The sequence below is a fragment of the Scomber scombrus genome, chromosome 9 (genome assembly GCF_963691925.1).
Source record: "Scomber scombrus chromosome 9, fScoSco1.1, whole genome shotgun sequence".
Taxonomy (NCBI): Eukaryota; Metazoa; Chordata; class Actinopteri; order Scombriformes; family Scombridae; genus Scomber; species Scomber scombrus.
This window is the reverse complement of record NC_084978.1, coordinates 15,473,796-15,545,884: the sequence shown is the minus strand read 5'-3', so window position 1 is coordinate 15,545,884 and position 72,089 is coordinate 15,473,796. Positions and strand designations below refer to the sequence as shown.

The following is a 72,089-nucleotide window of genomic DNA, read 5'->3' as shown; positions in this document are numbered from 1 at the left end:
ATTGTATCAAATAATATTTGAAGTTGTTAATAAAAAGAAAACTTTTAAAGAATTATTAAAGTCTCCATTTTGTTTACATCTGCTTCCCCATTAGATCACAATAATCTTAATAACCTGCAGTGTATGATGCACCATTTTTTTGTTTGCAAGTTTGAGATTAGAGAGAAGAACTTCTGTGAAGTTTCTTTTTATGTGTGTGCTGCAAATTGATTTCAAAATCAGTTAGGATTTTAAAACTCCTGTAGTCTGAAGCTGGCTTAATGGGTTAGCTAGCTGGCAGCCACTGAGTCAGACACGGTAAGAGCCCAGCAGCATATGATTGGTTGAAGGATTATAAGGTGAGGACTGGTGACACTGTCATAAATAACATAAAAGTAAATTAAAAGACATAAAAGTGTCTCCATTAATCTATATTATAAAATAAAACATTTTGAAAAAGGACAACTGTTGTAATGAAGAAGAAAAAAAAATACAAATCAGTTAAGGAAAAAAGAAAAAAAAAACATAGTTTTTGCTTTAATAAGTTGTAAAACTTTTTCAAGATTTATTTGTTCAGGTATTTATTGTATTGTATTTATTCATATTTAGCTGGCTTAGGGGATAGAGCAGGGTGTCTACTAATTGGAAGTTTGGTGGTTCGATCCACAGCTCCTCCATTCCACGTGTTGAATTGTCCTTGGGCAAGATACTGTATCCCAAATTGCTCCCGAAGGCTGTGCCATCGGTGTGTGAGTGTATGTGAATGATTAGAAAACTCCTCCTGATGAGCAGGTTGGCACCTTGCATGGCAGCCTCTGCCATCAGTGTATGAATGTGTGTGTGAATTAGTGAATGTTGACATGTAGTGTAAAGCACTTTGAATGGTCAAAAGACTAGAAAGGCATTATATAAATGCAATCCCTTCCTACTGCCATGCCAAACTGAAGCCAAAATACCTCCATTCTGGGAGCTGTCACCATGCTTGTTTGATTTGGAGCCAGAGTCTGCACTCTAGAATCAGTTATATTGGCCACTGGGACACACCCCCTCAGCTATCCCAATGCCTGACTGAGGTTTGAAAGCAGCTGTCACATGGCATCACATGGTAGCACACCCCCATTTTTATATAATCAAATAATTAATCAAAAACAAACATATCAGTAATGAGCACTTGGACATACATCAGTGTGATAAGAACTAACAAACATGACAGAAACCATCTTGGGGAAAAATCATTTGGATTATGTACTGAAGCCAGCCACCAGGGGGCAAAACCAGCTGCCTCCAAAGGTAATGTCTACTCTCCACAGTTTGGTAAGAAAGCTGTCAGACAATCACACCTCTATATAGAAGCAAAGCTGCCACATGACTTAGAAATATATAAATAAATGTCTATGTGTGAGTTGTAGTGTGTGTGCATACACGTGTGTGTGCTGCTCAATATGTGTGTTCATGTGTGGGTGATATTTTACCTTGAGCCAATGTGGCAGTTCCTGTCTCACAATGGATTCAAAAGGGAGTTCATCTTTGTGTCATTCCAATCCATCTCGCCAAGCAGCTTCCAGAAAACTGATATGCCTATGAATATATGCTCCCATCCTTATGTAGATGTGTCTTAATGGACTCTGACAGCTGTGCGGCCATTATTGATGTCTCTGCGAAGCATAATGAAAGTGAAATCACTCCTCAACAATAGGTGTCGGTTAAATGGTGAAAATATCAGCCCACTCTGACAGGTTAACATGTATCAAAAAATTACCTCTCCACACACAGGCGCAAGTCATTGGTAAACCAGAAACATCAAACTCATTTTATCTTGAGACGACTTATGAAGATATCTATCTTGTACACAGGGGCACCTTTATAAGTCCTGGGGCTATGGACATTTTGGAGCCCATTCCCCATTCCAAGTACACGCCTTCGTTCACAATAAGCCAATGCAACATTAATTCAACATGCTGCATCAATAGACAGCGACAGTTAGTGAATAAAGTGCCTTTCTAATCAGTAAACAGAATATGAAACTCACCTTAATAAGACAATACATCAATAATAAGTCAAGACAAAGCTAAGTCACATCAGCCAAGTAGGCCGGTGTTTCAGATCTACTAAGCACGTTAATTGGCGACTTTTGGCTGAGTTTAACCTGCGATCATTAGTGAGGGATACTGCAACGAGATGCAGCATTTCATCTCATACAAGCAAACAGAATAAAGAGATTAATTAATGTAAAGAGATGTAGAATTAATGTAAAGAGATGCATTTCACACAAAAATAAGTGATGTTGCCTTAATGCAGATACTCCATGGTGGATAGTAGCATAAATGTTTTTACACTGGCCAAATCTTTGAATAGCCCCCACAACATTTGATCCTGAAGTATCAAAGCCATATATGTATAGTAAAATATTATAATATATCCATAATCAAAGCAGGTTAGTGGTTGGACCACATTTTGTACTAACAGTAATGTTAAATACTTTATGAAACATACTCAAACTAACTTTAAGGAAGGTGAATGCCTTCATTTACAAACTTCATTTACAAAGAAATTCATGAGGACATCTACTCTCCCTTCTCTTGCCGTCATTATGAGCAACCACAGCACACTCAGCTGAAAGTCGCCAGTTAACACAATCAGTTCAACTGCCAATGTGTTCATCTCATTGTGCACAAACTCCCGAAATTAAATCACTTCTGCCACAAAGTCCTTCTCCATGTGCACCATGTCACTACGTTCAAACACAATGTAATGACATCAGTCATGTTTTTACAAAGAGTGTTGAAGCAACATGAGAGGATTTACACCTCATCACGTCCACCCCAAATCACAGGTAGCTTACTCTCCTACATCGTGTTTACTGTGTGTTTTTTGTCTTCTTTTTTTTCAAACTCATGTCTCGTGAGGCCTTTTGAAGCTCAAGGCCTGGGGCTTAAGACCTATAAGCCCATGCTGCTTGTACATGTAATGAGTTATTGCTGTATGATCCTCTGATGTAGCAGGATTTTTTTTATGGCACATTTCTAGACAGAGATTCAAAATAAATAAAATAACAATGGCAATTTTGTAACTTAAGTTGCTAATTTGTAAATTTCATCCATTTTTTCATTGGAATCCAGGTGACAGGCATTGAAATTCTGGGCACCTCCCAGCTATGGTCATTGTTAATTAAGGTGGCTGTGTTCTGACTTATTGACCCCCGTAGCTCAAGGGATTTTGATGGGTTATGGAAGAGCTCATGGAATCTGGCCCATGGCCCAAGTTCTTTCCGTTTTGGTCATCCGCAGTGTTTGATGCATGGCAATTTAAATCCTCTCGTCTAATTAAATGTGATCTGCACTTGTGCTAAATGACTTTTTTTTTTCTTTTGCTCGCTGAGAGATATCAGCTGCCTCTCACACAAGGTGACATTCCACTTTTCCATTATGCAGGATTATAACAGGTAGGTAGGACTTGGAGGATATAGTGTATGTAAAGGGTCGCTACCACACTGGAAGTCCTTTTTTTTTTAAATTTCTGGTGAATAAGTAATGGTGATGAGCAGACTGCCAGCCAGGGGGAATCGAAAGGATTTGGGGCTTAATTCACAGCTTAGCTACCCCATCTCTGGTGTCAGCACAATGCAAAGTTCAGTGCTAAATCATTAATAAAATAATGCCATCAGTCAGCCAACAGTCAACGTAAAATGTTGAATTCTAAAACCTTTTGTGGTCAATACTTGAACACTCAGACACAGCAGTATGGAGAGCGAGAGAGACAGAGAGAGAGAGAGACAGAGAGGGAGAGAGGGAGAGAGAGAAAGTGTTATTTCTATACATATACAGTACCAGTCAAAAGTTTGGACACACTTTCTCGTTCATGGGAATAGGAAGTTGTGTCCAAACTTTTGACTGGTACTGTATGTGTATCTTGATTAAAACATAAAACAGAATTTAGCAATAAACTATTCTGATATAATGTACTGTACTTTAATACAAATACCTCCCAATTTGAATAACTCAATCAAGTATTACTGCTCAAAACAATGAATCAAATAGCATTTGCATATAAATGATTTATCTGCATATTTTTATGCATTAATATCTATAAATGTATGTCAATATACGTTGCCATTAGATTTTTAGTCACAATCTCAGAGAGGTAGACAGCATATGAGACTCATGATCTCTGACAAGTGAGAGATAAAGACACAATACAAAAAAGATTAGTAATCTATCTAAATGGGCTATATATATATATACATTTATATATGTTTTCAATAATTACATCACATGAAGAACTCCACACATGAATGTAAATCTACGAATTAATCATGATGATTCATGATTCACAGAAGTTTAATGCAAATTTTCGAAATATATCATTATCCTTCTCCACTTATTCTTTACAAGTAGATTTGTCTTCAGAAGCAGTGTTTCTAGTGGATCACATGCTGACTAAAAATAAATTACTTAAATAACTTTGGTTAATGGTAATGGTTGCCCATTTCATGATAAAGTGCAAATTTGCTTTCACCCACTTACAATGCTCCCCATAAATAGACAGCTATGACTGCACACTGACTGCTGTTGATAGCGGAAGATGAGATTGCTGGAAACACTTTCACTGCTGCAGCTGCAGTAACCCTTAGAATTTGGTACATCTTTCTCTGTTTTTTGTGTCCAAACATGGCTAACTGCCCTTCTGAGCTTTCTTTCCATCGGTACAGTGACCTTTCGCAGTAAACCTATTCCCGTTGCTCTTATGGTTAAGCTGCTGGGCAGGAAGGAGCAGGCTACTGGGTTTGGCCCAGCTACCAGGGCTTTTTCTGAAGAAAATCCACACCAAGCTGTACTGAACCATGACTGGCAGGGAATTTTTGCACTCTGGGGAAGTAGCGCTTCCTCTCTTCTTATTAGTAAAGGTCATTTTGTTGTTTGTGACACTGAAAAAATATCCAAACTGCTAAATGAAAGACAATTTTGGAAACGAAATAGAACATTCTTGCCTTTCAAGATTGTTTACCACTGGTGCCATACTGGCAAAGCTACCCGGGTAAAAACAAGTGCACTTTTTTTAAACATTTACTGTCAAAAAAATAAATAAAATAAAGCAGTGAGCTTCATATATGTTTACAACACAATTAAATCAGACTCATACTGTTTTAATAAATTAGTACATCAAAATGATTGCTGATTTCATATTGCAAGTAGCAGTCCACACAACAACTTGTTGAGGAGTTGGAGGTGTGCAACATGTTAACAAAATAACCTGTCTAATTACACAGACTTTTTTGAAGCTCCACAGTGTGAAATTCTAAGTAACATTACTGAGAAAAAACTTGTCCACAATCAAAGCAGAACACATCTCATTATACAGCAATTTTAGAGGCATCAATTTTAATAATAATTCTCACAAACACACACTTGCTCATCAATATGTGGTATTCATCAGGCTGAAACAAGTGATTTATGTAACATTCATAGAAGCAAGCTTCAAAGAAAAGTAAAAGGAATTTAGGATAAGAATCCAAAAATGTTCTTCCATAAGGCCCAGTGTGGTGCTTCACTGATTTTTGTGCTGTCTTATGGTAACTTATGCAGCATCCACTGTAAAGATGACTGTTATATTCTACTGTAAAACTGTATGCATCAGCAATTGTCTGTTGGCATGAGCGGTGTGTATAAAGGACAGCTTTTAGCTATTTTGTCTTGAAGCATTTCACACTTGTCGTTGAGAAGAATCAAACAGTTATCAGTTTCTCTATTCCTTAGTGGGAATTGCCTTTGGTTTTTGAGGTCCTTTTCGAACGAGCCCCTCAAGTACGTTTGGCAAATTTAAACTTACTGGCAATTAAGATGTTGTTACTACTTGCTTTGACCTCAACAAAGAGAGTGAGTTATATGTGAACTTTTTGGCAAACCTGAGCTGCATATTTAAAAGTAGATCTGAGTGGTGCCTCAAGCAGAATCCATCCCTCATGCCTAAGAACATTTAGCTCTGGTGCATCAGCTCAATGCACTCAGTCCTCCCACTGGTAAGGATGACAGGGACAGTGACAGAGAGGTTGCATAATTCGTCCTGGGAAGATGGCATATCAAAATGGGATCCTCCCACAGCTGTTCGTGTGCAGTCCTAAAGAAGTGGTCAGGTGGGCACACAGGTGGTCGAGTGGTTAGGGTGTATGCCATATACGCAGCGGACCCCGGTCCAAATCCCAGCCGGAGGACCCTTGCTGCATGTCACACCCCCTCTCTCTCCCATGATTTCCTGTCCCTCTACTGTCAATAAAAGGTGCCTATACCTGAAAAAAAGAAGTGTTCAGGCATCGAGACTTGTTCAGTGTGACCTATGAGGAGGAGATTTGTGGTTGATTTCTCTCCATTTATCAGCTTTCCTGCTGGATAAATCTGGGTCTTTCCTCCATGGCTGGGCTTGCATTAAAGGATGTGCATAAGATATTTGTTTTGTGAACCAATCGCATCTCTTCAAAAATAATTTTATATACTTCTAAATTGTTTTCCCATTTCCGTTGCACTGACCAACCTAATCGCTGCCTGGATATAGTAGCCTACTGCAAGATCGGATATTTTGACTATAATAAATTCTGCTGTCATTGAACATTTTACTTAGGTGTTGGTCCCTCGACCTTACCTCTTTGCCAGGTATGGTCTGACAACATGATACTGAACAAAGTTAAACACTGGGACGAAATGGAGATTGAACAGAGCCAGGATAAAGGACCGAACTCAACAAGCATGGACAAAAAACTCCCCTCTTTTTGGTCTCCTTATCTTCCCCAGACCAGAGTGATAAAACTCACATTCCTGAAGGACATTCATTTAGCCTTTCTGCAAATCTGAGCTAAAGCTGAATTTCGCGTGAATTAAATGTCATTATATAAATTATGTAATGTTCTTGGTCATAGAAATACATAAATTATGATATAACTTTGATAGCTGTGTGGTTATCGATTGAGGAGATATTCATTTTAGATTTTACTTTATTTTTACGACGTGTGACCATACTGCCCTCTAGTTATAAGATTTGAAATTGAATTTTGATGAGTAAATGTTAAGTAATGTTATTTTTAAAACACACTTAAGTGTTTAACTTTTAATCTATTTAACCTACAGACAATCATATTTTAATAGTTAAATTAGATAAGCAGTTGGATTGAAAGAATGAAGTTACTGAAGTAATAGGAATGTAAAATATATTGTGTGAAAATATTCAGGTTGACCATTTTCTTTTATTTGCATCTCCTGTTGAAATACATTAGCCTAAAGTCACACACTTTGAACCACTATTTCCCAACAATTAATTAAAATATATATATCAATATTATTTTTCTTTATTATTTTATGCTTTATCATGTTTCCTATCTAGCTAGTAAGAAATGTCTTAATTTAAGAATTAGGAAGTTGCTCTTGTTATTTCTTTGAGCACAGTAAAACAGAGGTCACTGCTTGGACAAGAACAAGGTATTACAAAGGACAACATAAAACCATTGGAGTCAATATCATAAAAAGGTTATAAAAATAAAGTCTATACAAGTGGGTTTTTAAACAATTTTTAAAATGTTGCACTGACTCAGCTGACCTGATACTGACAGTGGCATTATCATCCTTCCTCTTAAGCTTAAAATGTAGATAATATTACCATAAGGTATCAGTGCAGCAGAGTATGGTCTTAGCCACCTAAACAAATAGGGTCTCATAAGAAGCCAAAATCAGCCAAAGAAAGACTGATACAAACTGCAGCTGTTTAAAAAGGTGTGCAATTGAACATAGGGGTTGTGTTGCTGCTGCTCTTTTAAAGGGAGAGGGCTCTGCCAGTGATGAGTGAACTGCTTCTATCATCATATAGAAGTAGGGAAGCTGATAAAGAATACATTTTGCATTTTGAGGGTCACTCATCAGTACCACAAACTGCAGTGCTGTAACAGCCATTGCTGTGCAATGCATTATTTTGGTACATAAAAGTCTGTTGGAACCATGAAAAGCCAGTCTTTGCCTTACAGCACATGTCAGTTGGCTTTAATCCCTTTGAAAGAATAGTACATCACAAGACTGTATTTTCAAAAAGACAAGAAGAAAGCTTTAGTTGCCAATACAAAGTCTAATTTATGATAATGAAGCTTTGTATACTTCAACTGTGTGGCACACCCTTTCCTCTCTTCCTTTGGTTCTCTATCACTGTCCAGAAAAAAACTCTGTTATCTTGATCATACTCTTTTTTCCCCGCAACTTTACAGGAACAAAGCAGCACTTTATTCTCTTATGGGGATTGAGATGTGCCGCCAGGGACTCTGATGCTATAAACCTACAATATAATGGTTACTTGATGTACAAGATTTCTATTGTTGTAAAACTATTCACACAAAGCAGTGAAAATGATATTCACAAAATAGAATGATAATGTATGACTAACTCAAAGGAGACACATCAATTGAGTCAGAATGTGTTACATTTTAACAGCTGTACATCCAACCAGAAGTACCCGTAGCTTGAAGTGTGCTTAGTGTCGCTGCCAATTTCGAAATGAATACCCTCTCTTAGCGTCCGATACCAACATTAGCAGGCAATTGGCTAGAATAAATGGAAAGTGGATAAACATTATATATCACTTTATGCAAACATAAACAGTCTGCTCCAGATTACTGCTACAGTATTTACCAAGATTACAGTTAATTTCATAGTAATACCTTTGAATAGTCCAAAGAGGCACCACTAGAAAAACAACTCTTAATTATTTAAATCAGTGTCAATTTTAGGTATGGCTGTGATTTTAAATGGCACTTGTTTCTGAGTGGTCAATGTCAGATAAACAAAGGAAAATGAATGTGATGAATAGCCAGGTAGATTTTAACAGCACATGATTTCCTCTAAAAACAAAACCTTTGGGTCCTCTCCAGGGTTTGATTAAAGTTAGCTGCTCTGTATGCATACTAATATGATAAAGTACCTCAAAGTGTCCATTCTTGATTGCAATATATATCTTGATTACCATTACTTTTACCTTCACAATTGAGGGATGAAGTTATGTTTGACACATACAGTACAAGTCAAAAGTTTGGACACAACTTCCTATTCCCATGAATGAGAAAGTGTGTCCAAACTTTTGACTGGTACTGTATTTATGTGATGTTTGGTGCTATTGCTCCACTTAAAATCATGCTGACACTATTTGGAAGCATAGAATTTGAATCAGCACAGAGTGCCCTGGGAAACAAAACAAATAGTCCTAATTCCAACAAATTGTTGAAATGCCAGTGGGTTTCTTCCCAGTGGTTCTTTTATAAATTGAGACATAATGCGGCGGTAAGTCAAAGCATCCCTCATTTTTTATGGGACAAACTCGATGATCTGTGTGCCGAGTGTGGGCTTGAAGACACACACAAGTACATTCAGACACTCACATACGGACCCTACACCTGCAAGATTGTAGACCCAGCTAGCTGGCGATAGTGGGAGGGGATATAAATGGCCCATAGCGGAGCCATTCCCAGTGGGCAGATAGTGATAGTCAAGCGAGTTCAAGGTATAATCTCTGTTGGCCCATGAGGGGGACTAATGAGTGACTGGAAGAAGGGGGAGGAAGATGATTATACTTTACATACTAACCTTGGCAACTGGGCCTGTCCTTTAATGACGGCATAATTCAGAGTTCACCTTGGGAGACTGCCACGGTTTTTGGTTTATGAGGTCACCCGGATAACCTCAATCATTCAAGTGCATGCTCTGTCTTTGCTTCAGTGACTTCCCTCAACACACACACACACACGGGCACATACGGACGCACACTGCCCCTGTGTTACAGATAGGCTGCCTGCCACGACGACCAGCAGCAGAACAGGTCAGATCACAACCTTCTTTTACAATCAGTCCCTGTTTGAGATCCTTGTGCAGCGCTGACTTGTATGTACAGTATGAGTGGATTGATAAATGTGCACATAACTCAGTTAATCTAGTTTGAGTAACAAGGTTCAGTATACGGATTGTATATGAAGTACCATAAACAATAATAGTATTAATTTAATGTTAGTCCAGCTCTATATGAAAAGTTTATCTCAGGGAAAATAGTTTTTTTGACATCCCATTACAATGTGAAAAATCTTTTGTTGTTAAAAAACCATAGATAAATTTAGTATTTCGACATCACTTAGTATGAAGAAATGACATTTTACATGCAAAGATGTGAATAAATGCAAGAATACAGTTTTGACAGAAATCATTTTGACACTTTTGTTTCACCTTTTCAGTAATTATCTTCTTACAGATAGAAAAGTCTTGTACATAGAAAACCAGGCAGACATAATTCCTTTTATCAATAGAGTTGTTATAGCTGAGCCAGAGCATAATGATGCAGTAAATCTAGAGATTTCAATATTCTTCTTTCAAAATGGTACTTTTAAATCTTTATTGTGTCATTTGTTTTTTCCTACCGCAGTGATTTTTCTGCTGTTTTATTTACCTTTACAGTTGGCATTTTTCTGCTGCTAAATCTCTACCCCCAACCATCACTAATTGATACTAGATCTTATTACATATTGATCAAAACCAGGCTGTGCCACGTCCGAGAACATTGTCTAATTAGATGATGTATATTTCATATGGCTCTTTTGCAATACAATACAACACACTGATGTATTAGAATATCCATTATTCATACAGAATGCCAATACATTTGACATATTTATTTTTCAGTCTGCTTTGGCGGCCAAGCTATTTCAGAAGATGCATGCATTTGACACTAATTTTTGGATGCATTGTGCGGGTGGGGCAAAGTGGCTCTTGTCTACATTATTAAAGGCCTCAGATGTGTTTTTCTTGTTTTCAGTTGATGGAAATATATTATCATGAAGCTGGTGAGAGCTGGAGCAGCACAGAAATGTATTAACAGCTCCTGACTTGCTCTGGTGCAAAGTACAGGATGAGTATGCTTGACTCTACAAATATTGCCTGTGCTCACCACATATACAGGAGAAGAGGCGCAGCTTGTGTGTCTGTGCAGTGATCAGAGATTATATTTCAAGTGTATGAAATCATCATTTGCACTTGTTATGTTAACTCTTTTGAGCATGCAGAGGTCCACGTGACTAGGGGGTTAAAATATAAGAGAACGGGAGAAAAACATTCATTCAATAAAAGTAGTAAAATAATGATTGAAAAATATAGTCTGTCAGCTAACAAAGCAGTTTTCAGATGGCAACAAATGTCCTGCAGGAGTTGTCGATATTTTTTAAGCTGCAGAAAGCATTTTTAATGTAAGAAGAAACCCATTTTATCAGCTTCATCACAAAGTGAGGCTGTATTGAGGAAGACAGTCCTATCCTCGCTAATTGAAAAAAAATTGATTCAGCCTATATTTGCCCAGATGAAATTCTGTTGCTGTTATGAATATTTGTCAGCAACCTGATCTCTGTCCAGAAAAGGCTTACCAGCAGTAGATCTTTTTGTTCCTTTTGCTGCTGTGTTGTTGTTGTTTTGTTTTTTTGTTTTTTGTTTGTTGTTTTTTGTTTGTTGTTTTTTGTTTTTTGTTTTTTGTTTTTAGTTGTTTGTTTTTAACGTTGTAAAGGCAGCATGCTGTTTACTGATATCACTTTACAGGAATTCTGTGAATTAAGCTATAATTATCGAACAGTTAAGTCTAGATACAATTTGGATCATCAATTAGAGGATAGAGTGTTTACTCTTAAAATAAAAATGTGTGACAATAAATCAAGACCAATGGGATGCATCATAGCAACCCATAAAAATTACACTGACAATATTTTTGACAATGAACATAGTATACAATGAGAGCACATTTTGGAAGAAATTACAGCTATTCCATCACTCAATCTGCTGCCCACTCTCAATTACACTCAGTACTTAGTCTTGTCAGATTTATCCATGTAGAGTCTCTTTAATGACGACTTTCAGCTCCTCTTAAGAATTAACTGAGAGCTTTGATGTGAGTTGCCAATGCAGATTGCATTCAAGCACCTGTCACTTTTCCACATTCGGAAGAAGGAAGACAGGGAGACGTACAGACAGAAAAAAACCAGCAGCTGTGTGCTAAGCATGGCAGTGTAGACAATATACTGTAGCCAGACACAAGCCAGAAAACAGATACAGGCAGCCATTGACAGAGATGCTGTTGTCATTACTGGTGAGTACTCCTCAACCAGAAGTCCCACTTTTATTTGGCCAAGGTTTGGGCAAAACAGTGAAATTGATCTGGAATTGATCAAAACGCCCGTCCGGCCCCCTGATCTAAAGGGGATTTCATTGATCTGCCAAAGTCCTTCTCTATAATTGCTTCAGTGAAGTGTAGGAACAGCAGTTTCAGGTGGTTAGGTATCAGAGGAAAAAACAAGGCTTGGACAATTTACAGATCCTTAAAGTAAAAGAACCCCCCCCCCAGTCTCCATCTTCTACACCTGCACCGACAAACACAGGGATCTATTGAAAGGAGAGGAAAAAGGTGATTACCATCCTGTATGTATGGAACTTCTTTTTTAAAGTTTTATTTCCAAACGCAACATAAATTTTATGTTCTGATGCCGATGTAAAACTGCCAAATCTTGTTAATACATATTATCGTCTCATCTCTCTGTGTCTTGATGTATGCTTGCAGGCTTATTTCAGCCAATAGGTTTTGTGTTACCAGACTGCCACCTAGTGATGCTCTTGAAAGATCCCCATCTGGTTTCCAGATAGACAGATGCAGCTGCTTTGAGCAAGGTGTCTCAGCTCGTCTTCCAGAGATGCTTTTGATGGCAGCACATTTAGGTTCCTGCCAGCAGTAACACAGAGAATGAATTGTAAGATTGTAAACTTGGCTAAGGAATCTAAACATGTTTCAGTTGGTTGGTTTGTTAGACACTTGAGATATTATAAAAACAACTGAACAAAAGGGATCTCTGAGTAAGTTATTCAAATATTTGTCTCTCATTTGCAACATTTTGAGACTAATCAAATTGTAAGCAAAAGATGGAGAATGTTGTATGTAATAAATAGGATGCTGTACAGTATCAACACCAATTAGAACTGTACTCTCTCACTCCTCGCCATCTAACTCTCTCCTCTCTGTTTGACTCTCTCTTCTCCTGCTCGTTCTTCCAAGAAAAAGCACCTACCATTTGTCCAATCCACAGTCAGTGGTCAGTGTCTAATGTAAAAAGCAGAGGCAGTGGCTGTTGTTAAGCCTTCAGAGAAATTGAAATTATTCAGCATAGCTTTTATTGGGTACATAAACCACAGTAAGTTGGCTTCCTGGTGTCTGACAGAGGCTCATAATAATTGTCAAAACACAAAAAGGAGGGATCCGCTGGATATATGAAAGAAGGAAATGTACAGAAGCAAGAGAGAGGAATCATATCAGAAAGGTCAGAGACCCTGTTTCTCTACTAGTAAAACAACTGTTACCCCTCCGATGAAGCAGAGCCTCAGAAAATACAGAAAATACATATACAATTTGTACAAACTGGAATAGTTGCTCCAACTTTTTATGCATCCGCAAAAGCCAGTAAATCAAAAAGACAAAGTAATGCAAGTGAGACATTGTGCGGATTTTTGTATCCAGACATTGCCACTTGGCAGCTTAAATAGAGATTTTGTCTTCTGTGGGCAAAAGTTGAGCTTAACTTGACAAGAACTGAGAGAAATGAATAATATGTAGGTGGTTTTAACACAAAACCAAAACTGTTCTGTTAGTTTTGATGAATTTGGACAATTATGTATTCCTGATTCATCATCAAATTTGGTTAGTTTATATCAGACTGTGTATTGTGTCTCTCAAATATGCAGATGGCTGTCCCTATCTTTTAGAACTGAGTAATGACTAGTCTTGGTAAGTATTGTTAAGGGACTGTTACAGCAAACCCAATAAATTGCACAGCGGGGGCTAATTGAGAGCGAGAGACTGAGGCATGATTGTGGCATTCTCTAGAGATGGTTTTGTCTGAGGCCAGGCAAAGGGGAATGTGGCCTATCTCTGCTGTGATTACCATGCATCAAAAGGAGATTACAATCATTATCAGTATTACTAGGTTACCAATATTATTTATTAAAAAGCAACATCACTTGACAACTGGATTACTCTTTTAAGATTAATCAGACTTCTCATTCATTAACTTTTCATTTCAGATTCTAAAATGGGTCTTAATAATAGATGAGTTATAGAACAACAGCAAGAAAGGGTGAAAAAAACCGTTAACTGTTATGCCAGAGTGATGGGTTATTTTTTGCAGGCTTAAATCAATTAAAGCGCTTTAAGGGATGAATTACCCAGCATTTTACTGTAAACATGTATTCTGGCAATCTATTGTACAATGGCATTTGTATAGACATAATTTAATGAACATCTGGTTTTCTGAGGATGCCTAATGATTTCACATTCATCTTGCTCTAAATGACCAAAGTGCACGTAATTACATTTTTAATTAGCTGTGAATATGTTTCTGTCAATTGAGTGATTCATCTCTTGAACATGAAATGATTCAACGTGATTTCAGAAAGGGTGTATTGGCTCTGATTTTAGAACAAGTGCATGTCTTCTGGGTTAAAAGTTCTGCCATTAAAATATAAGTCTCTCTGAAAAAAACTTTTAGTAATTTTAGTAATTCCTGATTTTGCTTTGTTCTCTCTTAGCAAATAACTGCAAGGGGAGACAACTGGATTCTCTTAAAGCAATCTTCATTCTTTGCCAATTCATAACATAAAATATTTAATGATAGGAACACATATATTTAATCATTGCCTGCTGTCTGCCGCTCAAAGGAAATTAAGAAAATTCCCAGGTCCCTAATGAATACTGTTTGGCACTTCCCAGTCTCCAAGACCTTTTGGACTTCTCCATGTGGTGCTGACAGTCATTTCTTCTGGCCCGATCACTAATTCCTCATTAGAAATGATGAGCTTCTTCATCACCTCTCTTTGGAAAAGGTTAGGCCGAAGCCCAGAGGAAAGGTAGGGAGTCCTTCACTCCGTACCTGATGGAAAGCTTCACAGGCCTGCAGCTATTGATTGGGGGCTTCAGGTTGCCTCTCCACCAATGTAGGGGTCTGCACTGCAGCATACTAAGCTGATGTGTAATCAATGACTCATACCACAGCCGGCCTCTGTGCACAGACCCGTCAAATTATACAGTAGTCATCCAATATCTGACATAGTGTGTTTTTAAAACTGCCTTCCGGAAGAATGACACACACTGTGTGCATACACACACACACATACACCAGCACACACAGGTAAATACACTTTGGATGGCACACAAGCTGAACAGTATACAAGGATGTGCATACATGTGCAAAACAACCCACATGCACACACTCTATCTCACACACCACACTCAGATACACACAAACAATCATTGGGTCCTGCAGGGCTACTTTGATTTTTCTGCCTCTGTCCAGATGGAATGTTTATCATCTCAAATACTTTGTGAAAAAAATATACAAGTTATAAAACCCAATCCGTCTTAGAAACGGTTGCCTTTGGAGTCTAGCTGAATGCCAGCTGTGGGACGTGGCCTATCCGTGCACTTCGCTGGGCAACAGCTCCAACATGCCCTCCTACTCCTCTTCATGGGGCTTAATGATATGCACAAGCACACTCCGGGGCCAGCTTCCCAAAGCATTTAATCCACAGAGATATGATACTATGCTGGATGTTGTGTCATCCATCACAATCTTGCTCCTCTCTTTCCTTTCTCTATCTGTCTATACCATGCTCACATTGTTTGATTAGGTGTTCTGCTATCTATTTATCTGTCAAACTCTCCTTTTCATCTATAGCTGATGCAGTAATCGCACTTCTTTCAAAGTTTCAATTAAAGACTTTGTCAAAAATTGTTTTTGTTGTTTTACTTTGCCTCTGGCTTTGGTGCTAAGTGCTCATTGCTGTGGTGTTGCTGAACTAAGCTCCCTAGAGATGTCTTCTCAATCAAGCAATGTTTATTTCAGTATCTTTTTACTTTGATTTTCCATTTCTTAAGTTTGAGTGTCTGAAACTGGTGATTTTTTCATTGTCTGCTCAACTTAGGGCATCGCAGCTCATTATGGCAACTTAGTGTTTGTGTTCGGTTTTTCTTTTTTACTGTTGCTGGAAATACAAACCATCACCTTCTCTGCACCAAATGATTTTTTTTGTAGAAGCACTTTGTGGTGTTTAGAGTACAACATGAAGGTTTTCACAGTACCTAATATAATGTAGTGATGAAGCGTAGGTAACACACATTTGTTTTTATGAAAATGTCAGTCATTATTACTTTACATTAATGCAAAAGCTTTGAGCTTTTCATTGTATAAATCACAAAAACTGCATTAGTGTTTCACTGAAAAATGTTTTAGCATTTATCAATATAAATTCTCCAGATCAATATTGTTAAGTCAACACATGCCCATCAAAACAATCCTTTATCCATTACATGGTCCATTACATTGTCCTTACGGCTTCCCGACAAGCCATTAGGTAACAAAATCTCGTGAAGGAAACACAATCTTTCACATCACAGTGCGGTCAGTTTGGAGCCTTCATCACGATATGTTGCCCCACCTTCCTCTGGGTTTAACTGTGCAGTATGGAAGACAAATGGAGAGCCATTAGTAGTGTATTAATTACATGTAGGGAATTACTTTGTTCATCAATCAAGCAATTTTCCCTCCACTTGTCCAGTGTAATTTGGTGACAGAATGAACAAAACCTGGAAAGCCTGCTTTGTTCTGATTTCTGCTGTTAACAGCCGGTGTGGTGTTGACAGACTGGAACACTGAATGCATCTGCCTCTTGTTTCTTCTACAGACGCACACCACCGTGCCACCCTGCTGAGCAAAGGTTCACAAAAACACCTCGAATAGAACAGACGCAAATTATCATGTCAAGATAGATTAATTGCAATGATCTCTGAAAGACTAATGATTACCACTGTCAGGATACATAGATGTGCAGACACAGCTGTATAAGCTCTTTTTAGTGGGTATCATATACAATTATCTGTTCTCCTCTGCAAGATTAAATGTCAAAGTAGCTACGCATCTAAATCCAAATACTACAAATCATTAGAATTTGGAGACTTTTATCCGTCATTACAGAATAATAGGACATACTTCTGGGCTCTTTTAAATTAATTTGAATTACTCAAAAAATATCCATGACTTATACTACTATATTCTCTTTTGGGAACATATAGTGCTTTTGAAGAAACTGATGTAATGCATCATCATTTGATACAAAATAGTATTTGTCTAAAGATACTGCTAATATATATACATATTACTGTTATATATTTAAGTAAAAATCACTTAATTACATGTTAAATAGTTTTATATTGCACAGAGAAACATTCATAAGCTCTCTGCACAATTACATTGTTAATATTGACGAAATTGAACAACAATCTTGATTAAACCACTACATGCTAACAAAGGCAAAAACTGTAAAACTAATGTGTGATGTGTGATGTCTGATGTGGATTGGACTGAATTTTACATGACAGCAAGTAACTCACAAGGATGCCCCTAATATTTTGTACATTTAGTGACCTGATATACATATCAAAATATTATTGTATAATTAACTACATTTATGTCACGTTTGGCTTGACCTTTATTTTATTGCTTTGCAGTACTATTTTCTATTAATACCCATACATTTCATCCTGTAGGATGAACAGCTTTGCGAAATAGTGAGTAAAATATTGGATTGTCTATGCTGAGGTATGAGTAACTCTGGTGTAGGCCCTGAGGCATGGGTATGACAACAGAGGTAAGAACAAACATTTTTACCTCCTCTGAGCCTCTGCACTGCATCCTTGGCCAGTTTAGTGTGTACAGGGCCCCCTGTGAATACTCTGTGTGATACCATTGACACAGATTATGGATTTTACCTGCTTAAAAATATGCTATGTGGGAACGTGGAAATGTCAGGGAAGGCACCCAGGCTCTAAGATTTACTGGGAATTTATAGAGCACCAAATGCTGCTCTCTAAGGAAAATAGGAGGGAAAGTCCATTCAGCATGCTAGTCAGACTGCAACCACTGTTTCCATTTTACCCCAAGTGAGAACTGATATCTGGCAAATTTGCATATACATGTATTTGCACAGATCCAATCAAACGTCAAGGTGCCGACACAATTCCAGGATTCAAAGCGGAATACCAACCAGTGTTTCAGCTGTAACTGATACCCACTGCCCAAGGAAGTGGAGGGGAGGGTGCTTTATCTTTGAAATAGATAACATTTATACCACAGTGGAGTTTAAAGCATTGCAGCACAGGTCGGGTCACTTGTTTTTGTTACAGCTCGTGTGTCAAGCAAGTAGAATGAATTAAGGGTGGGCATGTTATGCTGTCATGTACAATTCAGTTCAATAGGGCATCTGTTTATACATAGTGTTGAAGAATTCATTATTTTGAGAAAGCATCTCATGCCCATACAGTATGGCCAGATAAACCGGATCTTAACACATTTTCATGGTGGATGTGTGACCAATTTCAGATCAAATCGAGGTTACCTGGTAAAGCCTATGGCCGTATTGAGATAAGAAGTTATGCTTGCATCAACACTCATATCCGTGAATCTCTGCATAGAACATTTCAAACCCCTTTGCTGCTCATGCATTGGTCTTTTGGTATTTCAAAGACTTCTTCCTAGGTTCTTTTTTACTATATCAACAGCGAGTGACCACATACTGTAATAGCAAGATGCATCGCTTGTTAAAATCATATAAAATCAAAGTCCAATGATTGTTGAAAATATTTTTTTTTTTCTTTCCTGAAATACAGTTAATGAAAGTAGGGAAACACAGTGGGGGAAAGGGAATGGAACAGAGGTGAGTGAAAGAATGTATTAAATTCTGAATGGAGAGATAGAGGAAAAATATTCCTCATTCGTAGCCTTCAGAATGTGTTATTAGGGAATGATTTCAACAGGCTCTTAGTAGCTCTCATTAGATGGTGTATCAAACCAGAACAAAACTCACTTCTCCTAACTATGTGGAGGAAGTGGATTGGAAAATTAAATGGGGAGAGGAGAGTGAGGGAGCAGTCTCTGCCACGCTCTTGTCACCGTGCCCCTGCTCCCACTAACAAGTCCGCTCAGTCGACTCGCGCTCAAAGTCATTCACATGGTCTTTAATTTCACTTCATTGATTGGAATTTAAAGCCCCGGAATATAGCGAGGAAGACATTAAGATTATCTATTCCCTAAACCGTGCACTGAACATTTGTTTTTAAATTGTGGTACAGTTAGGCAGAATCCTTTTGAGTTTTCAGCCTTAAAACTTCAGAAACTTGACAAACTGAGTTTGCTCTCACTGTTGGGTACAATATGAGTGTCTGCAGTTTTCTAAGGAAGCATATATTTATATACTGCTTGGTGCAGATCAATAAAAGTATCATTTCATTAATCTTGACATGCTGTTCCTGCTTGATGCCAGATGCTGGGGACACAAGCTGTCGAAACAATAGACATGCTCTTCAGTGCTTACTTTCCCCTTCCCCGTTTTTCTTTGTTTGCACTTCCAAAGACAGCATTACATCTGTCAGCAAGATATGATTTACATAAACATCAAACTATTCTTATGAGTATCTGTCAGGGAAACTCTTGAGACATGCAAAATATTAGCATTTCAAGGTTGCATTTACACTATATTCATAGCTATTTTGCATATACTATTTACAGTTATAAGGGTGCTCATAGTTTAAATTAGTGTCTTTCCAAAGGCGAGGTGTGGAGGTTTTGGACATGGAATTACTTGGTCATTAAATGGTGATCAGTTTTGAGTCTGTGAAACAAACAAATACTGCCTTGAATACCAGATAGATAAAAGGTCTATAACTGGGCATCATGTGTGGTAAGATGCAAGAAAAAACATTCCAAATCATGCAGTATCCAGCTGGTGATAAGAAAATCAATCAAGAAAAGAAATATAAACAGTATTCCAATTCACTTCACTCAGCAACTGCATGCAATCACATCTTGAAAAGGAAATTATACCTTGTACAAGTGCATGGCTATTTTATGGATTACTTTTGCCACTGATTGTATATCACTCATATAGTCGAACAGCTTCAGCATGATGGAATTGCTGTTACCGATAACTGTATGGAAATTTTGTGATGTTTGTCTACAGTACATGTTTTTGAGTGTATCCTTGAGCTGGTTTTGTGTGGATGTGTGCGTGCTTATGTGGGTAAATGTCTATTTTGTGTGGGCACAGCGTGTCACCTATGAGAGATACAAAAGTGGCACTCTTGGTGCCATTTGCATGATTAGTTGCTAAACGGGGCTGAGCGCTAGCCTTAAATTACAGTTGTACAGAGAAAACTGAATAACCAGTTTGATTGACTTTTTTAACACCTCAAAAAATCTGACTGACATGGCTTGTAAATCTGTAAAGAGTTGATCACTGCCTATTCAAAAAAAACTTTGTTTTTTTAAATCTATACATCCATTTCAGTACCTCTGAATCTGTTCTTTTGCTGTTGTGCAAGCAAAACACGTTCACACACTCTCACACACACACACACACACACACACACACACACACACACACGCACACACACACACACACACATACACACATACACACACAGGCCTAACCCCTCAACTTACTCCTTGTTCTTTTCCTGTGTAAACAAAAAACAGTCTTGCCCTACAATTTTTCCAAGGTTAGAGGAGTTAGGAGTAGTACATCACTAAGATCGGATCAGACCTCCTCTTGGACCTACAATATGTGGTCCACTGAACCTATATCTTAAACATTATACTTCAGGTACTGTATATATCAATATTGCCTTTATATGTGGCATTTTACTTTGCTCAAGAGTAGGGATCGATACTCTATGAATTTTTAAGCGCATCTTGGCTTCGGGGATAGACTGTAACCTGTAGCTCTGACAATCTCATTTGGGCTTTCGGTCCTCTTCAAATCTGTGAGCTACTGTAAGTTTAAAGTACCAAATTTCTCCAGACAAGCATAGGCAGGTGATTCTCGAGTGCTCGATAATATCAGCGTTATAATGCGAAACACTGTGGAAATTATTAAACACATTCAAAACAGACTATTCATGTTTAAAATGAATCTTCTTTCTCTTGACTTCATTACTGGCTTATAAAAATTGCATTCTGTAGATGGGAACTTGTAAACATCCACACGTTATGATTGTATATACACTTGTTAAATTCCCTCAGCTCTGTGTTGTGTGTGTTCACACTTTTGTCCCGGTGATGGATCTGTAAAAAACACATAGCACGTCTGTCAGTAGCAAAAAAGTGATAGAGCAGAGGGCTTGATTTAGTTTAACATTGTTCATTTTAGTTCAATGAGAAATGAACAGTGAACAGTAATAAATTGGGGGTTTAAGCTACAGGGTAGCATTTTAATAATAATTGGCTGGAGGTTATTTCTTCTGTTCTTTCCTTTCCATTGCTGACCATTGCACATGTGCCTTCAAATAAAGATTTTGTGTAACAGTTCACAGACAGCAACTGGCATGCATGTGATGTATTTTCGACTAACACCAACGTACACAGACTACATAATTGGCTGCTTTGCATTTTCTCTGTGTCTGTGTTCAACTTTCTTCTATTTTAGAGCTGACAACTTCAGCTGGCTTTTTTGCAGAGTTTTTTAAAATGCTGAACATGTGCGGAGAACATTGCTCTCATTGCATTGGCTGCAGCAGTGTTCAACAAAGCAGTACGACTTTCTGAACTGATATGTGACATAATTTACTACTGCTGTAAATGAACTACTCTGGAAATAAAATGTTCAATTGCGTTAATCTTATTTTAAATCTTTCAGTGTGCTATAATCTGGAATTTAAAAATAAAGTTTTTCTTTGCAGTTAGTTGATTGAAAATGGTATGACATCATTGACTGTGACATTATTGAGTATGACTGTTTATTGATCAAACTTTTTATCAGTGAAAAAGAAAAAAAAACAGCAAATCATTAAACTGCAAATGTATCAAATGCCTGGGGTAGATATGACTTCATCTAGAGATATTCTATGTAAATGCAAAGTGTTAATTTAACTAGCTAATTTAAAAATATAATTCAGTTGTGGCAATTTTTCATGATAAAGCCCTCAAGGTATCTTCAGGCATTGGCAGGTGAACCTGACCGTTTTCTTAGAATTAAGGCCAAGAGCTTTTTGCCCTTGATTTCAAAAGCCATGGGGCAGGAGCTTGAGATAAGTGATTTAAATATTTCTGATGTTGTGCCCAATTTGAGAGTTAAGCTCCAGCACAGCGCAGTTCTGAATACGAATAACTTTACCTTGATATTGATTTTTGGTGGCATATAAAGGAATCATCAACGCAGAAAGTCTGTTCTGTGGTGTTGGGCCACTGAGAGCTAGAAAAAAAAACTTCCAGAAGAGCCTAAGAGCTTATTTTTGGAGCTGCCAGTGAAAACTTTTTTTGCACCTAAGATGAACACAAGCCAGCTGAGCACACATTGAGCATTGAGCATAAAACAAATGTCTGCCACCATGAGAGGTAGGAAACCAATACTTTATGGTAATCTTTATAAAATGATAATATACAGATGAGGAATACACAATCTGTAACCAGTTGACTAAAGCATTGACTTCATTGCTTGTAAAGCAATACATCCTAATAATTAAACAAATACTTCAATTGTACCATTCTCTCCACGATGACTAGGAGTGTTTTCTACTATGCCACCTCTATTAGTGTGTTATAAAACTGTTACAAATCACAGTTAAAAACAATGATGTTTTATGGTGTGACACTGATGTGGTTAAGGTCTGGTTAAATTAAAACAATCAATATTATAATCTTTAATCTTTCATTTAAAAAAACTGTTTTGGAGATTAATGTGACTGGAAATAATAAAAAACAGGCATGGTAGTTAATAAGTCTTGTTTTCCATCCTAAATTCATTACCTTGATTTAAGGACACTGTATTGGATCGGTGTAGTCAGAATAGCATCCACCTATGATGACATTTCATGTAGTCTGAGTTTCCTGTGTCACATGATTTCTGGTCCTTATCATCAGCTCAAATTTCCTTGGTGGAGAGAGGTAATACACGTTGGGATGGGTTGGACTATAATCCCTGTGGATACAGTGAATCTACATTGGCAAAAGGACAATAGGAATGATATTCACCTAATCTCCCTTGACAGATTCAGGACATGCTTTTCATTAACACAAAAGTGGATAAGAGAGCAATAAGCACTGTTTCAGAGTTTACCTAAATCCTTTAAAGCTAAGTGAGATTCACATTCTGGTGTCGCCCGTCTCTGTCTGTTTGAGCTTAAGCCAATGCAGGTATCATATTTACAGAGCTCTTTGACATACTTTTTTGGCTGTATTTTTCAAGGTGTGACAACAAACAACAGCAGGGACAAAGTTAATTTCACACAGCTGCCCATGTACACTTCCATCTTGAATTCCTCAAATAAGGAAGATGCTGTGCCTCTATGTTGCTTTAATGACTGCTTGTAACATTAAGTGTGGCCAAACGTGGTTATTTTTAAAATCTTTAGAAAGTTTTTATTCTTTTTCAAAAAATGTTATATTTCCTAATGTTATGGCGCCTAAAATCTTCAAATAAGCATATCTACATACTCTAACTGCTTCTGCAGCTGAAGTGTTAATTCCCAAAGTATTATAAACATATTGGGATAAAAATGATAATGAGCCAATGATCTCATCAGATTATGATCTTTTTAATTGTAATTAAAACACACAGGTGCTTGTCTGCAAAGCGTATTTTCTTTTTCAGCGATGTTCTTTGTCTGAAGAAAACTGCAGTCAGTCATTTTTGGTTATCAGATGTAATCATATCAGGTGTCAGTTTGTTTCAGACAGAGCTATCTCATTTTATAAAGAAACTTTTTATTTGTTGATGTGTGGGGAAAGTTAATCTGAGGAATCTCAAGAAAAGACTATTTCTATATTTTTCCATGAAGTTTAAGGGTGTCAGTGGAGTTTCCATTCAGATTGCAAAGGAGGTAAGAAGAGGGAGGATAGCACTTATTTTTCTTTTTAATTAGCTTCATCTGAGGAATTATCCAGCACTAATATAATGGCTCGATTCATCTCCCACACCATCTGGTGTGAGAGCGGTGTACCTCTGGAGCTGATTGCTTTCCCTTGGTGCTGTGTTGGGGTAATAGGCTGTTCAAAGGCTGCTCTGGGCTCGGACAGCTGAGCAGAGGTGGGGCAGGAGCAGCTGGCCTTGGCGCCATCACCTGCTGCTGTCAGAAGGCTTTCGAATATGGTCCATCCATGCCCTAGGTGTATGTATCCATGTGTGTGTATGTGTGTGCCTGTGTACATGTGCAACATACTTGAGAGTCAACTTCAGGCAGAGCACGAATCCCATCCTCTTCCTGAAGAAGACTAGAGAGAGAAGGAGAGAAAGAGCACATCATTAGGACCCTTGTGAACAGCTGGGAGAGATGAGACAGGTGACAAATAAGCAGTAGTGTCTGGAGATGATTCCAGCACTTCAGTTAGTTTGCACTTCTGCACCACATGTCAAATGACACAGTCAAGAAGACATATCATTTGCTGTATATAAATTGTTTTTTGGTAAACGATTCACAAGTGTGGTTCTCGGTAGTATTTCAAACATTTTAATATTATGTATTTCAACATCATGTCATTGTCCCTCAAGTTTTGGCTCAAATACCATATTTGTCGCAATGGCGCAATAACACTGCAGAGCACCTACAATGTCTCTGCATCACTGACGCCTGTTAACGGACCTGCTTTCAGTCACCAAACATGGTATAAATCTACACTTTAGATTAAGATAATGCTTCTCATGAACAACAGCTGGTAATGATAATTATATTATCATTCTATTTGAAATTTATCAAATGACTTTGTATATTGTATAATATCCACGAATAATTATCAACAGATTCTGCAGTTCTCCTCGGCTCTACGGATGTTTCTATAACATATTTTAGCTCATTCTTTTTATTTTACTGCCAAACTTTACTGATTTTGATTCACTCACACTGTTTTCATATTGTATGCTAACACACTTGCCATATCTACTGTATAAAGTAGTAACATGTCATTCTAGTTTACAACCAAAGTGGTGCCTGAATGTAAATTGTTTAACAAGCACAAAAACCAAAACAAGTTTTCTCGCTTCTGATTTTGCTTCAGTGTCATGCGGCCCACAGCACATTAATGTTTGTCCCACTCGTCCTATAAACTTTACACTGGGGTGACTTCACACACATAAAAGTCACCTTTCAAGGCTCTGCGAAAGTTTAAGAAATATACAACCTTCATGGATTAAAAGTTCATAATACAAAGAGTAACCTAATCTTTTACATTGAAGTTGGAAATGCCCTGTCCAAAGTTTTACAGATGTCTCTTTTATGATAGTGGTTTATGTGGAGAAAGCTATTTGGGTTGCAACAGGACCAGCTCTTTATTCAGCTTTCTTAACACCTGTGGTTTACAGCGTGTTACACCAGCCTAGTGTGGTCAAAAAAATGCAGGTTCAAGTAACACTTCAATTTTTCAAATATTTATCCAATGCAAGTAATTAGTACCAATAGGCTATGTGACACTCTTTGGTGGTATTAATTGTTGACAGGGATGTTTATCGCTCTAAAGCTTCCTCCCTCTCCTAATTTGTTTTTCATTACAATATAATGCAAAATGTTTAAATCAAATAAGAACTTAAGAGGAGTTGACAATACATAACAGACCACAATAAAGATCTCACTGGCTGATTGACTGAGTTTATAACAGTAACTAATGTTAACTTACTAATATGGATTTTGTACACCTTTTTTTTGGAGTTGTGATAACAACACTGTGGGGCAACACTTTTAGTATACTCAAGCCCATGCTTTCTGCTTTCATTCACAATTATCAGCAGTTTGGGCTACCATGAACTACAACCCTACAGTATGTGTTTGTTCCACACCCAAAAACAAGAATGACAGATGACATATGAGGACACTGCTCTGTGTTGCTCTTAATGAAGCACAGCAAATACCTGCAGATTAAACATGTAAAATAAATGAACACATATCAACTGAACAATGTTAAGCAGAGGAACTGAGTATGTGTGTCTGTGTAGAAGGGGAGGGGGTAAGGAGGGGGAGGTTTGGGGTTATTGAGGGTATCTTCTCTAACAGTTGAGCAGCTTTATGCCTTCTAATAGGCACCCTGTCGGATTGAATTGTAAATATGGAGCACCATTGTGCATTCAGAGGTGTGTACATCCTCCGCTTCATTTACCAGATGCTAAGTGATGACCAACCCGTTTATTACACCGTGCAATCCACAATTAAAATGAAGAGAAGCTCACAAGAAAAAAGCCATTTACCTTAGCCCAAGCTGCACTTACACACCAGACACAAATTTCACTGTTACTTGAAAACTTTCCATGCATGGAGCGCATTATCATTTGATTTCCATCCAGAGTTCTCAATTAAAATTATACAGAGGTTGCATTTCATTTACCTGAGCTTGGGGCAATTTGCCGGCCATTAAACTCCTACCTGTATCAGTGGAGATGTTTTCGAGGTGAACATCTGGGGTTGAGGAGGCAGAGCATGAAATGAGATGCCCCTGGCTCTCTGCTTTTCCTTTTGTCCAAAAGGGCCAAGGGTATTAGAACGCCATGCATAGTAAAGAGCATGTTTCCACGGGCTGCAACAAATTGGTCTGGGATCTGAATTGAAATAGAAAATTGACAATGAATGTTGGATACCAAGTTTGTCATATAGCCACCAATAGCCACAGTAAAGTATATCAGTTAGGTATTGTTGGATAGAGTTGTAGTGGATATTGGAATTTTTTTGGAGTTGTTTTCCACCAAATGAATGATTCTTATCAGGAGGAGAAGGCTTGTCTGAACATGTATTTGGCTTCAAAACACCATGGACATGTCACCAGTGAATGATTCTCATTGCTGTCTAAATCCATCAGACTTGTAAAATGCAAAGTGTTTCTTGCTGAAATCCCCATAAGGGATCAAGATTCTCTATAAAACTGTGATTGATTTCTGTGACATGCAATAATAAAGACTTACCATGAAGAAAGTACCCTCGTGAGACCTTTTAAGCATCAGACCTCATTACACCTTGGATCTAATATTTTTCCTCTAAATCTTTTTTTTTTTTTTATTCAAATTGCAATTATGTTGCCTAATGACATAATGTAATTTGGTAACATAATAAAAACTGAGGCTTAAAACAATTATTCTCTGGAAGTGTCTGATTGAGTTCTGATACTGTATGTATTTCTTGTGCATGTTTTGAACAGTGTGAAACTGAAATACAGACTGCAGTTAGAGAAAAAATAATAATAATAATAATCATATCAGATTGTTATTTCAAGTAATTTAAAAAGGTTTGCATGAATGACTTGGAACATAATGTGTTTGTAATAACAGTGAAATGTCCTTAACCTGATGAGCATGTTTTGCCTCACTTTCAACACAGTGTAACGTAAATTGCTGAAGTTTGAAGCAATGGCACTTTTTATCATTAATCACTCATTATGATATAATATCCCAAATTTACTGTCTGCAGAAAAAAGAAGCTGATTTTAGGAAACATTATATTATTTACTTCTACATAACTTGAATAACCAGTACTGCATAATGAGGCAAACACATTTACAAAAGAGATCATGTGAATGGATTAGAACAATTGGGTAGTAATGTCATTAATAATTTCATCGCATCTGATTTAGCATTTGTCATTACATTTGAAAGCATGCTGGCTCATAAAAAATGCATTGACTGGTAATATCTACAGTATGTAAAGAGCTGTTTTATCAAGTGTTACTGTACTTGCTATAGAGTACCTCCCTTTAATCTTCTGTACTTGAAAGAAGAGACAAGAATAAAAAGCTGCACTAATATCTTTCATGAAACAAAATTGGAGGAAAAAATTAGCAAAACCTGTAGCAAAACCCACACTTAGTGCAGGGCAGCTTTTGTGTGTCTCTGTTCTCACTGTTGTGAATAATAACATTTCTTTGTTGGGGATTATAGGTCCTTGCTACAGGGTGTTCCAAATACATTTGCTCGTGACAGCCTGAAATGGCTTTCAGTTTGTCAAATAACTGCAGAGTTGCTGTCTAAGTCATGCAGTGAATATTCGAAAGATCACTTTCTTCAACACTGCGAGGCGGCTGCGAAAAGAAAGCCTCAACACAAACTAGCTTTTCATTTCTGTTATCATACTCAAGCAGTACAGGGATCTCACTGGAGATTTCTGTGGTACAAGTTGTATGCTAGATGATATGCAGTAATCAGGCCCTTTGAGTCTCCCTCTGTCTCTCTCTCTCTCTCGTTCCCTCTCTTCGCTCTGTCTCTCTCTCTTTCCCCTGCCCTCGCAAAAGCTGGTGAGCACTCAAGTTTTGCAGTGTTTTAGCATTACATCATTCCACATGGCACACTATTAAGCTTTTGGGAACTGGGAAGACAGCCCAGGCCTTCAGATTTGTCATAGCATTGAGCTCTATTGTTGTACTGAACAGATGAATCACATGCTGACCAAACCGCCACTAAGCTAGGGGAAATAATTAATGCACAGTCCTATTTTTTCTCCTCTAATACAGCACATGGACAAGAGATGCCACTGCGAGTAGTTGTCAGATTTTGCCCCTTTGTGTCAACATTAGTAAAACATATTTATTCTGCAAGGGGCATGGCCTCCATCCATCTATCCCTCCATCTGCCCATATGATATTCCATCCAGGTACGATGCCATGGTGACGCTTAGTTATGCAGTGGAATTTATTGTCTGCACTGCGGCAGATTACCATTGCTTAACATGCCACACAGGAGACTTAAAGAGGCAGCACCTTTCGCAGTGTTGCATCCTGCTGGCAAGTATGTTGGAAAGCCTGAGGCATGCTGGGAAGCCTGGTCTTTATGCATGGTTTCCTGTGCTGTGAAGGACATAAGACATGCAGCACAGCGCAAGAGAAGAGAATGGCCAGCTTGAACATAATAAAACGGTGTCACTCACTGTTTGTTTTGGCACTATATTCATGTTTTTGTTTCACTTAGCACTTAGCACTGACCTATTAGCTCAGGCCTACTGTACCATTTTACTGATCATTTGTCACATGTTGACTATAAAGATTAGTCATTAAAAGCCGGCTCACACACACGACTCCCCTGAGAATTTTGTCTTGAGAACACTTCTTAAAATGTGATGTTCTTAGGGGCAGCAAGGGAAACATTAAGTCATGTAATGATCAGGTGTAAAAACTCAGAATTTACAAGGTCAATATCTTGTACTTAATTCACCCAAAGCAGCCTTAAAACCCAGTAACTTGATACGTTTCAGTATTCTTGCTTCCAACTCCATTCTATAACAAAATACAGATTCACCCTAAATAATTCAACACCTCTGCACGTCAAACAGGGGTATCAGGCATGAGCCTCAGGATGAATTTGAAGGGAAAGCTCTTTACCAAGCTAAAGGCTATGTAACACAAGATTCAGGTTACTTTGGGTACAAGAGATTTTCCTGCAAAAAAATGTGTAGTAAGAAGAGAATTAATCTTTTGAAGTTGTTATCTGCATGCATATGCTCTCAGATTCAGACGCGAGGCTATAGGAGGATAAGAAAGGTTCAGCTTTTGTCCACCCTGGGCAATCCTCCTGGCAATATGGCTGCTGTGTGGGTTTTGCCTGTGTGATGGTGATTGCCCGGGGTTAAGCAAGAAACAAAATGTTCTAAAAATTGATTAAATCACCCTGGTGTGTCTGTGTTCAGATCCCATCTGTAGGTAGTTATAGACCATCGCCTACAGCTGGAGCGCTGTATTAGAAATCTTCAGTTTTGCAATATCACTCCATTGCACTTCTCTTTAGAACTTTAGAATTTTCTATTACATTCACATCAATCTCATTTCATCCCTGTGTATGTACTGTATGTCAATATGTGACACATATGTAAGATGTAAGTTGATTTGACCAAACCTTTACCTTTAAGTTGATGTTGATGTGCAGATATAAATACAGATGATCTCCACAAATTCTGTAAAAACATGTAATGTAACAATGGGAAAAATTCACTTGTATTACATTAACTGAGCTTTGCAAGACTGTCATTGAATGCGACTCCTCCACCTCATGTAGTAACACTGTACCTACAGCATTTTTAAGTGGGTGTTTCAAGACATGTTCTAAAGAGTATTGTATCATCTCTAGTATCTTTTTATCATCAATCAGGCATCTTCCTAGATGCCTTCAAACGAGTTGTTATAAAACCCCAACCAAAGACACCCAGCCTAGACAATAATGCAGCTATAGGCCGATACCCAGCCTTCCTTTCATTAGTAAGATACTTGAAACGATTGCTTCAGTGCAAATAAACTCCTTTTCTAAAACAATATCCTGGGGGAATTTCAGTCAGGCTTTGGAACAAACCACAGCACTGAAGTTACTCTTACTAAAATAATCCTCCTCATTCTAAACTCTGTTGACAATAAGGTCTTAATTCTTATCCTAGTAGATCTAAGCACAGTGTTTGATACAACTGACCATGATATCCTAATCAATTGTCTTGAAAAGTTGGTTGTTCTTCTCTCGAAGGAATTCCCTTTTGTTACCCTAAAAACTAAAAACTTCAGGGCACAAGAAGGAAGAATTTTTACTTTGATAGATGTTTTCTTTTGCTATAGAGGGAGAAGAGCATAACCACAAAAAAATAGCAACAGCAGTCATCACATCAGTCTTCATCACAAAGAGTCTCTCGAACGTGCTGTACAAAAAACAAAACAGGCTTGCAGCAAAGATGATGTAGTAAAGTTAATGCAGTCTTTCACAACTAACTTTACTGTCTCAAAGATTGTTTGGCACAAGATGTTCATTAGCAGCAAAACAATCAACATGTCAGTTTGTCAGTGAGTCAAACACCTATGTCACCATATACACACAAGGTGATACTTGCTTTCTTGTAGAGGGCTTTGCATGTTTCTCTGATATTAGTTAAAATAATATTTGCTATCAGTCTGTTAGAAGACCATATTCATTTAACAATTTGAAGTTAATATATACTGATTTGATTTGTATGTTATTCAGAAATCTCCTGTTGATATTATAAGGGTAAAGCAATGTCAAGGTATCGACAAAAATGATTGTTTTCTCTTATGTTTTATTTGCCTTAAAGCAACCATATACACTTTCAACAAGAAATTAGATCTGCACACAAACAGAATAAACAAGTAGAAAGCAATACATGGAATAAACCAATAAAGCAGTGTTATAAGGTAGTTGTCTCATTTTAGTTTGAATAATACAATTTAGATATAGTGTGTTGTATACTATAAATAAACAATTTGCATGTTCCTATTTTTCTTGTATTCTTTTTATTCTTTTATTTACTTATATATGTATTCTTTTTTAGAGATTTCAGTGCTCTGCAACTGAAAAAATAACAAGAGACACATTCACCAGTCTGACAACACACATACGGCATTAAGAGATGTGGTGCAAATAGAGAACACAAGAAAGTGAAGCAATGCGGCAACTGGTATATAAAAACAAAACTAGTTACAACCATCCCTGGGCAAGTTAACTGAAAACTGTAATCAATATATTACTCATATATATATATATATATATATATATATATATATATATATATATATATATAACTCAGTCCAGCATCGTTAAAGGTGCCTTTAAAGAACATCCTCTGGTTTAACAAGTAATCACTCTACAGTTTAGAGGTATACTGATGACGTCTAGCATTAGTTAAGATAACTTTGAAGATACTGTTAGTCACATATTTCTCCTCTTTTGGTAGAAGTTAGCTGCTTCCCTGCATCTCCATCCTCTGCACTCCGCAAGTTAACGCACTCAAATCAGTTTGATCACACATTCTTTCTCTACATCCCTCAGAACTCTGACAAGGCTGTATAAACTTGACCCAATGCTTTCAGAGCAGCGGACATTTGTTGGCTCTTTATCCATTCCAAGGCCCTCCATTATGGCTCTGGATGACAGATGTAGATACGGCAGTGTTCTCCCTCAGGCTGTAAAGCGTGAGGCCTAACCTTCCTTACAGCAGAAGTAATGGTCCACACCTTTAATTGTCGTGGGCTGTTCATCTTCACTAACAACAGCAGTAAGCAATGGGTCTGGGAAAGAAAAGCAGTCATGTCTGACAAAGGAAGTGATTTAGTTCTGGAGGCAATTCGTAAGCAGGCCTTGCAGGAGCAGCAGTAATGTGCCAAGAGAAAGATCATATGGGGTAAGAGCTGTAGCCGACACAATAGTAGCACACAAGCAACTCTAGATGTTTTTTTTCCTCCTATTGCAACGATTTATCTGAAAAAGAGGCAGTACAATATATATTGTCTGTCCTTCAAAGAGCTAGAATGTATTATTGAAGCGGACATGATGTTCTCTGAATACTGTAAAGGCTTAGAAAGTGAGTAGGACAAGAGCAACTTTGTTGTCACAGCTGTATCAGTCAGAAAACAAACAAGACATCTCATTTGAAGAATTTGGCTGTTTGTGTAGATCTTTTTCAGGTTTTGATGTTTCCTCATTATTCCATTTGATGTCAAAACATCATTTGATGCTCAACTTTTAAAAGTGTGCTTTTAGCTCTGTATTTCTTTATTCTGCCCAGCCTTCCAAAGAAGCAAAATTGCTGTGAAAAAAATGTGCCATTGATGGGTCACTGGTTTACTGTCTGAAATAGACACACAAAATAAGAAATAGACAAAAGTAGTTACCATATTAAAGCATGTTTCCTAGGAAAGTTGATGCCCATTAAAATGAAAGATTGCATGGTGTATGCAAAGGGATGTTTTACACCCACAAAACAGTCTAATTGCATTCATTCCTGTGAGAAGTCCACAAATGTTGAATCTAGATTCTCAGGCGTATTGGCAGCAAGCTGCTAGACAGCAGATGACTAGCTTCAAACGAGTAGTGAGGGGGAGGGATGTAAAATCTTGACAAACAGTGAGAGCCAGTGTCCACATCATCTCTCGCCCCTGACAGGCTTTCCCATGCATGAATTCAAAGCTGGTAAAAACATGGCTGGATTCATTTTGATCTGACATCCATCATGTATATCAGTGTAGTGGTTTCACTGTACTGTGTCCACGATAAGATGCTTTGGCAAGCGGCCCATGACATCTTTTAGAGCCAGTCAAGAGAAACTAGGACCAATTTGGCATTTATGTCAGAAGTTATTGTTGGCTTATGGCTTTGGGCACTCTTCATTCACATTAAAATAGTCACACAAGCACCAAAATTGTCTAATAATGAAAATTAAATATGAAAATTGAAAAAGTTAATTAAGAAGTATGATGCACTGTATGTTTGTGTTTATTTTTGAGGCTGTAGTTTGTGGTGTCATTGCATCAGATTGTGTGATTCTGTAATATGTTCAGAGGTGTTTTTTTCCCTCTCTGTGCTGTTTCTTTACCCTGGAGATTGTTTGCAAATTGGAAAATAGGGAGGGACTGCAAAAGTGAAATTTTGTTCTCTGTTCATTTGTCAGAAGAAACCAGAAAAAGCCTCGCAGCCAGTTGCTCTGGGGGTAGATGAGTTTTGCATTCTAGCTAACAATAAAGCAACAAACTGCATCATAGGCTGCAACATTAATGATGATATGAAAAGCAGAGTAGAGGCATGTCAAGGGCTCTTTGTTGATAATCAGCCCTGCTTGTACTCATCCGATCCAAAGTTATTATCTCTTATTGGCTGATATGTAACCATGCAGTAATTTAGCTAATAGCAGTGTCCCAACCTGCTTCTTACACGACTCTAGCTGAGTTTTAGAACTATGGATTCAGTATTTCTGTGGAAGCCTGTATGGCTGAAGCATGGCAGTATGTGTGTGGAAGGCGTTAGGCAGATGGGATGTGTCTGATATCTCTCACTCAACATAATGAGACGAGAATGCGCTTCACCAATCTCAGGGCCCGTCTGATGGCAAGAGACACAGTGCCCACTCATACGGGAGGGATCTTTCCCCTCTTCAAAGATAATGAGATGACAATGTATTCAACTATCATTAGACAGAGACAGGGTTTGGGGGGAGGATGGAGGGAGAAACATTCTACAGCACTTGTCTGCTGCCTTTGATCAGACGAGAAAAGCAACTGTCATTATTTGTATCCATGGTGGACTTATGAAAGCTCAGCTAACTACTTCATCACTGCTGGTGTCACTTAAAGGCTATAGTTTGCATTGTAGTTCCTCAGGTAAGCAGGTAAGTTCACCTAGATTTCTAGCTGAACAGGAATACACGCTCTGCAGTTACATATTGTCCCACTGCCTGTGTGATATGTTAAATCTCTCTGAATTCAGCTGCTTGACAAAAAATAAATAAAATAAAATAAAATAAAATAAAAAGAATACATAGGCTCTCTCTCTCTCTCTCTCTCTCTCTCTCTCTCTCTCTCTCTCTCTCTCTCTCTCTCTCTCTCTCTCTCTCTCTCTCTCTCTCTCTATATATATATATATATATATATATATTGCAGTGTAAAATCAATTGCCATCACCTGGGAAGAGAAGACACAACATTTTGCCTGACATGGAACTCCATTGCAAGATGTCAAAAGTGCCATGTTAACAGGCTTATTTAAGCAGGCTTGACAAGACAATCTTATTCTAAGTTGACAGTTTGTTGTGGCACTTGTAGAGGGATCCATCTTGTCTTTTGTCCCTGTGGTGAGGATGATCCCGCGTATGCTTTTTTTATTTGTTATTATTCTCAGTCTTTCTTAGAACACTGTGTTTTGACAAATAACTCATTTTTTTCAGGCATTCTTCAGTGAGTATTTGGCCAACAGCTCTGCACTGAAGTTCTGAGACTGTTTTCTGACAGCAGACAATTATGCAGCGTTATCATTTATCTGACAAAAAAAAAAAGTTTGGTCAAATCAAAACTCTGAGACTGTAACATGTAATCTTTGTGTTGCAATTATTTGTAATTTATGAAAGCTTTCATGTTTCTGTAATCAAAAAATTATATAAAAAAGCAACGTAGTATACATACTATATGCCTTCACCGCAAATCAATATAGTACAATGTGTGTAACTTATGCTGTGCTGTTGCATATTTCTCTCATCACTTTCCATCTCTGTTCACTGTCACAAAAAAAAGAATAAAATACGAAGGAGAGCTGCTCCCTCACTCCTAAAAAAAATAACAAAAAAAGGCTAGGGGCAGAGCTCAAAAATAGAACAGTCTGTCTACATTTGTCACACAATTATGAAAGATTGTTCAAACTTTTGTGATACAGGAATCCCTTTAAAACCTGACAAATCATCTCTCGAGTCAGAACTCATCTTGCTCGTAGGCTTCTTAAAGCTCAGCAAGATGCTCATTTGTAAGTAAGAGTAGGAGACGCCTTAACATCCAATTTCCCAACATTTCATCATCACATCTTTATAATTATGCAGGGTTATTAGCTCAAGTATTTGTCCTGGGCATTCTTAATGCTAGTTGACATTTATTATGAACAGTAATGGTATTGGAGATCTTTGATTTGCCGTTTTCAGTGGTAAGTGTGGTTTGGTACATTCTCTGCAGTGCAACAGCACCCTCTCTGGATAATTTATGATATGATTACATCACCATGAAAGAGCAGAGTGAATGTGTGTGATGGTGGTGGAAATATACTAAAACCAACTGCTAAAATTAGCATGGCTGACTGCTCACTAACAAAATCAAAATGGATGGATACATATTTAGAATAATTTGACTTCATTCTGTCATTAAAGTGCCTGAATTAGACTTTAACAATGTACATTCCTGTAGGGCCTTTTTGCACTCAAAACAACATCCTGTGTCTACTTCCTTTTTATTAAATTCTACATTGAATGAACAAAATCCATTACTCATTTGTCTTAAAGCCTAAAACGAATTCTGTAATTTGTCTGTTTTTCTCTTTCCTCCATCTCCTCCTTTATAATGTTTCTTGGTTTCAAAAGGGAAATCAATAAGGCTCAGTGGGTTTTATTCTAATTCGTTCAGCACTAGAAACATGAAACAAATTTATTCAGTGTGGAAATCTTTAAAAAAGCAAATGCTCCATGTAAGGTCATTACTATGCTGTAATGACCTGGAATATAACTTCTTAATTATTCTGTCTATCATAGCTCTTTATTATTTTATGGATAACTTTTATGGTGTAAATTTGAAATGTTTGCTGTGTATTTGTGGATTTTAATTAGTGCACTTATTATTTCAGTAAGACATTGTTGGTGGCTCAAACTACAATATGACTGCAATATGGGGTGCAATATGAGTTAGATTAAATTAATTCTAAATTAAAGAGAAATTAATGAGACATTTATTTGAAAGAAGACTGTTTCATGTGAATTAGATTATGTTAAATACCTAAATGGCTTACATGTTGGGATTGTAATAATAATAATAATAATAATAAAAATAATAATTAGAAGAAAAAGAAGAAGAAGAAGAAGAAGAAGAAGAAGAAGAAGAAGAAGAATAAGAAGAAGAAGAAGAAGAAGAAGAAGAAGAAGAAGAAGAAGAAGAAGAAGAAGAAGAAGAAGAAGAAGAAGAAGAAGAAGAAGAAGAAGAAGAACAGGACTTCTATAGCAGAGTTACCACAGAGTCAAATTAAGCAGTTTGAGTTGAGACAGTAACTTTAGAAATCTGACTTAAAATTAAGCCTGTGTCCTTTCTCATCTTCATGTTTTCCAGCTCTGTTAAATAATATCTACTCAAATTTAAAGTCCATGTTTACTTTGAATCAGATTTGGAAACCTGATGACTTACTTGTAGGTAGTGTATTGCATAATATTCACATAACAAGGTACTGACTCTCTCAATGTTTAGATCCCTGTGTGTTTTTAGCTGTGGTTGCTAACCTACTATATGGGTAGCAACTAGACTGAATTGGCAAAGCAGTTTTGTGCAACAGATGAGGAATTTGAGATTGGGAAACACTAAGCTAAAGCCAACAGAAGAATATAACAGAGCAGAATATAGTCGAGTAGGATCTTGTAACATTGGCAACAGTCCAATGCAGGGGCAAACTGAATGAAGCTATTTTCATTATTATGGTTTCATGTTCCTACAGCCATAACACTATGCCTCTCCAATTAATTGGACAGAGATATATTAAGATAAATATTCTACATGTTGACAGTAATCTTACACTCTGACGAGCTGAATTCAGGGAAAAAGCTATTGTCTTTAATTGATTTTCTTTGTAAGATCTGACAGGAGGAGATGCAGATAAACAGAAATAGAAAGTTGGAGGAGATTAATTTTCGCATTAACTGAGATATGGATTGTGCAAAGGAGGATTTGTTCTAATGTGTTGTGTGTGTAATATTTTCTGTAATCTGAAATGACCTGCAGGTTTCTATATTAAAATTGTACACGTGCACACATAAGCCGGTATTTTGTAGGCAAAAACCATCAAATCTAATCAAACAAGCTATAGGAGGGTGGGGAAGAGGGAATTTGAATATGATTTGGTGGGTAAACAGTGAAAAAAACAAGGGCAAGCAATAGCAGTTGGTCCACAGTCTGTTGATGGGAGTGAACAAAACGCATCAACAAACATGCTTGCTTGATTAAAAAAGTGGGTGCTGTGATGAGAACAAAACTGAGGTTAATGCTGACATCAAAGTAGCATCCAAGTCTGTTTAGTCAAAGAATCAGTTTAGTTTACTTAAAGCAGAACAACAAGAAAAAGAAAAATGTGCCTGCCGAGGGGCCACATTGAGTTCAAAACATGGATTTGAACATGCAGAGAAGACTTAAGTCATTTTATTTATTCATAGGTTTGCATGCTGTACAAAATCAGGATAAAAACTTAAAAAGTAACATTTGGCCCCCAAAACTTGTTATAATTACAGTTACAAATTGTTCTCATTGTGAACAACTTACCTATGTTTTACTTTTAAGAGCAGAACAACCAACTACAAATCTAAAACTTGTAATCAAAGTCAGATCAGTGCAGTGTTGTGGAAATCAAGTCTTCCAGTGCTTCACATAAAAATGTAAAACAGTACTTGAAATTCTCTCACAAACTTAGATAATTGGTTTGGGTGTAGCTGGTGTCACCTGGCCACCATTTGCCATTTCATCTGGGTTAATCCAATGCTTATATTTTGTCAGTGAAGATCATCTACATGACCCAGAAGGCATTATATACAGAACAGACAGTTAACTTGCGATATATTATCATATAAATCAAATAAAACATTCGCTCAGCTAGCACGCCCAGAAATAAAGACAAAAGAATAATAACTGTTGTCACCAGAGTATACTGGTTTAGGCATGGTTCATCCACACAAATGTAGTTTCAGAAAGTTCACAAAAATCTGTACAGCAATGTGAAATATCAATATGATATATTTTCGGTATTCACAATTTTGTAAACTTTTATTAAATGCGTAACCAGACTTCTAAGACAAGCTAATAACTTTGGTGTTCTGTAGCTACAGGCTCAATAAAAAAGAACTAAAAACACAATATTCAGCGAAAAAGTTTGATTTCCTTTTTTTTTCTGCAATTCAGCCAGTGTTCACAGTGGTCCTTTTTGTTTAAGAGTCTGTTCAAACCACTCACTTAGGAAAGACACTGATACATAGTTACATCTATGCATTATAACATTTTTATTTGAGTGGCTGTAAAGGGAAATATAAACCCAAAAATATACTGTTTGTGATGGCACTGATAGGAAATGTTATTGTATAAATGTAAACTAACCTGCAGTTAGGCTTACTTGATCAAAACTTGTAAATCTATATCTTTCAGACGTACACAGAACTTTTCATGAATCTAGTATAACAAACCAGTACAACAAAGGCTTGGCACTGATTTCTTACAGCTTAGCCAAGTCTGGGAAAATTCTTGATCGGTTGAGAATGTGGAGAATGCGCCTCGCATTCCAGTTTCTGAATGCGAGTCCTCCCCAGTGGGCCGATGTGTGCACTAATGATAGAAACAATGGTTTATGGGCAAAGCTCTGTCTGTGTTTTCCTCAGAAAAATCTGGAGGAAGAAAAAAAAAATCATGACTCTCGAAGGATGTGTCCTTGATCTGTTGTTTTGTTTGTCCACTCTTCTTGCTACTTCTTCTCATTTCTTTCCCGTGCTGTCGTGAGACAAAACGCTCAAGGCAATTTCACCACCACCACGCAGGCACCTGCCCTGCCAATGTTGAGAGGGACCTCCTACAGAGAGACAGAGAGGTTAACATGCAGCTTCTCATCTGAGGTTGTCTTCAAAAAAATCCCATTTGACTTCATGCAGATAAGAGGGTTGCAGTGGCAAGATTGGAAAAACGTGTTGCAAAAAAATAAAAGCAAGCTACATGTTTGATATGATTCAGTGACTTCAGCGGATAAATGATCCCAAAGGGTGTGACATGGTCTGCCAAAAGCAAACAGTTCCTTAAAAATGTAACCAAAGTTCCCTAAAATATAATTGGCATTATAATATTTTTACTAATATCCAAGAATATATCAAGTGTACCATATTTTGTAATGTGATGGAATAATACTCATAATTAACGAGTTTTAGTTTATGTAATTACCTCAGTCCACTCATTGTTCTGTGCATCGTAGGACTCGACGGTGTTCAGATATGACTGGCCATCATATCCACCCACAGCATACAGCCTGTCACCCAGCAGGCAAACACCCACTGCATCGCGGGGAACACTAAGGGAGGACACAGTGGTCCATGTGTCTGTCTTTGGGTCATACCTGAAATTACAACATATGGTCAAATTATTGTTTTTGCAATATGGTACTGTATCATTGTCATCGCTGGGATGAAGGGTGGAAAGACTTTTGCAAAAATATATGTATTCAATAAGCCTAAATCTCCAACACCCCACAGCACCCCATCCCCACTAATAGAGACATCCTTATGTTTGTCCTTTTTAATCACAGATGTCTGAATGGTCACTAATTGGAACTACTTTTTAGCACAGAGAGAGAACCAAATTGAAACTCGAAAAGCAAAATGCAAAATGCAGAATTGGTTCATAAAACAGCATATAGTAAGGTAATACATATACCAATATATAAATGCTGTGTGCCAACTTAAAAGGATTATTCGTAAAAACTTGTGTCACTCTCAAAGTAATGGCATCAAGTCGCATTTTAACATTATTGCATCAATCATAGAATCCCTACTTTAATTCACAAATAATGGGAAATGTAAAGGATTAGGCTTATTATATAAAAAGAGGTGTTTTTGTAAGCAGTGGATTAAAACTGAAGGTGTCATTATAACCTACATCACATTATGCTCAGATAAAGGAGGATATTGTGGCCACCAGATGGTGCCAGACACTATGAAATAAAAGAATCAGTGGAAACTATGATCTCATCTGTTGAGTATCATGTAGTATAGTGCAGGCACATCTCAAAATGAAGGAACAGGGTGGGGGTTATGAGGATTTTAACTCTCTTTTGTTCTTATGAGGCCCCACCTTGGATTGAATTCAAAACTGCACGACTACATTTTTTCTTGTTTGTGTCTTTTCTCCAAAGAATAAGAGTTTACTGACCTCTCGACACAGTCGGAGAGTCTAGAACAGTGGTTTGAGGCGGGGGCGTCGTGTCCGCCTACAGCATACAGGAAGTTGTTGTATGTCGCCACACCCACTCCTCCACGCCTCTTGGCCATGGGAGCACACATGCTCCACTTGTTGGTGTGCGGATCGAAGCATTCCATGGACCTCAGACATGAGCTGCCGTCCCGACCGCCTACCGCAAACAATCTGAGAAAATAAACAAAACGGGCTCAAAATCTCAAATTTTTTACACAGTGTACATACAGTACTGCTGCAGGAATAACTCATGTCAGTTGTCAGATGTTTGTTGAAATAGTGACAGGCCAGTGAGAATGTGACAGATTTTATAAGATACAGCATTGAGCAGTGGAGAGCATCTTTCAAAGGCCCTTTCCTTGAGAGTGTTCCCTCCCAGAAATATCATATCAGTGTTTTAAGTGCTTGTAGCTCAAAGGCCCGACAGCAAGAAAGTAGAGGCTAGGGAAACAGCTTCCTTGTTGTCTATTTTTGACCTAGATGCAGAAATAACTCAGCATCGACTTTAACACTGAATTCTAGATGTTGCCAAGCAGCAGCCTCTTCTCTTTTTCTGCACAGAAACATATTTAAATAAGGCTAAGCTGGTCTATTTCTTGCTTAATTTACTTTCAAATAGTGCAGTTAGGAATTTAATACATACAAATACATAAAGTGTCTTGCTTTTATGGAGTCTAGATTACAAAGTATAAATTATCACACTAATCAGGCCAGCCTCTGCTCTGAGCTGCTGGAATACTGCACTGACACATAGTAGTCTATCTCACACAGGCCACAAATGTTGACTCTGCATAGAAATAATGTTGTCAAACTAATTCACCACTAATACAGTTCTTCAGCTTTTCCTGGACCAGCACACTGCAAGTTACACAACCATGCCAATATTATTGTGCGCTCTGCTCCACGTTACGTATTACATTACTGCTGGGTGCTGACTATTTTCCAAAGCAAAGCATACGGTAGTGTTTTACATTCTTTCTTATTTTTCCATTTTCATTTATTTCTGTACTTTATGCTAATTAACTTGCAGGTTATTGAATATTATGGAGTGGCATAATATCTTTTTTACACTTTTATTTGTTTTGTTTTTTTGCCAAAGTGACATAAGAAGAGATCATTTATCTTAAGCAAAATAGAAAACATGCAGCAAGCCTGAATGTAAAGCTAAAACATGCCAGAATATGCAAGAATACTGGTACTGGTAATTTTCACATAGGAATATGCAACTTCAACATTTAAAGACAGGGCTGTTTCAAAATACTGGCATTCCTTTTGTTATTGTACATTGCCTGTACTTGTCTGCCCCCTCAGTGTCTGTCATGGTTTTACAGTTGCCACTGACCTCAGCTCAGGAACGAAACATAGTAGCAGAAGGACAATATACTTTGCCTAATCGTGTAATTTCGGCATTAGGCCATGTTTGGATCGTCGGTGTGATGAAAATATAGACAAGGCAACTTACTTTCCATTGAGTGCTGTGACTCCCATGGTGCTCCGTGGTGTTGACATACTGGCCACGTAGTTCCACTGTCTGGCTTGCGGGTCCCAGCGTTCCACTGTGTTGAGATAGCTCCAGCCATCGTGGCCTCCTACGGCATACATTGGGCCCTCCAGCACAGCAATACCTACACAGATTGATGCAAGAGGTACACGTTACCAGAATAACATGCTGTTTTTGAAATTATAACATTGATTGACTCATTATTACACTTATGTATTACCATTTGTACTTACCTATGTAAATGCAAAAGCAGAGTGCCAACTCTTATTTGTATAATGGTAAATGTTTTATATCAAAAGGGTGACTACAGCCCAAATATATTCAATACTTCCTTTAGGCTTATGAAACAAAGATACATTTATTTTTCAAATTCTCTTCACAAAGCATAATGTCAGGACAGTATAATGTAAACCACATGTTGGCAAATAATCAGTGAAAAGAGATTAAATGACATTTTAAAACTAAACTCTTTCCTTCAACAGTTCTTGGAAAGAGCTGAGGCAGAGGTACATTTCTCATTTTAGAGTTGGGCATGGAACACAGTGAGTCATGCAACTGACCAAATCTATTCAAACAGGAAGACTATAAAACAGCATTGTTATTCCTCATTCCCAAGTCACAGAGGAAAGCAATTTTTACCAGCAACAATGCAAAGGATGTTTTAACACAATGGGGTTTTATAATACCACCCTTATCCTTATTTCCTTTGGTGAGAGTTCAATTATTTGTGAGCAAGACCACATTCAGAGAACTCTGAATGACATAAATACTGAACTGTAAGACAGAGGCTATTCTTGAATTGGAGCTCTCCTATACTGAATGGAGGTTCTGAAATAAGAAAATAATACTTTTCTTTTGTCTTCTTCAAGAAATGTATTTTCTTGTTTTCACTCATAATGCACACAGCAGGAAATGCCTGGGCAGGGATACTGATACACATTAAGCGCAAATATATTCAGGCTTGAAATATGCACGCCACAAGCAAACCAGCAAGAGATATTTGCTACAGGAAACATCAAAGACAACACAGGTAATCTGTATAGTGTAATCTCCTGGGCATGCCAATACCTCTGACCACACCGGGTGAGTGAGCTGAATGCTTTGACAAGATCTCCCTGTTCTCCCAGACCTGTTTCAACTGTGAATCAAAATGCTTCTGATATGAGATTTATTGGGCAGGGAAGGGTAAGGAAGATCAGGGCCGGCACAGCCTGCCAATCTTTGATAGGGGAATGGGAAAATATCAAAGGTCTATCTCAAAAGACATGTGATTTTTTTAACAGCATGCCAGCTGTGACCCCTCTGAGCATGCATCCTACAATTTTGGGTGTTTTAATATCACCAGGAAGGCTGACCAATCTAAAACTCAAACCGTGAAATAGGTGAAAGAATTGTATTTTCTTGTCATCACACTTCATGTAATATTTGGAACTTTGAGAATAGTAATGGTTTTCTTTGTGGGAGATATGCTGCTCCAGAGGGTGTCAATGTGTTATTCTTAGTTTTGTCATGAATTTAAAAAAGAACAAATAGACGGATTCACTAATCTGCACTAAACAATGTTGTTATGTCTGCATCATTAGATTATTTATAAGTGTGTGACTTTCTTTTTAATAGAATAAATGGAGTTGGCAGACAATGTGAACACTCACCAAGTCCATGCCTGTGTGTTGACATGGGGGGCATGGTGGACCATACTTTGTTTACTGGATTGTAACACTCCACCATGTTGGACGTTTTGAGTCCATCTCTTCCTCCGACCACATACAACTTGTTGTCTATCACCGCCACGCCAAACTGCAGTCGGCGTCCGTTCATAACTCCAACTTGGACCCAAGTGTTAGTCCGCAGGTCGTACTTCTCTATGGTGGTGGAGCCTGCAACCACAGACACAGTAGGTATTACAATTTAAATTACATATTCACACACAATTGTATATGGATACGTACTATATATGGTCCATACCTTTGGTGGCATCCATCCCTCCTACTGCATAAAGTGCACCCACAGTGGATTTTCTAGGTTTGGTTCTTGGGCTCTGAAACATGGGACGTCGTTCAGGTAGAAGATGGTACTTCATGGCCTCCATTAGCAGCTTTTGGCATTCCAGGTCATCAGAGAACATCTTGTTGTTTTCCAGATCTGCGAGAAGCTGGATTTTAAAAAGTCCCATCAGTAGGCTACATCATAAGAAAGAATGCATTAAAATATAAATAAACGTATTTGGTTGATACAGTATTTATACAAATAACCTATGGAGGCATGCAAATGACCTTGGGAGGGATACTATGCAAGGCCTGATAATCTAAACCTGGTTTAATCTCATGTAAAATTACCTTGAGTTTAAATAACAGATAAACCAAAAAACAATGGAAATGTTTATCTGGAACAGACATACTCTGTGATTTTAGATATTTATGATCAAAGTCAAGTGAGGGCATTTTTATAACACACGTGGATCTTTAGATTGGATATAAGCAATTCTTAAAATATTATTATTTATTATGGTTTATGTTTGATGCTAAATATTTATGACCTTTTGCACCTGCTTGGAAAATACTTCAACTTCCATACAAAATTGAGCTTACACTGAAAACTGATGCAGCTGCTTTTCTAGAAGCTCATATTGAACTGTTTTTATTGACCCACCCATACATTTAATTTTCATGAATTATGTTTTGTATACATTTATTGGTGTTATAATGTCAGCAACACTTCTGTGCTTATCTTCATAGTTAGTACATAATAAAGTTGAGGTTTTGATGAATAAAATGATTCATTTCTGTTGTTTACCTGCTTCACAGCGAGCAGTACCTCTCAAACTGATGGATGAGAATACTTATGAATTAGTTCCTTTTTATTTTTTCATTCACAATAACATTGTCTTCATTGTTGTTTGTAAATAACAATAATATGGGTTCTCTTTTTTCCTACCACTATTCACCCAAAGTAAATTATAAAACTGACATGCAAAATAAGTTTTGGAAAGTAATCTACTAAGCAAAGTTAATGTTAAATAGGGAAATATTTTTGAACTCCAGACATGACAAACAATTGCTTATTTGTGTTTGGTTTTATGTAAATTAGGATGACACAATTCTAAAACAATGCTGCATCTCAGAAATATGATATTCATAAAACATGAGTTGCAGTGTTTAAAACAACAATAATTCAAACATAAGCAAGCTATTAATTTAATAATAATAGCCTCGTCCATTTAAAAACTGCTGATTTATCATTATGAGAGGAGAGTTATTTCGCTTCAGCCACAAATATAAACACAGTGATTATTGACATTGCAGTGGTCCATTGTCTTTCAATGGTCAGTTGAAATGCTGAGGTTGTACTGGGCAATTGTCCTACAGTAAATGTATGTGGTTTGAAGCTGAAACAATTACACAATTAATTTATAAGTATATTAATATAAATGTAAGTGTCAAATATTTTGATAATGAATTAACTGTTTCAGTCATTTTTCAAGCAAAAATACTAAACATTGCCTGCCTGGATCCAGCATCTTAACTGTAAAGATCTGCTATTTTACTTTGTCTCATTTGATTGTAAAATAAATATCTGTGGACTTTACACTGTTTTTCAGACAAAACAAGACATCTGAATGCATCATGCTAACCTCTGGGATATTAGTATAATAATGTTTTACTTTTTCCCTGACATTTTATAGACAAAATGACTGAATTCCTATATAAATATGCAGAGACAAAAATGCATTATAAATCCAGCAGTTTGCACTCTTAACAGATTTAGTACGGGGAGAAATGACAGTTATTGTTGACACTGACTAGTACGTACGTACGTACGTACGTTACTAGTAAGGCAAATACACAATGTTAAATGTTTTTCTCTACCACCACCTGACCCCTTCATTCACTGTCTTACCTGGGGAGGCAGAAGAGGCAGTCGGATGTAGGCAAGAAGCACTCCGAGGTCTTGTTGTCGATGCTGGACATCATACCTCACCCACATCATTAAAGCCTGGAAGATGGTCTCTTCATCTGGAACGTTGATGTCATCGCTGGAGAGTAACTTAACAATCTCAGCAGTGGGGAGCAGCAGGAACTCCTGGTTCTGAATGACCTCCAGGAAGTGTTCCTGGAACATAGAGGAGACGTGGAGGAGGCAGATAATCATCAGTCATTAGCCGAGGAGTATGCTTGGTGCATGGAGGTGTGTGTGTGTGGGTTTTCTATACCAATAAGGTTCAAATGGCCAAAAAGCACAGAGGGAGGTGAAAAAAATTAGTGAAAGCACAATTCCAGTTCGAGGTCTCCATCTATTGTCTCCTAGACTCCTACATCACTGAAAACAACAGTGAAATACTCTCTATTTCTCAATTTTTTTCGATGAACAGATGAAACTGTCATCTGTTAAGCTCATTAAATAAAATGATCCACACAACAGCAGGCTACAAATCAATCTGGCATAAAACATCTCCAAAAAAAAATCTTCATCAGCTTATAAAGCATTTTTGCTGCTGCTCATACATGACACCATTAAGCTTTTATAAGCGTATTAATGAGAAACAGAGGGGCACAGCACACCAGCATTAACATCACACCAATGCGGTGTCCAGCTCTTAATTTTGTGGTAGCTGTTCTCTATTGCCTTCCTAAAGATTGATCTTCCATTTACTGGCCACAAGCCCAGGCAATATTACAGCACTGCATGGCTACCTCTCAAGGACAATGTCTCTGGACACTTCCATTAGAGATAATGCTATATAAAACATCCTTTCTGCTTTACGCGTCTACAGTGTGTTATGTCCAACATTAAAACACATGAAAGACACAGATAACAGAACAACAACCATAATGGTGCCATATTTCCTTCATGAAAAAGACAACAGAGCATTCATTATTAAGCTGCCTGAATAATACTGGAGTTAGACTTGTTTAAGAGGTGCTCAAACACATCTAAAATGTCTTCTCATCAACTCTAAAAAGATAATAATTATTGTTATAGATTATAAATGCTTGTAAATTGAGTTTGAGCTCCGCAGACAACATTTTCTCTATGACATTCTAAGCATGGCTTGAACTGGATCAGACTATAAACCTGTTTATACCCCAACCCTTTTGGGGTACAATAAAGTGATGGCACGTTTTTTAGAAAAAGTAATGGTTTCTTTCTTGTCCTCGTGCCATATAGGCCATACTTGTGCAGCATTCAGAAATGTCTATTATTGCAGCAACTGTATTTTTTCAAAGTTATTTTTGGTCAAAGATTGTTATCCCTTACCAGGTTGCTTCTTGCCAATGTGCACAGATTGGAGGGTTTGACAATATCTGTATTGTATGATGCTTCTTTAATTACTTGATGATATGTTGGATGGTGCCCAGGTGGTTCAGAGACTGAAACAATGTTTTGTACATTTCACCTAATATCTGCTTTGCTATAACTTGATATTTTATATACTTTAGAAAGTTCTGGTCTAGTGCTGCATGATTACTCTAATCACAATTGCAATTGGGATGTCAGCCTGTGCAATTATATAACCACAAGAGAGATGTTTTACCACAAAAGAGACATTCAAATTTGATTTAGTTTAAATGTGTGCATGAAAACGTTTGGTCACCTATGCACCATGAGCGGAGATACCTTACAGACTGCACTCAGTCTCTGTGTAGTCAGTGAAGCGTGTGCAGTTAATGGTCACATGACTTGCCGGTGTGCAGACCACAGACCAGGTGCAAATGGATGGTAACGAGCAGCCAATGCTGAACTGGCAAAAAAAAAAACGCAACCTCTGTTAGTGATAATTTGGATTCAAGCTCAGTGACACTAAGCGGAAAGAGCTACTCTATAAAACATCTCAAATGAAAGTCCCTACATCACGCAGCAACACAACAAATTTATATCAGCACCTTAAACAGCACAAAGAAAAATATGAATGCATCGCAGTGAAAGCACTAACTAATAAAGAGACGACAACTTAAGGCTGAGGCATGTAAACAAAAGAAAAAAAAACGACTCCAAAACATAGACCTACTGCTTGGCAAAAGACATGATGCCCCTGTTCCCATTTAGCAAAGAGGGATTTCAGAAAATGATCCAGAACTGAGGATCACACTGGTGATAATATAACCTTGGGCTTGAAAGAGGCATTGCCTGCATGTGTGAGGAGTGTCAGGTCGTTATCACAACAGATAACTGCATTAACATTGTGAAAGCGGTGGAGCTTAATCAATGGACATAAACTTCCCTTTGCTATTGGTAAGTTAGATTCTAAAAATCATCAATAATTATACCATGAAACCATTTTGTCTATCATATCACAATCGCAATATTTTCCACAATATTTGCAATATGACTTTTTCACCAAATCATGCAGCCCTATTCTGGTCATTATAATTGAGTCTTTGCCTGAGGTTTCTTTAACTGACTGAGAGTCCTCTCTAAAGCAGGTGTATTATGTTGAAATCTGTGATTGTTCATTCTGAACCATTATTATTATGGTATGCACTGCAATAGACCACCCCACAAATTAGGTTGTTAAACTGAACTGAGTTTTGCCAAAGTGAAAGGGGCTGAATATTAAGGGGCAAACAGCATATTCCATTTTTCTTTTAAATATTGTCTGGCGTAAAACTCCCATAACTTAATAGTAATGTATTAAAATTATTATTGTTGTAAATTAAAACATATATTGGAAAATATTAATGTATTCATTGTAATATCCGTTTTCAAGACACTGTATGCATGCCATATTCTCATTAGGGGCCCCACCAAAGGTCTGCTGAATAACTCTTCTTCTGGTGAATAACATTGACCAATCCAGAGGTCATTGTGAACTGGCGGCAAAACAATTGTAAAACAAAACAAGCACACCATTGATCATCAACTCTCAACAAATTATAGTGTCTTGCTCCGATCTATTATGAGAGCAGGTTTTAAGAGCTTAACACAGAAAGCCTTAATGAAATGAGGGACATCTATTGATCCATCTTGGTAATAGTGACAGAAAAATCCCATCCAACTCTCTGATGTTGCTTTAGACCAATTATTTTTAATTACCAGTCTGACAACAAAATTGAAAGCTCAGCCCAGTTTGTTTCATAACACTTTAAAAGGATGTGTGTTCAGATGTTGGCAAACTCATTGGTGGGGTAAACTGCTTGGAAAACAAGATCAGCAGGAGGGGACACTAATTGATTTAGCCACTGCAAAGGAGCAATTGTGTAATAACAATGTTTTCTGGGGAGGAGGAACACTGATGTTTAATCAGAGAGCAACTGGAAGGATTAATTTTTTTTTTTACCATGTATTTTACAGAAACTAATAACTATATCTTGGGGGGGGGGTTTAAACTGGGATTAATTCATCAAATCTAAATCACATAATATTTATTGAGATATGTGAGATATACTTTTTGCAGCTAGAAAGAAATACTGGAATCCCAAACAATAAAACATTCTTTTTTATGCACTGCAACACAAAAAGAGCAACTCTTTCATAATGGAAAAGGATGTTAGAGGCCGATCGTGGCTGCCGTGCTCAACCAGGAAACACAAGCTTATCAAAACACAACTTGCTCCACTCAAAACCCAGAGGATAGACTTCCAGGAAGCCCACAGCTCTTGCTGCTCATTACTGAAGTGATTGAACAGGAAGTTGGCCCTCTTGTGCAGTTTGATGATTAGATTAACCTCATGGTCCTGGACGCGGCCTATGTAAACAGGCTGAGCAGATGTCCTTTAGGAGATAACGCTTGCCTCGTGCTGTCACTTCTGCATGGCCAGCAAGACATTATCTGACAAACATGTGCATGAATCTTAATCCAATGCAAATATTTCTCTCAGAAATATACAGATATCGCAATTTCACAAGTCAGGCAGTGCACTAATCAGTGTGCAGCTACATGGTATCTCTTACTGACAGCCACATTACCAAATTAGATAAAGTGAAACCATGAAACTATTCGATTTCTATTCAAATTTGCATGTCACCCATTTCTTTGCTGAAATTAGATGATATAAATAACACCAACAGTTTAATTGTTTACAGGTTATGACAGGTTATTTGAATTAACAAACCTCAAAGCAGAGGATGGTCGCAAGTAATCAAATGTTTTATGTACAGTATAGCCTAAATAGTATTTACTTAATATGCTGAATTGATATGATTTCATTTTTTTACCTGACTATTTTACAAGGTATGTGAGGAAAAATCTGAAATGGGTAAAAAAGGTTGTATGTTTTTCTTTAAAAAACAAGAATTACTGTGTAAATCATATCTGTACTTTATTTTATGTAAGACAGAGTTAATTTGATCCACTACACTCTGGGCTGCCTTTAATGTGAATTTACATAGTGGTAATTGAATTTTTTATATAAATATATATATAAATTTATAACACTCCTGTTAATGTTATAGCTTGCATTACTTCAACTGCCCTTGTGTGTTCAAGCAATGAAGACTCACTTTGAGTGTACAATCCCTTATTACAAAATAAATTATTTAGCCCACCTGGCCATATAAGTGTGGTCTAGTTCTATTTGCCTTCCTACCATAGTGTAGTTATGAGCCACATTGAGCAGGTCCACACAGCCCTGGGCATCTGCAAAGGAGCGTATTCCCAGGCAATTGGAGGGATGAAGCTGCTTCATCAGGAAGTTACAGCAGACCTGGATGACTTGTGAAAGCTGGAGGAGGCAAGCCGCTGCCAATAAACTCTCTATGGTCTCCTCTTTCAGCTCAAGGACACCTGCAATGTAAGGACAAATGTGATACATTGTATATGTGACGACAATGATGACAAACATAAAGGCAGCTACAGTATTTTGTTCAAAATTTCACCTAAATGACTTAGTATTTGCAGTAAAATGGACCAACATGTTAAAGGCACAGGTATGCATAGTTCAGAGTGTAGTAAAACATATTTGATATCATGCCACCATCACTATGTTGCTTTACCCTATTTTACACTTTAAATACTGTGGAAATGAATATTCTGATTCAAACATGTGGTAGGAGATTTATCAAAGGGGAATTGGCTAGTAAAGTAAAGCAATATTATATTAAAGTGATGCCCACTCTGTCAGCCAAGTGATATATTACCTTATTGGTCCATTTTAATTATGGTTGGATTGCAGAAGTCTCATAACTACTTTCAAGAGCTAGTGAATGTCTTTATGAGCACTCACCAGTGTAGGCAAAATGAACCAGGGATCTGAGGGCTTCTGGATCGACTCCCTCCATCTTAATTTCCTCTTGTTTTGCCTCTCTCACATCGCTGGTGAACATAGCAGCAAAATAGTCCGATACAGCACTCAGGACTAGTCTGTCAAATAAAAAATAAATGCAATGAATTCATGGTCTTGTACATTAGTTTTCATCTCTGTGGGAGATGTATATGCTGATAATTTTAAAGATTGTGTTTCAAATGTAGCTCTGCTTCACAAGAAGGGGTGTGTATCTACAATATTCTGTATCACATTGTACTGTAATTTCATGTACTACGGTTTCTCACAGTGATGAAATTATGTTTGTGTGCTTTTTAAATCATGCTAGGTCACTATGAGAGATACAGTACCTTCCTCCCACATTCTGTCATACACCTCATCTGTGTATGATGAATGAAATTATCCCACATACTTCGCATTGCTAATAGCTATAGAGGTCGGACTTGTAATTATGTTAACTCCTCTGTCTAGTTCACATAACACACCAGCTGATTCATGAAGGAAAGAAGAGATCATGTGGCATTACAGGGAAATGACATTGAGTAAAGTGACATAAAGCATTCCACATCCATATTTCCATAATCTAGAAAGTGTCAGATTTTTTTATTTTTTATATCTACACACACCCCACCCCCGCTTGAGGTGGCTGTGTCCTATGAGCATATAAAGCCACATTGAAACAAGCAGTAAGAGAGCTGTTCATTTCATCCAACTAGGTCAGTCACTGATAGGTTCTTTTCTCTCTGTGGAGCATTCTGATTTCTGTTTCATGATTCCGTCTGGATGAGCTAACAAAATATGCCGGTGGATAGACATAGAAGCACATGTTTTCAGTGAACACAGTGTTTCGCAGCATTCAGAGGATGCCATGTGATCTGCTCAATTCAGCCATTCAGCTGAAGGATAGATTCCCAAATATTGACACCTCCATGCGGAGGATCACTGTGTTCTTCCATGTATCAAATGTAATGTGGCGATGAGAAAGGGCAGATGTGTAATTAGATCACAGCAGTGTACATTATTTAGATACAGACCAGTGAACAGTGTTTCATGGGTTTGCTTATATATCTGGTCAACTGGCACCTGAAAATCTTGCTTTAAATTTTGAGAGAATATTTGATTATTGCTCAAACGGATCTGACTGATGTGTTGATGATGATATATATTTCAGCATACAAACTGTGGTCCAGACCACAGCCTGAAAAATACCCGCATTGACAACTTAATGAAGTGAATCCAGATGAGCTGCTGTATCTCTTAACTAAAGCAGATACAGGTGTAATTAATTCAATGAAAGCAGGCGGCAGCACAAACACCAACCTGTGAGCTGGTATCTTATGATCCCCTGCTATCAAGAGGACATCACACAGCTGCTTGTGCTGGAGGTACGTCTCCATCTTACGGAAAGTCTGTTCTGCATGATTTGTTGCTTGAAAAAACTCATCGGAGGAGTTGGTAGTCATTCTGGAAAAGGTGCTCAGAGCCAACCTGAGGAAGACAAACAAGAGGGGAGAAAAAGAAAAGATGTGATGTGTCCAAAAAATGAACAACTACATATTAGCTGTCTGTGCTTTTTTGATTGAAATTTAACTTTTCCACGCTCTGAACATTTGGGCATTGCACCAGGAACAATTAACTGGTGCAGATGGTTTAGTCTCTTCTAAATTAATTGATCACAAAACTACATAAAGTTGTTTTGCAATAGGTGAGTCCAAACGGCTAGTTCCCAGTCTGAAAAGTGAAGCCAATGGGGAAGTGCCTTAAACCTGTATTCTGTCTAATGACCAGCAGAGGGTGACTCCACTGGTTGCAAAATGAAGTCTGACTGTATATAAGTCTATGAGAAAATTAACTTACTTCTCAATTGATATATTACCCCAGTATATGCTTTCTAATGAGTTTATGATCTCAATCACTAATTTCAAGTCTTCTTCAATACATCATGATGTTTGTAAATTATAGACCATATCGAGTAAAATAGGGTATGCTTTAGAGCGTGGTTATGCTACCACAGCGACAACATCAGCTATGTAACGTAACCATGGCGTAACCCCATAGTACAGGCGTAGCTGTCGCTATTTTTGAGTTAATTGTAACACTTTGGTCACCTAAAAATGTCTTGTTCAGCATTTGGCCGTGATAAAAGGCTATTCAGTTTTTCTGGTACAGGTACATTTTGTTTTAAGTGGTTTTTAGCCTGATTTTTGCTGGTGAAAATTAGCAATAGCATTAGTGCTATCCCAGCTAGCAGCTAGTGCTGGAGTCAGCTCCACCCTCTCAAAATATGGTAACTTCTGACTCCAAAAATCAAAGATGGCCATGGCCAAATCGCTAAATTTGGGTCCTCAAAAACAAAGATGATCTCTAACATCTAACCTGTTTCAAAACTTTCTCTGTTCAAAACCGCAGTCCACCAGCTAATGGGTAATGTCATGGTGATAACGTCCATATTTTCTTACAGTGAATTGGGTTTGTCCCATACTATTAAGTTTGGACATAGACATGTACAGAATACTAAACTGAATACTATTTACAGAGCATGACTCAAAACATATAAGAAATGTGAAATAAACAAGCAAATTTAATTTATGGAGACAAATTTACAAAACAATTTAATTAATTTCTCTTACAGTTTCGCCTCTATGTACATTATGTATGAAATGAAAAAAATAAATGAAAAAGCTGTACACACAGAGATAAGCAACAAATTATTGAGGACATAATAGGGCTTATTTGGACACATGGCACTCTTGAATCCTGTACTCCCTACAGTGCATCTGCATCTTTCTTGTCACTATAAGCTGAAATTAAAACTGTTCTGGACTAAACTCCATACATAAGTGGATAACTAAGCACTGCAGTCCAATGGGAGGAGCAGCGCCATGATCTATGCAACAGCCTTCCATACAGACTCTGCCTCTGCTTGTATGTGTGCATGCCTTTGTGTGTGTCTGCGTATCTGTGTCTGCACGTGTGTTTCCCAAAGACAAGGACATAACAAGTGAACAAGCCTGTTCCTCATTGCATTGTGGTGAGGCTGAGTCTTTGTCCCCACAGGCTGCTAGATTACATGCTGTTTTAGAGGCTTCCAAGTAATCCCTCAGACGCGTGGCAAATAATGCAGCCCAGTCACTTTGGTGTCCTTCACAGAGCAAGTCCACTCATTGACATTTAGGGTTGTTTGTTACGCTACATAAACAGACTGAAACCGTCTCTCTGAGGGAATTTACGGTCATCACATTGTTTTTCTACTGTGTAAAGACTGATAGCGCTCAAGAAAAAATGTCACTGCTATTTAAAGCAACACTTTATATCCTCACTCATTACCACTCGTGCTGATATGAGAGCAGCATAAATGTGTACATTAACAGATATGTCAATACAAATGAACTGAAAACCCTGTAATGCTTGACAGCCCAATGTATTGGCTTACACTAAGATTGATAATGCAAGGAGGATGTAGGGGGGGGGGGTGGCTCTTATTGATGCCCTGATTAACACACTATTATAAAGTTTTTAGCCGAGTGTGTGACTTTTTCCTCTTTGATTACCAGGAGCACCAATATTTTCTCTCTGGGAATTGTTTACATTGCACTCTGGTCACCGCAGTATCCTATAGTCTAATCTTTATCAGGAGACTTTTTGCTAAATGCAAGTGTAATTTATTGCCCTGTCACAATAATTCCCCACTGACTCTGGAGTCTTGGAGAGGAACACCAAACAAGACTGAATAAGCAATGGAGCCATAAAACTGAGATGCATTGCCTTTGTATTGGCTCCAAGGCATGCTGTAGGGATTTTTCATGCCTACCAATCTCTTCGACACTAATTGCTTTGGTATCACATTCTGGGGAACAGTAAATTTCTCGGAGGAGTATATTTCGCTTTCAGTAGTGGGTTAGATCATAAGAGGTATAGCCCAATTTTATTGAGGCACTAAAGCCCCAGAACACCTTACTCCGAAGAAACTGCTGTAGGGACAGTGTTGTACATCATATTACTAAGCAATTCACAGAGACTCACCACTCTAACAGGACCTTGTATAGATTTCTTTTGTGCTCTACAAACTGTTATTTTAAATATGCCAACTTGCATTCTTATAACTGTGAGAAAGTAAATTGGTCTAATTAGTCTAATAGAACAGAATACTAAAAAACAGCAGGGGTTTTTATTTCCATCCCAAATAATCCCACTGTACACATCAGGTTTATTTTAGTGACAACATATGACCTGAAGTTTTATCATGCTTTTTTTTCTCTTCAAACCTATCCAAAATGATTGCATCATAATGTGACTATTTGAATCTGAAAAAAGACCATAAAAAATGCTAAACAGGTGAAGCACAGGCAATGAGGTGTTTCCTTATGTTGTTACAAATGGAGGAACCTGTGTTATGGAAACTCCATATGCTTTTTTTAGCACAAGATACAGATATATAAGACACACAATATAAATACAGAGGAGTTATTTAAATGATCACATTTAATGTCCTCTCCTGTGTTCCGCCTGCTGTAATCAGTCTGACTTCACGCTGTGCCAAAACTGCCCTATTAGATAAATTGCTGAAAGATTCAAGATGTGCTTTTGTCAGCCCAGATTAGCCCCTAGCAGTAAAGGTTATGAGTCAGACGTGCTACTGAGGATCTCAGTCTTATTCCAACTAGTGTCAACTCCATCCCTCTACAAGAGGGAAAGTCGTGCCTCCCTGTGCCAAATGGGAAATGTCTCTTTCAAAATGGATTATAACAGCCATATCCCCATGAAGGCTGCTTAGTAGCTTCAGATCGGTTGAGAATCCAGCAATTCCTACAAAGCCTAATGCAGCATGTGCCAGGTCTATGTATTCCATGAGATCTTTATGCCTCTGTACTTTGACAGTCAATACACTGGCATCCAACTTTGTGTAGAGAGAAATATATACAGTGACTGTAATAACTTGAGCCAGCAGTCAGACTGAGATAGCTCTGCAGAGAAATAGATTTTCCTCTCTGCACTTTTTCTATCTCACCAAGACTCACAACTTACATTCTTCGTCTGATACCATAGTTATACCGGACATACATGCTTAATATTGATAATGATGGAGGAAATGTAGCTGCATACAGGAACCATGTCTTTTGAAATCGACTATAAATGTGGCCAGCAGGCCCTTTATGTTAGAGAGTGCAGTGGAAAATTGCTACAGCTATTAACAGAAATGAAATATTGCCTTCTGATAGCTTTTACCAAAACCGCACACGTTGTAAAGAAGAAGCATGGTGGAGAAGTCATGTCAGCATAATGCCTGTAAACAGATAATGAACATCTCAGGTGGGATACTGATTCCAATTTTAATATTAACAAACTACGTCAACAGAAGTTACATTTTGCTGAGTGAAAATGTAAAATGAAGTCAAAATATCTGTGAGTTTACAATGAAATTCTGCATAACTAATTTGTGCACCTATGTGAGATATTTTTTTGAAGCCACTGAGGAATACTGTGCCAGAAAATGTATATATTTGAAAATAGAGATTTCACTTTTTCTGTTGTTAAGCACAGCATATTAGCAGTGGAACTGATTAAAAACAAAACCAGTGGTAAAGTAAATTATTATTATTTCCTTTTCTTGTTCATGGATGAACTACAATTACATGGCTCTGCATCTATATATTATAAAGGTTGGGTGTCCCATAAGTGAAAAATGTGCAGATCTTAGCAGAACTGGTTTGCTGATGGCATGTTATAGTGTATGAGACTGTCATCATTGTTGGATTGTCCATAATTTATTTACATCAGATGTGAGTGTGTAAACAATTCAATTTACATTATTACAGTGGTGTGTCTTGTGTCCTTTCTGTATATATAAGAGGTTTATAGATATTCGTGTATATTAAATATTAAGATCATATATGCATTTTCAACCTATCTAGATGAATGTAGTTAAGGGTTAGAAGGTTAAATATTTTTCCTGTAGTTGATGGGACCCTAAAATTAATATCTCAAAACAAACACATACGTTTAAAAAATTCATACTGTCTGCAGACCTGTAAACATGGTGTTGTAATACTGTTCGTGGTATATGGTCATCTTTACATTTCCCCCAAATCACGTCATAGGTCTTATATTTTATATTCCAAATACTATGGAAAGACTTACTAAATATCTTGTAAAACACCTTCCTCCAGGTCTGATTGAGCCACATTTTCAGCTTGATCATAGTTACCCACGCCCATATGATTCTTTTATCAATGCAAATTACTGAATGTGGTGCCTCAGGACACCATTGAACTAAGTCATGGCCTCTACTAATAGTACCCATGTAAAATTCATGAAAAGCCAAAGTCAGGGATTATTTTCTTTGAATTAGGGCCATTTCGGGGGAAAAATGACTGATTGAACGGAAATGAGAGAATGTGTCCAGTATATAATGCTTCCATATCTCTTCCTGCCACTGTTCAAAGCCTTTTGCAAAAGAAGTAAAAGGGACTAATACAAATTCTGGCTTGATCTTCAGCTTCCATCTAAGATGGCCTTGTTGTATACAGAATGATGATTTGGCGATGATAAAAATCAAACATTCAGAATCAATTACATAATCATAAAATCTCCTTATCCGTGAGTATTTCATTTTGAAATACAACAAATATACTTTGTTTGGTAATTTACTACATCTTGGACGCGTTCGCTGGAAGTGTCACATACAGAGTGAGACCCTGTAAGCCTTGCACTGTTATGAGGCATCCAGCAAATATCTGAATTACTGCTGTTGACATGGGGGAGAGTTGGTGGTATTTCTTTTCTAAGGCGGTGGAGAGGGAATTGAGATATCATTCAAACTAACAGCCCGCTGACTCAAGCCTCCGTTAGTGTTTATGTCGGAGAGGTCAGGGTTTCCATTCCATTCAGGTTAACTTCTGTCATATATTCCCTGCCAACGGTAGGGAGAGGTTGTTCGGATGAGAATCATGAGGACAGAACAAATATAGTGTATAGATATGTTGGGCCATTAGAAGCAAGGGTGGGAAACAACAAGGTGTTATATCCTACTTGCTTCACTATGTTTGATCAAACAACTCTCTTAATATGTTTCAGTCAGTTGGATGAGGAAGATTAACAAAATTTACAAATTTCAGGAGAAAGTTAATAGAGCGAGAATAATTATGCCCATAGCACAGACCACAACATAAATGAGTCACTGACTTTATGAGTTATCTTCAATATTCATGGCACCCACGCACATTTTTAGAATGTGCTACAAAAACATAATTAACTACATGAAATAGAAAAATTTGAAAAACGTGTTTTATTAGCTCAATGTTGAGGATTCCGAGAACCTACTTGACATGTAAATACCAATAAACTATTGTGAAGATATACAATTACAATTTAAATTTATGAATTATCCTAATAAGTTTTCAAGTCAAGCAGAAACTAAATGGATGGTTTATCACACAATTTATTCCAAGAAGGTGCACCTACAAGTTGGCATGAGCTGTATTCACTGACACTGGCAGTTGGAGCCATTTGACAACAATCTTAAATATTAATAACAGAACTACGAAGCCAAATCATTGAAAAAATGGAAGACAATAATGGAACGAATTTCTTGTCGACATTGTGTGAATGAAACTAATCATTAAGGGACATATACCACAAAATGACTGACATATATTTTCCAGCTACAGAAGAATGTCTAAAACTTTTGTATTTTTCACATCCAGCAGAACTCATTTCTAGATTCAGCCTGAGGGATTGTGACAAATTATGTGTCAAGGATTTATGATGTGAGACGTAATAGGGCCACCCAGCTGGTGGAGTAAATGAATGTGCATATCTCAGTGACATCCACACATCTGCTTAGCTGGCGATGAATGTGCAAGCCATGATGTGTCACACAGTCAATGGCAACTTTATACATCTACAGATGCAGGTCCAAATATCATTTCCAGCAACTAGTCCTTCAGAGTCATTGAGTGACTGCTTTCCATTAAACACAATGTTGTTTCAAAAATAGCATTATACACACAACGATGTATGTCCCTGGTTATTGTTCTTATCCATGGGATTTTCACTACTGTGCCTGTTATTAAAACCATTGAAGAATCAGAGAACATTAATTCTTTGATTTAATGATTATATACAACAGATGCTGACAGGTTGATCAATTTATTTGTGTATAAGAAGGGAGTGACTGTCTGTCAATGTTCTTAATTATTCACTGCCATTTAGAATGGATGATATATTTCCTGTGTACATTGTTAATAGTTTGGGTGGGGAAAACAGGAATCAAAGCTATCAAAATGACTTTATATGTCAGATTATTTTGCTAATGATCAAATGCATGTATGCATAAATTACTACAATCAAGTAAAGGTAAGATATATTTCATAATCCAACAGAGCAGAACCATTTTAATATTCCAGTATTATTGTCAAAATATAATAGTTGCACTGTATTTTACATGGCCAGCATGAACTGAAGGTCCCCCTGAGAGCCAGAGTTACACATTTTCACTGTGAGGCACATCTTTTATGCATGTACTCTTCACACATAGGGACCCCCAAAACATGAACATCTGCCAATTATGCCAACACGGAGAGCCGAACGTCGAGCTGATTCCAAAATTTATCTTAACTCAGAATAATTCATGTTCTGTTCAGGCAGCCCAACCGTCCACTGCCCCTAGCAGTCATTTTATCCACATTGACACATTTTTGGCTGTAGGTAGAGAGTATGTATTTAGAAGTATCTGTTTAATCACAGTGATCGCTTTGTGAAACAAAGGGACAGGTTCACTTTCATTGTTCACTTCATCACCAGGTGCATGGAACAAAAGCGTGCAGGAATCAGCAAAGCCCACCAATCACCTTAGAATGTCACAGACAAGATAAAAGGAGACATGGTCTTTTCATCCTTGATGTGAGGTGCTCTTAGTCTTCAGCCAGACAGCACACACACACACACACACACACACACACACACACACACACACACACACACACACACACACACACACACACACACACACACACACACACACACACACACACACACATACATTGAAACCTGTTTACTTCCTAGATGAAGATGTAGGATCACAAGGAAGACAAGGGGAAAACACAACCCGGAAAGGCAGGAGTTGGGATTTATAGCTGGGGAAATATAGAAATATAATCTATAACCCTGACAGTTTTGCATCAGGGTTTGTATGACAAATTTTGGTAAAAAACAAATCAAATATCCTGTACCAGCCACTAGCTATGACAGCTTTTGGCTTATAAAGTGGTTGTAGTGGCAGTCTAGATAATTCATGTGATCGCACTGCTTTCTTTTCTATAGAGCCTGTGCGTGTTATGTGATGTAATGTTTTTTTTCCCGCCATACACTTTTAACTCTATGGAAGACTGCATTAGTGTTCTGTGTAAAAGCTAAATACTCTGAGGACTCAGGCAAAGGCATACTGTTCATGTAATCTGGAACACAACACAGACAAGGGAGCAGAAAAAGCCTTGGCTTTTGGTCCACTGAATAATTAAAAGGATGCTTTATTGGTTTATCCTGCCTAACATGCTGTGGACAATGAGAGTGAGCTGTCCCCAGGTGAGCCACAGTGGCAGCTGCCTAGACTGAGTAAATTAGAAAATCATAGCTGTGCAGATAATCTAATCTTTACCTAATTAAAGGATCTGCATGCAGAAGTGCACCGCAAATATTGAATGAAGTTGTGTGGTGGTAGCTGTACTCATACATATATACCTATATTTATTCTCAAAAATGTTGAAAACATGTTTTGAATATGGCCGATATGCAACATTTGCTGCTTAAAGCAGGGTTGGGCTTGTCTTTCCTCTATACAACAAAACAATCTTACTTTGAAACGTTGGGATGTTGCCTCAGGCACCAGACTTTGTTCATAAGATGAAGATTGTATTTAGCATCCATACTTTCACTATGATATCTGAGGGAACCATGTGTTCCCAAAATAGCATTCCATAATCTGGTTTCCGGTAACTGAACATATACTATGCAATGTGACTGATGTGGCACCACATAATCAATCTGTGTCTCTGAGATTTCATAACAGTCATACCTCTCTCTGGCCTCCACCTCTGCAGGTTCCTCTGTCCTGCTCTTCACATCTTCTTGGCCAGTGTTGGCTTCCACTTTTCTTGTAGTGCTGGGTGAGGAACTGCTCTTTGAAGATTCTTCGCTGACCTGGAGACCCTGGATGGTGTTCTGCTGATGGTGCCATGATTGATGACCCCCTCTGACATAGACAGGCGTGGGTCCTGGCGTGGGTGCCAAGATACTGTGGGCAGGACTGTTATTCTTCCGAAGTCCCCCTGCACCTCTTTCCCGTGAGTGACTCTTCAGCCGACCCTGGCCGGGGGTCCCTCTGTGGTCCAGGCCATCCTGCTGGATGTAGCCTCCCACCCCGCCAACGCCGCCGCCCCCACCTCCAGCTGAACCTTGGGATGAATGGCTGAACCAGCGCCAGCGGAGCCTGAGGATCTGCTTTACATCAAATTCCTTCTTCCCCGAAACAGACATCCTCCTCTGGGTTTGGAGACGAAGGCAATGGTACGTTGAGTACCCAAAAACATGGAGAGCAGAGCAGAAGAGCCTTGGTTTCAGTCCTCACTGACTACAATGTGCCTCCTCTTCCGTTATTGTCTCAACACTATCATGACCACCCCCTCCTCCTCCTATTACTCCTCCGTTGTTCTTTTAGTGGAGATGGAAAGCAGTCCTCTGCAGCTTTTGTTTCTGTGCCTGAGACTACTACCCTCCCTCCAACTATCCCCCTCTGTCTTTCTCTCTCTCTTTCCCTCCTGTGCTGCTGCTGTTTCTGTTTGCTGCTGCTGCTGCTGCTGTTGCTGCTGCTGCTGTGCCGCTGGAGCTGAGTTAATGCACATGCATGATCCACTCTCCCTCCCCTTCGCCTCCCATGTTTCGCTTTCTCTCTCTCTCTCTCTCTCTCTCTCTCTCTCTGCTTGTCTGTGCACACACACACTCAGTGATAGACACATATACTCTGGAAATAAAATGAGAAAATCCCCAGCCCTACCCAGTCCCCTCTGCTGCTTCTCTGTATGTCCCTGTGTGAGTATGTGTATGTTTGTGTGTGTGTGTGTGTGTGTGTGTGTGTGTGTGTGTGTGTGTGTGTGTGTTTGTGTGTGTGTGTGTGTGTGTGTGTGTGTGTGTGTGTGTGTGTGTGTGTGTGTGTGTGTGTGTGTGTGTGTGTGTGTGTGTGTGTGTGTGTGTGTGTGTGTGTGTGTGTGTGTGATAACAGGGCTGCCTGCTCTTGCTACGAGGGGAGGTGGGGTATCATGGAGCCAGGATGATGAGGTCACACCTTAACAAAGTAAATCTTAGCTTGCTGAAGGAGGGAAAGGGGGAGATTAACTACATAGGGAGTATTAGTAAGAGCTTGTTATACACAAATGTTTATGGGCACACATGCGTGCAGATCTATTAACAGAAATGCAGAGATAGAGTTTTAGCTTTCTCATGAATAACCAAAACACGTCACCTCACACGTCCCCTCACACCGTTAAAGGCAAGCAAAATGTATCTCACAGTAACACATCTGTGTAGTCTGCTACTCTCACATGAAACAGAATCCCATGGGCTCAGTGTAGGTAGCCATGCAGAAAAAATATTCGCCTTCAGTCACTGTCTTGAAAGCCCCCTGCGATTACAAGTGAAAAACTACATACTGATGAACCTTCAAGGTCAGTAAGTCACATATTCCCCTGTCAGGGCTTCAGAAAACATTTCAAAAATAAATTCTGCTTCTGCATAAGCTTAACAGTGCAGGGTCATAGGTAACTGATATACAATCACTGAACTCTTACTTCAAAAAAAAAAGGACAGCATACAAAGGTAATTTGGGAACATTTGATCAATGCTGACAGTATCACAGACATATGAAAACAGTGGTATAACTACGGTATTGTGTCAACACTATTAGATCTGAGTGCTGAGTACTTTATTATGAGTCAGTTGTCAAAGGAAACTGTATATGACCATGGGACAAATGAAATAATTGGATTTAGAATGAATTGTGAACTAGAAAAGATTGTGAAAAAGAACCAGTGATATCCAACCTGCTTGGTAGAGCATAGCATCTGGTAAGGTTATATTGATTACTAATTTGGAGTAACTCAATCAATGTTGGTTGTTTTGCACCTGAACTCTGTGTTATGTAACTCTGTTTTATCACTGTTAAGTTACATTGACTAAATAAAACTGTTAATAGATAATAAACTGATAATAAAAACACTGTTATCCTTTGCTCATTTCAAATTTTCACTTTCATGACAAAAGGTGAAAGGGGATCTTTGCACTCAAACTGTTTGATTACAATACTGTGAAAGCTCTCATCTGCCTCCACCACCTCCCACTGCAGGTTTGGAAGAGAGGACAGTTACTGGAAACAAGCTTATTCGTAACCAGCTTGTGCCCACTATCTACCTAAGCCATACTTGCCCATGTTATTTATGGGGCAATTACACAGACATTGATCTGACCTACAAAGATGTTTAGATATCTCCTGCTCACAAACTGTGTATTGCATCCATTTCCCGATTATAAATAACATATTTAAAGCTGAGGATGAAATGCACACATTTTCTTTCCACTCCAATGCCTGTGACTTGAGCACAAACACCTTTGTGAGGTAATTGTTCCTACTACAATTAGCTGAGAATATTGCTTTTTCTTAAAGTCTTCATGTTCTTCATACACACAGGAAAATATTACAGTAGAGACATAGATTAAGATAACTACAGAGACAAGAAAGATGAAGAAGTACACATTAAAAACAATGTTCAGGTCAATGCATTATTCGAATCAGCTCTATGGTAGAAACTACAGCAGGTTGAAAGACTGCATGAAGAGTGTAGATCATCCATTGTTTATATCCAAGTGGTTATGCTAATGATACAATTGGAATGGGTAAGCTTCAAACATTATTTTCACAGTCTAAAGGCAAAACATTGAATTATTAATAAGAGCTTTCTCTGCATATAAAAATATTTTACATTGTATTATGTTATTTTTGAGGCCAAAAGGGCCAGCATACAAGAACTGGTCCCCACTGGGGACTGATAATTGAAAGGATTTATACACATGCTTTGAGTTTGTAAGTCCATTACAACTGTGGTTCAGTTCCTCTAGGGATTCCTTTCTCTGAAAAGGAAGCCATCTTGGTTTGCTAGTAGACCTCTATGCTTTAGACCTTCACCTTCTGACATTAACTATTTCATGACAGGGATAGTGATCAGTGATCATCTATAATGTAACAACTACATTAAAAATTAAGCAGCAAATACGTATTAGTTGACCATGCTGTAGGTTTGAGTATGTTGCATACATTTTATGGTTGTGCACTACATGATGCCATAAACACTCATTAACTGCTGTAATAACACTCAAAACATTATGTTTAAATGTCATTAAAATTGGAATTATATGAACCTCATTCTGCTGTTCCACAACCAGAATGGGACACACTTAACTACAGGCATTAAAATGTAAATAACCTTTTTAACTGAGCAAAATGATAGAAAGGAATATTATTGCCCATATAATTCCCCATGTTGAGGTTAATTTAATTATGAATTTATTTTCTTTGTTAGTGTGCCTTTCCATTAACCCCCAACAGCTAATCAAATATCATATTAATTACCCCAGGTAATATTGGCTGTGTGCATAAATTGAATAAAAAACAGAACTCACTGAGACGTTGATATCTCCTCTGTTCTTTTTTTTAGTCAGACATACATTGTTCTTATATACCATGTCCAACTGGCACATGACAATCCTTTGCACTTGATAACTTTTAAAATTCAACATATTATGGGATCAGTTTTTCCAAATGTATCTTGCAATCTAGCTGTATGCTAATGGTGCTGTATTGTACACAAACACAGATTTAAAAATCAAACAGAGCAAGAAAGTGCAATTTCCCTGAAATCTCTCATTATCAGTAAAAACTATTTCCTACAGAAATGCAACCATTTTTCCAAATTCTTAATAGCTTTAATACATTATTTATCTGTACATTAAATGGATTCCACATTGGACCAGAGTGGGAAAAACCACTTCCTCAGGTTAAAATGGTTGCCCACCAGAAAATCAGTCTCAAAAACAGTTTAGGTATCACAATTAAAAAAGAAACCAGCAGGTTGGACATTGGTGATTGGACCGGGATGAGCAATTTTTATGGTGTTTTTGTTGTTCTGTCCGCATCTTTCAGACCATCTGTTTTGCCCACTGTCTGTTCATCAGTCTAAACTTGTGCTTCTTGTCCCCCTTGTTTTTGTCAAATGCGTTGTAATAGCTCTTTTTTCATTTTCAATTTTTTATTTAATTTATTATTTTGTTGGTTTGCAATTTTTCTTGACTTGCTGCGCAATAAATAAATAAAAATGTAAAATGTACAAAAGGATTCTACATCACATGTAACCCAGTGGGTGGGCAACTTATAACTAAAAGCCCTGTTTTTATGGTTTTCTAAAATTAACAAGGCACTTTGTCGAGAACGTCTAGGTATATCATAATAATACAGTCCCATTAGAGTGAGGTATGATCTTGTGTATAGTAACAAGCCATCACAATAGATAACCTCTTTCATTCTTGCAGGAGTCAAGGACACCATCTGGCTGCACTCCACATGACACATAAGATGTCAGATGTCAGACTGGTGTGGTATACCACATAATCATCCAACATCTGCCTCCCCAGTGAACATACCTACATTCCTTGTCAGAAATCCGGTAACATGATCTGCTATCAAATTTTTCAAGAAGGCATTATATTTATCATATATTTTACATTGTACTCACAGGGTCACACCGCAGAGTATTCTGGATAATTTGAGATATATGTATGAATGGAAAGCCCCTCCACCCCAAGTTACAACTGTAAAATCGTAGCATGAATACCAACTGAATGCAGATTGGAAAGATGAAATAAATGCTTTGCATGTCGAAATTTTCAACTGAGTTGGGCAGTGAAATTTAAAATATAATTGACCATTGCTCATGTCCATGGGACTAACAAGAGGACATAGCTCAGAAAATAAAATGCAATGACAAACACAATCACATACACAAACATGTGCTTACATTCTCACTAGCACTCTTAGCTTCACAAAAGGCATACACAAAAATGGTGATTTGAAATTTCAAAGGAATATAAAATACTACCTTCAAATATACAAATTTTCAATTATTCATTGTAACATCCCTAACCTGATATGCTAATGACTGTGGTGCAGAAATTCAATGCAGCTTTTCACTCACTATGGAGGTGAAAAGGAATAAGTTGACAATTTACGAGTAAATAACATTTAATGTTCCATTTATGGCTGAACCTTCAGATGAGGGAAAATATAGTCCAACACTGGTAGGGAGGTTTTTCTGAACAATCCATAATCTTTGCTCTTACCTGATAAGTGGATTATAAATGGGACTCCTTCGCATTCACACGGTGAGATTATCGTCTAAAATGAATAGCGAACAGAGACGATCAACACGTAATACTAAATTTACACATCACAACTGTGTCGGACTATGTTTTCCAACTTCTTCTTCTCCTGTGTCCCTCTTTCAGCACAAAATGTTTGCCTTTTTAGAAAGGAAGGGGGGCACTTTCCTCTTTCAAAGGAAACTCTTGATGAGTTCCTTCCTCTGCTCTACATCAACAATTACATTCAAGCAACCAGGAACACAGGGATCACATCCTGTGTTTGAGGCTGCTTTGTGTCTATGTTTCTGTGATTGCACATATAGGTTTTAATGTTACCCAGATACAATTACTACTTAAAGTAGCTTTAACTAGTCCATTTAAATAGTGCTTATTTCATTAATCACAAAACATTAACCAAATTCTCAAACTCTAGTCATCAAATCCTTGCAGCAGTGGCAATGTATTACAGTTCAGCCACTGGGTGGCATATTTAACATTTTCTCTTCAGTACACTCATCTTAATGTGATTATCACAGAGGTTGATAAGCACAAATTTGGGGTCATGCCAATGATATTGAGTCATATATTTTATTTACAAAATATAAGCAGATCTCTATCTATAGTCCCATATTGAAGCCATATGTGAGATATGTTATAAATATTGTGAACAGTGTGATTATATTTTGCACTTGTAACTAGGCCTGTGAATTTATCCAATAATGTAAATAAAAAGGAAGTGATACTATATATTGTACTGTGTCTTACATTAATAGTCATAATGTATTTTTTCTGGGCAGTATGATGCAATTTTAGTGTACTTATAAATTCTTGTGTAGCATAATTGTACAATTAACTGTAATTGTTTAATCAATAATGCATCAAATAGCTATATTTATAGTATCCTGTTGCAATAAATCACCACTTGCGGTCATGTAAATATTAATTGTCCTCTCTAAGTTCCTATATAATCATAAAACCTATAAGGGAGGACATGGTGGGTATGGTGCATCATACAAAGTGTCTAAAAACTTCATCATCAAGGACTGTAGTGCATGTCTGGTCTACATCCTACCTTTTAACTGTAGCTCAGTCAGCCAACTTGCATGAAATGGATTACTTAATAATAATAATAATAATAATAATAATAATAATAATAATAATAATATACAAAGAGTTTATATTTGGCATTTATAGGCTCTGATCCTCTGACCAAGTTAAGCTGAATGGTGTCCACTGATTGAAGATTTATCGAAAGCCTGCCAACCACCTGATATGCAGCAGCAGGCTAAGACATGTTACCTATTAAGCAGATAAAATGTCTTTGTGCATATAATTATTACAAATTCAAAACAAACAAAAAAAATGTTTCTTAATAAATGAAATGTTATGCACAGGTGACCATCAGGACGTGGATATTAACTTATTAACTTAACGAATAATAAAGCAAGTTCACACATATACCCATGCTTAGGGCTTAGACTGTATCACTCCACTTAACTAAATTAGTACACAGTAACATTTCGAGAGTTAATTCACTGTTGTTTGATTGAATTTACTCTTCCAGATTCATTTTAACTAAGGAAAGTGTAAAACACCCCCTAGTGTTGGTGAAAATAACTGCAGTTGAATTTCAAGGTGTTGGTTCAACTCTGAGCATGTGTAACAGATCAGTTCAAACCTCGTCCACAAACGTTTTATCCCATTTTTTGTTTTTGCCATCTTGTGAGCTGTCAAAGGTAAGACAATTGTTTTAACTTTCTAAATTACTGTTAACATATTTAAGTACTCTAATTTGGTTGTTTGGTCAATATAATTAACTGTATTCTATTTGTGCAAAAATAACCAACTATCCAAGCTAACAAACTACTCAGTTATTGTGTTTCGACAGACCAAGCCACACAAAGATTAGCTAGCTAGCTTGCAAGCAAACGTAAAATAAAATGATTTCCTTTCATTCATCTTCATGTAAACTGGCATGGTAAAGGTCTTGCTCTTGTCATATTTAATGTTAGAGGGTCAATGACGTGACGCTACTTTTTTTGTGTCCCTGTGGTTTAGTCAAATTTAAAGGGGTTACAATTTGAAAATAAATGCATGAATACCATGTTATGGGGGGTTTTCAACACAACATTTACAGGTGAAGAAATTTGTTCATTTATTAGATGAAATTACAATGATTGTTTTAAAATATAATATCCTAATCATTTATTGTTGTCAGACGTTCCTTTTTCTAAACTGAAAAAACATGAAAAACCAAGTTCACTGAACCTTGTTGACTGATTGAATTTTCAGTGTCCATTTCTTCAACAAACAATGGTGTTTGACATGGACAGGCAGTGCATCAGATTTTTATGAAAAATACTTGTCACATCCATTGATGCAACCCAGTGTCCAATAGGTGTAAGCAGTATTTTTTTTTCATAAAAATCTGATTATGTAGGCTACAGGAAAATAAATGTGAACTAAAATGTGGAATACATGTAATCCACTTTTGCAATGCGATAAAATGTTTTTAAATACAATTTTACATCATTGACCCCAACTTACGTACGGCTTTAATTATTATTATTATTATTATTCTTCCGACATTTCGTGCCCCAATTTCGCCCCTTTCCCAAATGCGAAAATGCTTATACTTTTGCACGGACGTCCGGCCTCATCCGAAATTCGATATTTTTGGGTGGTCGCACATGGTCGACGCAGAATGGCGGAATAGCGCCCCCTACAAAGTCCAAAAATGCCCATAGGGAATTTTGCTAACTTTGTCCTATGCTCACAAAATTCGGTTCACATATGTATTATACCCACATATGCAAAAAAGCCTCTTGACCTCATGACCTCAACCCAACAGGAAGTCGGCCATTTTGGTTTTGATTTTTCCCGCCTAAAATTAACTCCTCCCACAGCGTTCGCCCGATCAAGTTCAAATTAGGTACGCAACATCTCCAGACCTAGCTGAGCTTAAGTTGTGCTCTGCGCATCCGTAGGTCAAAGGGCGTGTCTGCCAGGGCTCAACTAACTTTGGCATGCTCGCCATGTACATACGAGTGGCTCTCACGCCCACATACTTCATCCAATCAGCTTCAAACTTGCTGGACATGATGATGGCTCCGCCCTGAACGTCCCGATATATTAACTTCCCACGTAACTCATAGCGCCCCCCGGTGGTAACAGGAAGTTAACTAAGATTCATTAAAATTACATACTTTGCCCCATCAACTTCATTCAGAACCAGTTGGTGAAGCTACTCTATGAAGACTGTGAAGCTACGAGTAATGGCGTCCGTGTGGCGACGCGGCGACCATCAATTCCTCGCCATGAAAATACGTTTGGCTTTTTGATGGCTTTATTGAACTCGTATCATCATGAAAATTGGTACACAGGTCCAGGGTGCCGACCTCAACGTAATCCATTCGCTCATAGGCGATCTCACTCGTGTCGCCCCCTAGTGGAAACAGGAAGTGCCATATTTTACATCATCATTGTGCGATTTCCACAAAACTTCACATGTGTAATCACTGTCCCACCCTGAACGCAACCGCTTGTGTTTTGTTACACTCTACTGCCCCCTGGTGGATGAACCATCAACCTCTCATAACTCCTTCATGCTTTGTCCAATTCACTCCAAACTTCACATGACTGATGAGTGGCCGCCCTGAACACACCAGACCACACCAGACCATATGTTTAACTACCTGTGACTGCCCCCTACTGGATGAACGAAACATTGCATTTTTGGCCTCCTTCCAGGTTTTTTCTCACTTTCTGCTTCACGCCACAGCCCCGCCATGCCTCAGGCCCCGCGGTGGCATGGGTGAGCGAGGGCCCGCCATCGCCGCTTGCGGCTTTAATTCCACTTGATGTTTTAAAATGAAGTAATTATTTTTATAAATGCACTTAAATACACTGTAGGTGTATATTTAATATTTATCATTCTTTTGTGGTTACACCATGGGACATTTTAGGAGCACTCAGTGTTACTTTTGGTAAGAAAAATATTGCAAATGTCATTTCAAATGACATAAAACCAACAAAAACACAAAAAAACATATTAATAACCTGATGCATGCTTTAAAAACTATTTTTAAAGATATTTTTGAATTTCTCATCTGCATATCCTTATTTGTCACTGACCCTAGATTGTAACATGTTTTGGCTGATTGTCAGTTTACTTTATGTCTCAAGTTGTCTGATTTAGTTGGAGCCAAACGTGTACTTTGAGTTGTTATGCTTTACCAAGATTTCACTGTCTTTACAGCTAACAATATGTTTTAGAGTCTTCCAAATTTACATGGCACTAAGTTGATGGTATCATTGCCAAGAAGCTTCAGAGGGTAACGTGTGCCCCATGCCTTGTGGGTCACGCCATTTGCTAGTCGACTTGTTTTCTGCTAATGTAATGTTAGTTGATGGCAAACTTGGTCTGTCATTTCCTTTGCAAAATTATTGTAAACATCATGCAATATTGACATGTGCATCCATGATAGTGGTCCCGTGTGTAAAATATGTTTACCAGTGCACATCCATAGATCAATACGTCCAGATGTGCACTGCTAGCATTAACATTCAAAACCATGCTGCCTTTTTTGTATGATATTTCCTTTGAAATGTAGCAGCCCATTAAAGTTTCTTGAAATAGAAATACAGTAGGACTACTCAAATAGCCTAACATCTAAATAGCATTTACAAAAGTTGTAGAGGGTCAAACTTGACTGCAGTGCATGCTTATCAAAACTCTGCAACAAAGACTCTAAAGTCAGGATTTAAAAATATTTTGAGGTTACATCCCTTGTAAAAAGCTGTCTGTAGTCCTGAATTGGCATACATATGAGTGTTATCGAAATGGGATTTACTATGGTGCTATCAAATTTAGAGATTTATGAATAAGTGTATTGTGACAACTATTATGGACAGACAGATGATTATTTTTTACTTATATATTAACATTATTTGTGTGAGGTCTGTTTATTTCATTTGCCCTAATTCTGCAATATGTCAAAAGGATTTAAGCCTCCTGCTACAGTAACATTGTGTTCACATTATGGACTCTGCTTTACTCTCACAGATGCCATCATGCTGATAAAAACCAAGATAATGTTAATAATGGAAAGAAATATGTCAAGATAAGTGAACCAAGCCTGGATCAGTTCTTGAATAAAGGTAAGCCATCGGTCACACACTTGGGAAATACAGAAATATGACAAGAGAAACAAAACAAAAATACTAGTATAGCTGATATCACCTGCCTCACCTTTGAATATTCTTTCACAGCTTTAAAGGACCAATATGTAATATATTTACTGTCCTAATTCATAAAATGACTATGATATGTTATCGGAGATTAAGTAAACATGCTAAGTTAAAATACTGGCTTCTTTGACCATAATACTACAGCCAGTATGTTCTCCTTAGAAACTTCTTTCCTG

At 37.7% G+C, this 72,089-nt stretch overlaps 1 protein-coding gene across 1 annotated transcript; it reads right to left on the bottom strand.

Moving 5' to 3' along the window:
• Positions 1-37,700: 37,700 nt before the first annotated feature.
• On the bottom strand, positions 37,701-61,737 carry klhl4 (kelch-like family member 4). Its single transcript, XM_062425185.1, has 11 exons — positions 61,277-61,737; positions 52,525-52,692; positions 51,166-51,302; positions 50,530-50,726; positions 45,902-46,114; positions 43,970-44,156; positions 43,657-43,881; positions 41,966-42,128; positions 40,462-40,674; positions 39,478-39,649; positions 37,701-39,115 (listed from the first exon to the last, which is right to left on the bottom strand). Exons 1-11 carry the CDS (start codon positions 61,735-61,737, stop codon positions 39,056-39,058), a joined length of 2,196 nt encoding a protein of 731 aa, XP_062281169.1. The 3' UTR covers positions 37,701-39,055.
• Between the last annotated feature and the right edge of the window lie 10,352 nt (positions 61,738-72,089).

Excerpts from the sequence above, each read along its gene's own strand:
- klhl4 (XM_062425185.1), bottom strand. The coding sequence starts at position 61,737 with ATGTCTGTTTCGGGGAAGAAGGAATTTGATGTAAAGCAGATCCTCAGG. Across the intron at positions 50,727-51,165 it reads GGTTCATTTTGCCTACACTG|GTGTCCTTGAGCTGAAAGAG; the intron begins GTGAGTGCTCAT and ends CTTACATTGCAG. Across the intron at positions 46,115-50,529 it reads TGGCTCATAACTACACTATG|GAACACTTCCTGGAGGTCAT; the intron begins GTAGGAAGGCAA and ends TCTATGTTCCAG.